The sequence below is a fragment of the Crotalus tigris genome, unplaced genomic scaffold (genome assembly GCF_016545835.1).
Source record: "Crotalus tigris isolate CLP2741 ecotype Arizona unplaced genomic scaffold, ASM1654583v1 scf7180000017726.370058, whole genome shotgun sequence".
NCBI classification, from domain to species: Eukaryota; Metazoa; Chordata; class Lepidosauria; order Squamata; family Viperidae; genus Crotalus; species Crotalus tigris.
The window spans coordinates 312,586-370,058 of NW_024096594.1; the positions used below are offsets into that span (position 1 = coordinate 312,586).

Consider the following 57,473-nt stretch of genomic DNA (forward strand, 5'->3'; position numbering starts at 1 on the left):
ACACACCAGGAAATTATAGCAGATCTCAAAACCACTCTGAATGCTAAGTCTAACTGTGTTGTGTGTCCCACAGAGTCTCAATAGGGAAGTTCTCAAACTCCAGGCAGAAATGTCTCTCTTCCTGGAACAGTATATATATTAAAGAAAAATCATAAAATACAAAACAAATCCAGTCATATACACTTATCTTTCTGCCTAGGACAATTTAAAAAAAAAATCTCATGAGGTGGCATCAATTTAAGAGCAGGCTGTGTCCATGAAGCATCAGCTTGAAAAATGGTGAATGCAGCTCTTTGAAAGATAGCTACCCTATCTACACATTACTTTGTCCCCACTCAAGCTAAGCAGTGTTCCCTTCTCATGACCTTTCCTGTTCCTGTTCTGTTGTTTTTAAAACTGCATTATGATTCTTCATTATGAAAGAAAAGAGCTTATCTGATTTTACACTTTCTGCTTCTCAATCAATCATGCAAAAACTTAGCTGAAGATGAAACTACATCCCCTTTGATATTTTTAATCTCTCTTTTTGATAGCAGTGTAATAGTTTAAAACGTGTTATGTCAGGGAAGTTATCAGAGATTCTGAGCAGAGCAGAAACTGCCGTGAAAACGCTAGGAAGGAGTACAGGATGCAACAACTATCTGTGCCAGACCAATTCTGTAAACTAGCCAGAATATTTGGACCTAAGGGGAAAATATTCCACTCACTGAAACAACAATATTCCCGAATAATTTGATATTAAATGCAAGTTTAACTCCCAAGTTCTTCCATCTTGTGATACTGGAATAGTGAAATAGTAAATTTGTCTCAGAATACATGGGTGAGTGGAAGGAAGGAATTGTATATTACATTGAGAACCTTTACACTATGATCCCCTGTTGTGGGAGAAAGCAATGTTGTCCCTGGATCATGATGGAATGCCTATTGTAAGGTAAGGAATGTATTAATAGTCAGAAAACAGATTTCTTCTCTAATCATTGCTTCTATCAATGCAGACCTGGATTATATTGGAAATTCCATTTGCTGTCATATTAAGGGCTGATTTCTTACAAAGACAAAGAGGTCATTTGACAGGACACTGTTTTCCTATAGGCAGACCATGTGCATCACCTTTACTTCACTTTTGTAGGTCAAAGTAAGGAAAGATAAAGTCAGATTTGAATTGAGTTGGTGACTTTGTGGATCCTTCCATATTGATCCTGGGCAGTCATACAGAAGTGGTTTGCTATTGTCCTCTTCAAAAGACGGGCTGTTATTGTTTTTAAGTGCACAGAGTGACCTACAACCTTGGTATCTCCTGCCAATATCTTGTTCCTGTTCTGCCAAAATCAGCCACATGCTACCACATAGCTGGGCAACATGCCATAAATATGCTGCAATCTGGTATGTGTGGAGAGAAGCTATATGTGAATGCAAGCACAGCTGACTTTCAAGTGAATACATGGAGATCAGAGAGAGAGAACGGGAGAAGCCAGACAATGCTTCCGATCACAGTTTCTTCCCAGTTTCAAATTCTCTATCCATCCACCTGAATGTCTGAACAAGATATCGTAACAAGTCAGTTTTCAATTCTTTGTCAAATGACATTATTAAGCAATCCTTTAGGGTTTCTGCAGGATTTCATTCTCCTTCTGATTCACTAATTTTATTTCTAGGGTTCCTGATGTAGGGTTTGGTTGAGCAAAGATGTGGAGTTGATGTGGAACTGTGCTGTCATCTCTCATTCAAAGGCCTTGCTACATGGTTCATAAAAACGTAAGTGCTTCCCAAGATAGAGAGTAGCATCAAGGTTGACATTATTTGTTCCAAAATATTTTGGATTCAGTGGCCTTTTCTACAAAACAGCAGCTTGCGAGAGATGTAAAAACTCTGCACATGAAGTGTCAAAGCACTCCCAAAGCCAACGATTCGGATCACGCGTTTGTAAAAGCTCTTTAATGTTAAAACCGTACTGCTTTAATATTAAAAGTCATCCTGTTGAGCTTTTCCTTTTTTTTAATTATTTTTGCAAACGTTTTGGATACTTTGATCCCTCTCTCAAATGCCTTCCTGCTTGGAGAAGCAGAGGCTTGACGTTGGTCAATGGTCCTGAAGAATAAAATTTGCAACATTTGAGACATGGGTGTAAACCAGTGGTTCTCAACCTTTTTAATGCCGCGACCCCCAACTGGTCATAAGTCGAGGACTACTCAACCGGTCGTAAGTCGAGGACTATTCAACTGGTGCAGCACCGTTTGCAGAATGGAACTTTTGGTGGGCTCAGCAGGGCACCACCAAAAGTCCCATCCCCAAAGGGATAAAAGGGAATAGTACAGCTAAGGAAAAGGGGAAAAAAATGGCGGGCTGCGTTGTTTGGCGACCCCTGTGAAATGGTCGTTCAACCCCAAATGGGGTCCCGACCCGCAGGTTGAGAACCACTGGTGTAAACGGTCCAAGCAGAATGTACAAGCCAACAATTAGAAGCCAGCGGCGGAACATGCAGAAAAAAACATGTCTCCTTTTTCCTGGATGATAAAGAATGGTAATCTTGCAGCTGATTCCAAGCTAAATTATGAGGCAGGTCATAGCGGGTAAAGAAATCAATAGGAAGAAGTGACAAAATAATTTAAGAACAAGAAAAATATGTTTTGTCCCTTAATGAAATACTGGCAGTTTAGAAGCATTCTTTCTCCACCCAGGAGTGTACATAGTTGTGCTGGTGTGTTAAATCTTTCCAGCATGTTTTCTGTGCAATAAGGCAAGCCTTTGCACATTTCTGGAATCTGCTTACTGGGATAATGACCAATAATATTTTTTAGCCTTACCTCATTGTTCTTCTATACAGGTGGTCCTCTACTTACGACCACGACCGAGCTCAAAATTTATGTTGCTAAATGAGACAGTTGTTAAGTGAATCACTGCAATTGTTAAGTTGTTAAATGAATCCGGCTTCCCCATTGACTTTGCTTGTCAGAAAGTCGCAAAAGGGGATCGCGTGACCCTGGGACACAGCAAGCGTCATAAATATGAGTCAGTTGCCGAGTGTCCAAATTTTGATCACGTGACCACGGGGATGCTGCAAGAGTCGTAAGTGTGAAAAGTGCTCATAAGTCACTTTTTTCAGTATTGTTATAACTTCGAATAATCACTAAATGAATTAATAATAATAATAATAAAGTTGGAAGGGACCTTGGAGGTCATCTAGTTCAACCCCCTGCTCAGGCAGGAAACCCTATACCATTTCAGACAAAATGGCTGTCCAGTCTCTTCTTAAAAACTTCCGGTATTGGAGCATTCACCGCTTCTAGAGGCAGGTTGTTCCATTGGTTAATTGTTCTAACTGTCAGGAAGTTTCTCCTTAGTTCTAGGTTGCTTCTATCCTTGATTAATTTCCATCTGTTGCTCCTTGTCCTGCCTTCAGGCACCTTGGAAAATAGCCTGACTCCCTCGTCTCTGGGGCAGCCCCTGAGATATTGGAACACTGCTATCATGTCCCCCCTCGTCCTTCTCTTCATTAAACTAGACATACCCAATTCCAGCAGCCTTTCCTTATATGCTTTGGCCTCCAGTCCCCCAATCATCTTTGTTGTAATGTTGACTGTTGTTAAGTCAACATTATCAAGTGCTTTCAATTTCCAAAAAAATGTACAAATAGAAACATCAAATTTAGGGTTTGCTAGGTAAACTCATTTGCAAACCCCTGCGCCAAACCCAAACCCCAAATTGACGAAATGTGACTGTTGTGCTATCACAACGGGCTATGCCTGAAGACCCGAATAAGACTGAGTGTGATCCCCAGAGTCTCACACAACATGCTAGTGATTTCATTACATACTGAACTTCAAAGTACCTCATCTTATTTAATCTAGGCCAGTGTGTGGCGCGATCCCAGCTGATTTTTCTCTAGGCTAGACAAACAAACAAATGTCCTTCCAGTTCTACTATTATTTGCTTCCTGGCAGCTATGTAGATGTGATTATTTTAAATCCACAGGGTTTCTTTCCACATGAAACCTCCCCCTGTCGCAAGGGGTGCATCCCATGAGATTGCATAAATAATTCACTCAGGCTTGCATACCTGTTGAGGCACTACTGTTAAACACATCCCTGATCTGTTGAAGCAATTCTCCCCAGTCTCATGTCCTCAACTATGATGAGACCACAATTCTCAGAATTCCAGGTGAGCAGGTGACCCCTAAACAATAGCAAGTAGTTAAAAGTTCTCTGGATCTCATTGCTGCCATCTAGTCATCTGGATTTCTCAGCCTAAGTTTGGTAGCCCTGAATAAACCAGATCCCTTCAACTTTTTCCAGAGATCTTGACAAGGCAAGGGTAAAATGTCAATAAGGTACAGTAGGTGTGACAACTCAACAGAAACTCTGCCTGTTTTTAATGTTCATTGCTGCATGTAAAAAGGAGGCAGGGCTTCGGTCATGCAGCTGGGCCCTCCATATTGACTTTTTTAAACCACCTCTACAGTGCCAGTATTTTCAGTTGTGTGTAGATTAAATATACCAAATCCAGACTTCAGTTCCGAGAATTCCTTTGGTCCTGCTGAGTCCCAACATATTTAGAGACTGTCAGATGGAGAATGGCTTCAGTGAAATGCATGTGAAAAATTAACAAAGCATCATTACAATTTTGCTGACTGCATTCACAAGAGGCAAAAGAACAAATCTGTACTTTCCAAACCAAAATTTCTAGAATATTTTGTTCAGGGAGCACATCTACTTCTTCCAAAATTGGTAGATCAAGATCTTGAAAAATACAGAAGACTGCAGGAGAGCTCGTAAAAGCAGCTAAACATCAAGAACATCTAGGTTGTTTAATGGGTTGCAAAATTCTGGAAGAACTCTTTTAAACTCTAACTATCCTTCTCCAAGGAGCAGATCCTGCTTTAAAATGAACAGAAGGACCAAAGCCCCAAAGGAAATAATATAGTTATTGTAAGATTCAACAGCTTCAAGAAATATATGATGACTAAAAACCCAGCCACAAAGAATAAAAAAAGAATTAAATATGCAGCTGAATTTTATAAGCAGACTAAAGCACCTTCAAATATTTCAGTGTGATTTGGTTGATTCTTTAGCTGAAAACCAGCTTCTGCAAGTGGCCGTGGGTGATTCTAAAATCAGAATCCTCCATTTATTTTTCCCTCTTAATTCCCCAGAAAACTCAACAAATGATGGAAAGGCTAAAATATTTGGACTTAAGAGACTTTGGGCTGCTATAGGGCTACAAAGTGGGTACCAGGCTGGCATGTCATAGATGGTCTCCAAGCCTTTCTTTTGCTCCGCATAACTTACAACCCATTCACTAAAGAAAGGAATATATTTTCCAAATGGACGGAAGATTGTCTGGTGTAATCAAATGTAATAGATTACAGCTCCCATCATCTTGAACCAAAGTGATGGGTTGATAGCACAACACATCTGGAGGACATCAGCTAAGGAAAGCTCTTCTGAAAGTTTCTAACTGTGAATGCTGGAAAAGATAAAACCATCCAAATGAGCCTTCACAGCGTGCACGAACATTTCACCCATATGTATTGGGCTAAGCATCCAGGGGACTGAATCTTCCTTTAGAATACAGCACCAAACTGGTTATATGAGCAAAGGGCACAAGGTGTGGCTCATAAAGATCATGGTACCTGTAAATCTCCACGCCCAAACATCTTCCAAGCAAGGATCCGTGGATTCATTTCCCATCAAGCACGCATAGTTCTCCCTCAGCGCATGTCACTCCTGAACTTGGATACATTCCTCTCCTGTCACATTCATTAAAAAAATAAATCCTATGGTTTCAATTTTTTTTTTTTTGTCCATGAAGCTGGAAGATGGGAAGTCATTTCTTTGTCGTTTAGCCCGAGCTCTTAAGGAAGTGGAGGTAGTTTGAGATCCAACAGGCTGTAGGCAAAAATGTTCCAGAAGATGGCAAAGAGAACAAACACCACATACATGGAAACGAAGATCCACCACACTGATTGATCTTGGAGTCTCTGCTCGTAATTCCTTAGAATAACCACACCAAGCGTGATTCCAACACCCACCCCACCTAGGTGGGCAACAAAACTGGGATGAGGACATGGAGGATAAGCAGATGGGTAGAATCTCAGCCATACAGCTCTTCCAAATTCAAAGCTCACTGAAAGAGAGATGAAGCAGTAAGTCACACGTGCCCACAATTCATCAGAAATTGCACTACATTGTCCATTCACTGTCCCATATAATTTCATGCTATTATGCTGTGATGCAGCATTTGTCCTTACCCTTTTTAGCAGCATTTTCAACGAACATAGCAGCTTATTTGGCAAGAATTTCTGGCCATGTAGAAAGACAGCTACTCTACCATTCTGGGTCCCTTTTAAGCCAGACTGTCCAGATTTCACGAACATGCAACATGCACCTTGTGTGCAGTTTTAAAATATATGTAGATTTAAAATGTACAGCAGGAAAAGAAATAAAAACCCAATGACTTGAAAAGAAGTCTGTGATAACTTTTATCTTTTTAAATAAAATATGCTTTTTGGAACAAGTCTTTTTCCCATTGCTAACAGGCAAAAAACGCCTTCTCTATGAACCTTCCTTTCCTTCCTCCATTTCTTTTTTTTAACCTCGAAAAAGTCAACAGCCCCTTTCTCTTTTTGCAACTGGCCCTATTATCATAATGGGATGGAAATTCGTATTAGGGTTCAGCTATAATCTCTGTTGCCAAAGATTAGTGGAACACAGGTGGTGATTCAGATTAAGCAGATAGATTGATTAGGAAAGACTGGGCAGCCTCTCCAGAACATTACAGAGGTTCTCTTCTTTTCCACTTGAGCCAACTACTGCTTAGACTACGGGTGTCAAACTCGCTGTGTCACGTGATGTGTTGCGACGTATCGCAACTTTTTTTTTTTTGCATTGCCAGAGCTGGGGTGGGGGTGGCCTCTGCATGATGCAACCGGCAGTTGGACACCCCTGGTTTTAGATCATCAGGAAAATGCAAGCAAGTCTTAAAGTGGGAAAAATCAAGGAACAGGACTGTACCCCTCATTTTGGCTTCAGGGAGCACAAAATATGATTGCACTTAACATGACCGGATGTATTATTATAAAATCACTAACAGGCACAGATAAAACCCTGCTGAAGATGTTACCTAGTTTGGTAACAAAATGTCTGGGAGCCAAGCTTGGAAGAGAAACATCTGCCTAAAGGGCACACATACGTCTGACTCAGAGCCTGCTGGAAGAACCAGGTCTTAAGTTCCTTCCTGAAGGCCAGCAAGGTCAGGGAAGAAGACCTCTGCTTTCTGAACCCTTCACAGATGGCCACCACTAGCTTAGCTAATCAGGAATTCCAACTTACTCTTAGATTTCCAAGAAGCCATCGTTCATTGATGGCAAACCTTTTAGAGACCGAGTGCCCAAACCACAACCCAAAACCCTCTTATTTATCACAAAGTGCCAGGGCCGCATCAGTATTGTGGTGCCCTCGGGGGGGCCATGGGGCGTGGCCCACTGGGTGGGCATGGCCCACTGGATGGGCATGGCTGCAGTTGTCATGGCAGACTGGGTGGGCGTGGCTGCGGTGGGCATGGCCACCTAGATGTTGATCATGGGGGGGATGCCTGTGGGGGCCGGGCAGGGTTGGGGGTGATCCAGGGGGTCTCTGGCAGGTGGGGCGGTGGGCAGGAGGCCCAGCATAGATGGCAGGAATGCACGCAATCCTAGCTGGGACTGGGGGGCCATGGCGCCAATGGAGATCTGGCTTTCCCTGCTCGGGGTGGCCTTTGGCTTGCTGGGTGTGGGCGTGCTCTACCACCTCTGCTAGCTGGCCGCTTCACCTCCTTTATGCTGGGTGGGGCTACTGCTCCAGGTGACAGTGGCAGCCTAATGGACCCGCGCAAGCTGCTGGCAGTAGCAGCGGCACACGTGCCCACAGAGAGGGCTCTGAGTGCTGCCTCTGGCACGCGTTCCATAGGTTCACCACCACTGCCATAGTTTATTCCAGTTTCTTTCTCTGTTTTTTCCCAAAGTGGCAAAAAAAAAAATTGCCCAATACACTAATCAAAGAAAGATAGATCTGCTCATTGTTCATTAGCACTATCCAAATTAATTGTTGTGCATTCCAGTTTGATCCCGTAAGTATGTGTGATTCACACATCCTCTTGCAGGTTTAGAAGGCGAAGTGAGCAGCTCTGTTATGGGATGTCCCAAGATTGGTTTTTCTAATTTGCCACTATTATCTTTGGGCTACTAATCTGAAAAATCAATGTTCAAGAATATCTTTAGACATAGCAGGTGCATTAAGGAGAGCCGCTTCATAAGGATACTTACTGCAGATCAAGGCAACGGCCATGCGCAGCAGCTTGAATTGACACTTCATTCCAGACCAGTTCTGAGAAAGAAATAAAAGAATCTTCAAGTGAGTTTTTCCATCTGCTGAGTATCTGGAGACAGCTCTGATTCTCTGGGGCTTAATCTGGGTCCCTTCTCCTTTGCTCACTCACTGCGGCTTTGGTAATGAGCCCCAGAGAAATACATTAAAAAAGACTTGCCTTCTGAAACCTGCCAATTCTTTCTTTCCTAAATCAGCCAGAGTATTGACCGGAAGAGGAGAGTGGTATTTAAAAATAATAATAATAACAAACAAACATCAAGATGTGAATTCTGGCTTTATATCCTTTCATTGCTCAAGACTGTCTGAGTACATCATTTTTTAAAAAGTTGCTCTCCATGCAGTGGAACCTTATGCTGTTTTCCTTAATGAGTTCTTACAGAACATGAACAGGTTTGGTAGGGAGGATTTCTGATAATTAACTGATCTATGCAATGATAAATTACAACGTAACCTCCAATATTTTACAGAATAAGAGAAGGGATCTTGGAGTCCTCTAGTCCAACCCCCTTGCTCAGGGGGAAACACTATACCCTTTCAGACCAACCTCTTCTTAAAAACCTCCAGTGTTGGAGCTTTCACCGCTTCTGGAAGCAGGTTGTTCCACTGGTTAATTGTTCTCACTGTCAGGAAGTTTCTCCTTAGTTCTAGGTTGCTTCTCTCCTTGATTAGTTTCCATCTGTTGCTTCTTGTCCTGCCTTCAGGTGCTTTGGAGAATAGCTTGACTCCCTCTTCTTTGTGGTGACCCCTGAGATAATGGAACACTGCTATCATATCCCCTCTCGTCCTTCTCTTCGTTAAACTAAACACATCTAATTCCTGCAACCATTCTTCGTATGTTTTAGCTTCCAGATCCTAATTAACTTTGTTGCTCTTTTCTACATTTGGGAATAAAGGTATTCTTGTGTGCAGCACCCTATTCTCATAGTGCAGGCACTGGCCTGTCTGCTCACCATTCATAGTTTTGACTATTCCTCTCCAGCTCCATTCGTTTATTTGGCTATACCTCATCTCTTGAATGGATTCAGAGAAGGCTTTTATTTTGCTGTTAATATATATATACTACATTACAGAACAGGGTTTTATAAAATACTACAACTCCATGAAAGTTTCCTACAAACTATCTTTACTAGGAGCAACTACAAGCACCCAAACTCCAGGGGGCTTTTGATGTTGCCACATTATTATTTTTTTTTATTAAGCAAGAAGGTACATAACTACGTTTCCAGGGAAAAGAGAAAAGGTTGAAAATAATCTGATACAATGAAGAAACCGTAAAGAAATCTAAATCAGTCTGTGAAATGGTATATATACATTGCATTAAAATGGCCTGAACGTTTCTACAGTATATGTGCCTGTAAATCCCTATGGAATGAGAAGAAAAGTGCAGATTTTGGAAACTGGAGGAAGAAGGTAGTTCAAAGTCAATCCTTGGCAACCTTAGCACATCATGTCAGCGTCTACGTCTTCAGCTATCAAAGAAGATGGTGAAGTGATTTAAAGGACTAGGAAAGTTGGAGTTGCTACTGACTGGGAAATGAAGTTTGCCCATATAGTGATTACAGCCCTGCTCTCTCCTAAACATTGGACAGGCTGGCCAGGGAGGATAGGAGTTATTGCTCAATAAATGTTGGCTTCTCAGGCCAGAACACCCTGCTCCTCATATCTCTTTTAAAAGAATCCTCTAGGTCAACTGCATCATATATCAGACAACAAGAGAGATATCATCCTACTTTTCAGATCTTATCCAATCAACACCAACGCTCAAGAGGCTATTTGGAGCGCTGCCATTACATTGGTTAAAAGAGGAGATTCGTTCTTCCCAAGCTTTTCCAAATTCTGAAATGTAGTCAGCAAAACAGCACTGCTGTGAAGGATATTTTTAAAATTCTGTGATCATTCTAAGAAATTTGTGGGCTTGGGGAGCAATAGCAGTAGCATTTAGACCTATGTACTGTCCCACTGCATGTTACAGCACTCTCTGGGTGGTTTACAATGAGGTATTATTTGCATATGGCCCCCAATAATCTGGGTCCTCATTATTTTTATAATACCTCAGATAGGTGGAAGGCTGAGTCAACCTTGAGCCCCATCAGAATCGAACTCTAGGCTGTGGGCAGAGTTTGACTGCAATATTGCAGTTTAACCACTGCACCAGCAGGATTCCTGATGAAGTTAAAGTCACGTATGCAGATATTGAAAAGTGTTACATGTAGTGTTCTTGCCACAAGCAGTCTCGTTTGAAACAAAATAAGGAACTTGCAGCACTGTTTCTCAACCTTGGGAAGCTTCAAATCCCTGAATTCCTCAGCCAGGTTGGGGGATTAGAACTCGGGTTTGCTTACTCAACCATTAGACCATGGGTAGACAACCTTGGCTCTTTTATGACTCGTGGACTCCAACTCCCAGAATTCCTGAGCCAGCATGGCTCAGCTTGGAAACCTCTCCCTTTCCCCTCAGCATGGCTGGCTCAGGAATTCTGGGAGTTGAAGTCCACGAGTCATAAAAGAGCCAAGGTTGCCTGCCCCTGCACTAGACCAAACCAGCTCTCAAATAGGGACTAACATTCCTTTTTACAGATATTACACAGTCTACAATATTTAGAGGCCAAATACAGTTCTAATTGGGAGCAGGAGGAGAAAATGTAAACATAAAAGTAATTTGGAATAGATCTAAATAGGTAGTGAATGGAACCTTGTTCATTATATCTTAGGGCTGGGTCATAGCATAGCTCTTTGATCCAACAGAACGAGATCACACGGACAACAATACAGAGCTAAACAACAATGGATAAGGCTGGTGGAATATATATTTGTCTAGTTTGGATAGCGGTAGCATTCTTTTTTTTTTTTTTTTATTGAAAGTTTTATAAATTTTACAAAAAGACAAAAACAATACAAAACAAAAGACAACATATACAAAAAAGAAACTAAACATTACATATATATATAAAAAAAACCCCCCATCCCCCACCCCTCATTCTTATTAACATTTCGATTGGTTGAAGTTTTCCCGTGGCCCTTTGAACTTTAAATAACACATTACACATAGTGTTTGATTCTCTATTCAGTTTATCTTGTGTGCGCTTTCTGAACGGCAGCAGCATGTGATTCCAGTTTGGGTGATATAAGGGCAGAAGGGTATATGTGTTGTTGCACATACTTGTTTGCCCATCAGCAAGTTCAGTGCTGGTTACACACAGGCTTGACTGATGGTCCCATGAGGATCCTGGACTAGCCTGAAAGTAGACTCTCTACTGCAGGGGTCTTGAAACTTGGCCCTTTTATGACTTGTGGACTTCAACTCCCAGAATTCCTCAGCCAGCACGGCTGAGGAGTTGAAGTCCACAAGTCATAAAAGGGCCAAGTTTCAAGACCCCTGCTTTACTGATACAATGATTGACAGCTGAAGGGACCTACATCTGGCTTGGCTGCAAGGTATGTAGTTAAAATGATTGTGAAGCAAACAGTGGTCTTTTTTTGGGGGGGGGGTTACCTATCTTTCCTCTTGCCTCAGTATCCTTTTCTGGCTCCCAAAGCTCAGGACATTTAAGAGAAACGATAGCATAGTGGCTTTGCGATTCCCACTCCACAGACCAAATAAAAGGATGAAATTAATAATAATCCCCTTTCTCCTTGGCAAGGGAGGAGCCACTTGCAAAGGGCAACTCAATTTGGTTTCTAAACATTTTTTCCCTTCCCTTTACATGGAGTGAGGACATTTTTGTTCCCGCAAGAGGAGTGGCAAGGCACTGTCTTTTAAAGTGCCTCTGGCTGTTTGGAAGAGAAAACAGTGGCATTAAGAGCACAGTGTTGAATGCTCCAACACCAGAAGTTTTTAAGAAGAGACTGGACAACCGTTTGTCTGAACAGGGTACAGGGTTTCCTGCCTGAGCAGAGGGTTAGACTAGAAGACCTCCAAGGTCCCTTCCAATTTTGTCATTCTGTTATTCCGTGATGCGTAAATTGCTCCACACTACACTGATGAGAATAATAATGATATTTCTCATTCCCCCAATCTCTCTCCACTTTCAAAGTTAACGAGGATTGTAGCGAACCACAGCAGTGACCTTTTGAGCAGCAGCAAGCTGAGATTAGGACTGCAAGATCATTGCCGCTCTTATTTTAGGAAATTATAAATCCTATACTGTGCGCAGATTATTTGAGAGTTAAGACATTTCTCCTTTCATTAACATGCAGCACAAAGAAACACTTCAAGAATACCTGATATATTGAGAAGGTAAATTCTGAAGAAAAAAATAATTAACGATTGAACAAAAGCACAAATTTATTATTTTTTTATATAAATGCCCAAACTCAAAAGGAATTTTAAATTTTCTGCCCCAAATTATCAAAATCTGCATTTCCTTGATTTGGCTCGGTTTCAATCTTTTTCTTTTTTTAACATCCAGCAGTATCTGTGAGATGACAGGTGGAGATGTACACAACCACTTGCATGTTGGCACAAGTTGTTTTGACAAAAATGATGGATTCTGCAGAGACCTCTGTTGACATCTAGGCCAAAGCATCTGTCATACAGTAAATGCCTGTTTCCCCTCTAATAGTCGAAATTCTCATGTTTTCTAAACATATTATCCTGGTGATTATTTCTTTTCTTTTTACTTTTTTGGACAGCCATGAATTAGGCCCTTTTTAGATGGGGAATTTGGAAGTAAATGAGTTAATCACTGCAATAAGTGGCTTTGATAAAGTGTCTACATTTGTTCTAAACCAACTGAGGCTCAGATCAACCAAGCGAACACTCTTCTACACTACCAATGAACAATACAACCCTGTGTACATCCATTTAGAAGTAAGCCTTATTAGGTTCAATTGAGTAAGCTCTAAAGAATTGCAAGCTTTGAAAGCCTGTCTATATTTGTCTCACTATCTCGTAATGTATAGAGATGGCTCTACAAGAAACATCAGCAGGCCAATAAACTTGTTTGACTTAAACTAACTGACTGAGATTGTTCATTGTCTAAGCCATAATTTGATGAACGCGCCGCTATTTGTTAAATTCCCTGGACTCATCCAAAACTATAAACCATGGCTTAGAAACTGGAGTTATTGCATTCATAGAACAAACTAACCAAACCTATCCAAACAAACTACATTATGATTTAGCACACCATGTGGACTTAATCAACATACTGTATGAACTCAACCATTATGGCTTGTAACTATGGTTTGTGACTAAGCATTGAATGAACCCAATAATGTGTAACCCAAACAACTGTAGCTTATACTACTATATGATCTTAGCCATATTAAAATGTTGAAGGTACATCTAGAGAAATCATCATGATACAAGTTAGTAACCTTAATACATTCGAAGATTATGAGCTTAGACTTGAAACAGCCATTTTTTGTTAATTAAAAGCAATATTTTTACTTGTTTGGCTTTGATTATTTATTAAACAATGCCAAGGTAGCCTGATCCAAAGACAAGTCTATGGCTTGCCAATCATGCCAATGGATCTGGAGAGGTTACCAGTTTTTTTTAAAGCTACATGGAAGTATCTAAATACATAGGTAGGTATCAAATATGAAAACTGCCATAACAAGTGTGATTATTAGACTCACAGTCCTGACAGCGAGAATAGAACAGAACAATAACGTGAAACCATAAAAATAACGTGACAGCCTAATCCTCCAGTCAAGAGTATTGCTTCGCTTATTCAATCTAGCTTTTAGAAAACTGCCAGCCTGGCTTCAGGGATGAGGCTATTTCCCTGACTTATAGGATATGCCTCTACTTCGTCCCAGTAGAAATCCAAGTGGGGTCTGTGCCATGCTGCATATGTAGGTCTAGTCCAGGGGTAGGCAACCTTGGCTCTTTTATGATTCGTGGACTTCAACTCCCAGAATTCCTGAGTCAGCCATGCTGAGGGGAAAGGGAGAGGTTTCCAAGCTGAGCCATGCTGGCTGAGGAATTCTGGGAGTTGAAGTCCACGAGTCATAAAAGAGCCAAGGTTGCCTACTCCTGGTCTAGTCATATCCACATAATGTCCATGAGATCTATGGACATCATGTGGATATGAAAACCTAGTTGTACTTATCTGTGTGGAAAATGAAGTCCCGCAGGGCAAAGAATCCACTGTCATGCCAGGCTAGCTGAGGAAAAAGAGACAACTGTTTAGTGAGATGGACAGGACACTGAGAATCCCTATCAGACTAAGTTTCTGGTTGGTGAGAAGGAATTCTTATAAAATGACTTTGTTCCAGTAACTTGACTTCCTTCCAAACAATGGATGTCAAAGGCTACAGGTTTCACACACCTTGAGGCTATCTTTAGAACAGCATGGGGATAAGGGGAAAATATTACTTTAATATCTGTACAACTAACAATGTTGTTTTAGAAATATGTTGGGAGCCAGATGAATCAATGTTTGGGGGATAAGGGGGGAAAGGGCTGGGGTTGATTGCACTGTCATTAGATATTACTGGGGACATAGCCTAAGTGGGTCTTAGAGCTCAGATCTCTCCCACTGAGATGAGGAGCACAAACCACAACCGGTTTACTGCAGTTACAAAGAAGTTTAAATCCTCATAAGAGGCCAAAGAGATCCTCTTCCAGGCAAAGTGAAATAAACTGATAATTTTAATTTCCTCTCTTTCACACGGCTATCATTAAAAAAAAAAAAAGCCTGACAGCCGCACGTAAATGCAGGTTTAAGAATAAAGGCTGTGATTATCTTCAGCACTCTGCTTCTATAGGCACACAGTGAAAAATTACTTGGAAGTAAGAGATGGGACCAGGTATTTGCCTGTCTGCAAATCCTTCTCCCTCTGCTTGAGATCAAAGCAAAAGACTGGGGAAAAGCTTTTGCAACCTCAAAACCACACATACACCAGAACAAATGATAACACTCTAGTTTGGAGAGTATATGATAGAAGGTATACGGCAGAGGTGTCAAACTCAGTTTCATTGAGGGCCGCATCAGCATTGCGGTTGCCCTTGGGGGGGGCAGGGGGGGCAGCCTACTGGGTGGGCATGGATGGAGTAGGTGTGGCCTATTGGGTGGGCATGGCCAGCTCTACATCATTCACGTCAAGGGTGCCTGTGGGGGGCCTGGGCAGGAGTGGGACAGATCTGAGGGTCTTTGGCAGAAGGGGGTGGGACCAGGGCAAGTGCCAAGGCATGGTCCATTTCTTCATTCCTCACAAAGGGTGACACCTCCCCAGCATGCACCCAGGGGGCGGGGCCGACACAGCAGGGGCTGGTTCCTCACTGTTTCTAGGCGGCCTTGTGGAGCTAAGACTGAATGTGTTTCAGAATAGATGGCTACCACAAAATTGTACATTGGCTCCCGGCTGGCCTGGGCCAAGGCAGCGGGGGCCGTTCCCTCACTGTTTCCAGGATGGCTTCGCAGGCCACATGACACCACTTCGCAGGCCACATCCAGCCCCCGGGCCTTGTGTTTGACATGTCTGGTATACAGCATACATTCATATGGATTACACGGCATTTGCAGCTGCCTTGTTATTATCCAAGAGCAAACGCATGTATAACTTTATTGAAATCCTTATACATTTCTTAACATTTAAATATGTATGCATACCTTTGTTAAAAATCTATAAAAGAGAGGAATGATGGATATATTTAGCTGCTCATTAAACACACTAGCATCTGTCCATTATTATCATCCTTTGGGAAAACAGAGAATAAAACAAACAAATAGAAATATTTTTTTTATTAAGGAGCTAATTTTTTATTAGTGGCTCTCTGCAGATTTACCAATCTATTTCTATAAAAAGCAAGCACGTGAACTATAAAAAAATGGTTAAGGGATTTGGAATACAATACAACATTTAAACTAGACTAGAATTTGTGACTGTAGACTGGCTTGAGAGCTGAGTTGGTACCACAAAAGCTGTCTGCAACAAAATTATATTAAAAGTTTTTGGCTTCGCTTCAGATTTGGCCTCTGCTACAGCCAATTGGTTTTGATTCAAACCCTCCTAAATGTGATGGAACCGATTCATTTTCAGCAGATTTTTTAAAATCAATATACTGTAATTCCAATTCACAGTGGGGAATTTAATTGTGATTCCTCCTGTTAAGGAATTACCTGTTAAAGTAAGTTTGGGTTTCTGGAACACCTGTTCAGTTGATCATTCAAAAAATGGTAAATGGGATTTGGGACTGTGCAGTAGAGGATTGTGCTGGTTCAGTTCCTTTCTCCATGGCCAGGTCCATTTGGTGTTGTTAGGGGGTGAGAGGTCCTGTCCATGGCTGTTCCTTTGTGGGATACTGCAGTGCTTAGTACTTTCTCCATTCTTTTTAATATCTACTGTATAAAAAACGGCTGGGTGACTGACACCACAGGATGAGATATCATCAATATGCTGACGACAGCTTTACATCTCCATCCCTGGTGATCCAAGTGATGTTGTGGCTGCCATTTTACAGTGCCTGGGGGCTGGATGGGGAACAACAGGCTGAACCCTGGTAAGACTAAGTCGCTGTGGCTACATGGAGCCTCGGGATCAGGAGGCTTATCATCTTTAGTTCTGGATGGGATGGCACTCTCTCATATAGACCTGGTGAACAACTCTGGGGTTCTCCTAGACTTGCAACTCCTACTCAAAGAGCAGGTGGCCGGTGTGGCTAGGACAGACTTTACACAATTTCATGTTATGTGCCAACTGCATCATTTTCTGGATCCTGAGGCTCCTGGACTCAGTCAGTCATCTCTTGTTTGGATTATTACAATACGCTTCACAGGGGACTACCTTTGAATAGTATTCGGAAGCTACAATTGTCCAAAATGCGGCAGTGCAGAAAGTTTAAGAAGCCCCTAAGTTGGCACATGTAACGCCACACTGTTATGTAAGCTGCCCTGGTTGCCAATCTGCTTCTGGGTCCAGTTCAGGGTGTTGCTTATTACGTTTAAAGCCCTCTATGGCATAGGTCCCCAATCGTTTGGGCACCAGGGACCGGTTTTGTGGAGAGAGGTTTTTCCGCGGACCGGAGGGGGCGTGGTTTCATGTACTGCCTGTATCCCGTGGATGGGGCTTTGCTTGTTTGTGCAGACCCATTTCTGACATGCTGTGGTCCGGTGCCAGTCCACAGACCAGCGGTTGGGGATCCCTGCTCTATGGCATAGATCCAGGATATCGGAGGGTCTGTCTTCTCCTGATCCTATTGTCCTGCCCCACTCATGCTGATAGAAGAGGCCTCCTGCAAATCCCATCAGCTAAGGAATTTTAGCTGGTGGGGTCTAAGAGAAGAGATTGTTTTTTTGCCTCGGTCCCCATCCTTTGGAACATCTTGCCACTGGAAGTGAGATCTGCCCCATCTCTTCTGACTTTCAGGAAAAGCCTTAAAACCTGCCTAGGCTAGATGGCACGGGGCTCTGAAGGAGAAATTCCAGACTTGGTGTAATAACAATGAAGGCATCACCCCTGCTCCACTCCAAGGCTGGGTTTTTATTAGATCGCTTTTAATCTTCTGTAATTTTAATCTGTTCTTAATATTTATAATTGTTTTCATATCAATATGTTTTATTACACTGTAAACTGCCCGGAATTGCCTTGAACTGCAAGATGGATGGCATCTTAGAAAGAATCTTATACAGGTAGTCTTCAACTTACAACCACAATTTAGCCCAAAATTTCTGTGAAACCTTTGTTAAGTGAATTTTGCCCCATTTGACGACCTTTCTTGTCACAGTTGTTAAGTGAATCACTGAAGTTGTTAAGTTAGTAAGTGAGTCTGGCTTCCCCACTGACTTGGGTTGTCAGAAGTTCGCGCAGAAGCTGATCACATGACCCCAAGACACTGCGACCGTCATATATGTGAGTCTGTTGCCAAGTGTCTGAATTTTGATCCTCTGACCACGGGAATGCCGCAATAGTCATTAATGTGAAAAACGGTCATAAGGCACTTTTTTCAGTGCCGTTGTAACTTCAAACGGTCGCTAAATGAATGCTGTAAATCAAGGACTACCTGTAATAAGAACCTATGTTTTACCACATTATGACAAATTGCGAACATTTTGACCAATGTCTACGTATCGTAAAATAAAATAATCATAACAATAACACGCATGGGATCCAGAGTTCAGCAGCATCAGCAAGCAGGTCCCTTCTCTGCTTGGTGCTTATGATGCCATAAACAAAACCCAGGAGCTGCACCTTTAATATGTGTAACGATGCTAAGAAAAAGACTCAGGCATGTCTTGAGCAGAGGTTTTGAAGCTGCATGACACAGCTTCACACAGCTTCTCCAACTCTGAGTTTATTCTTTTTTATATACTTTTTACATACATAGGCTTTACCATTAACTGCTGACATTTTACATTTAGAAGTTTAACCTTTAGTTGTTGACATAAAGTAATTGAAAAATTCCTTCATATAAGCAATTATTTTCTAGTAACACATTACCTGTTGAGAGCAGGTAAAACAAATATAGGTAAATTAGGAAAGGAGAAAGAACTGATAAAGACAAGAAGAGATAAAGACAGGAAGAGATAAGGGGGAACTTATTATTTAGGTAGGTAAGATATTAAGTCAAAAAGGGGGTGATCTTTTGGCTGCTTCCTTGGGACAAAGGGTATCAAAAGGTTATGAGTTTTGTGGGGGGCAATGCACGGCAGTTTGCTGCACGTGCAAATTCCTCCACAAATATGCAAACAGGTTTTGAGCTGGCATCATGCATAATATTGTACGGAATGGAGAAAACTACAGGTCGCCCTCAACTTACTGTACAACAGTTCACTTAGTGATCATTTGAAGTTATAGCAGCACTAAAAAAGTGTCTTATGACTGTTTTTTCACACTTACAACAACACTAAAAAAATGACTTATGTGCTGTGATTCCTCGCCAGCCAGTGGACCCGGTAGCTGAATCTGAGGAATCAGAGGAGGAGGAGGAGGGGCCTGGAGTGACATCAGAGTCAGAGGAAGGCTCTGAGGAGCTCCAAGACTTACAGTCTGATGAGGAGCCTGGCCCCTCTACTCACGCTCAGGCTGAGCCACAACTGTGTTGCGAATCTGAGTTGGACACGGATGAATCACAGCTGGGAGATATCCCAGATGCATGTAAAAAAGAGAGTCGGACAGAGGAATGCAATGGGGCGGCTCCAAAGGCAAAGGAGAAGGCATTAGGAAGCCACGCCTTGACTGCATAATAAAAGGGAAGGTGTGGGAGGTGCTGGTTGCCAAAGGCAACCGTTCGTGTTGAGGATCAAGTTTCTGTGAACTGTGTTTGTTTGCCTTGAACATTGACTCAAGTCTGTGAATAATAAAAGAGGATTGGTTTTTTCCTGCAGTTCCAGCCTGCCTGTTGGAAGAGGAGTTTCTTCTTGTGAGCTTAACAAAGACTCATGTAGGCTGGGACAGAACATTATGATAGTTTTTCACACTTACGACCATTGCAGCATCCCCGTGGTCATGTGATCAAAATTCAGATGCTTGACAACTGACTCGTATTTACGACAGTTGCAGCGTCCAGGGTCACGTGATCCCCTTTTGCAACCTTCTGACAAGCCAAGTCAATGGGGGGGGGAAGCCAGATTCACTTAACAACTGTGTCACTCACTTAACAACCGCAGTCATTCATTTAGCAACTGTGGCAAGGAAGGTTGTGTAATGGGGCAAAATTCACTTCACAAATGTCTCGCTTAACAACAGAAATTTTGGGCTCAATTGCGGCTGTAAGTCGAGGACTACCCTATACTGTCAGCAACTGTGGTTACTGATGCAGTACGGTTGTTCCCTGGAAATTAATCTGACAATTCACAAAGGCAACCAGAGAGGTACAAACAGGCCTTCAAACTAATATTTCAATACGGGAACTAAACCATTTGTAAGCATTTCTGAGTTGTATATAATTGCCCTTTGTCTATTATGATCTATGACCCTCACTCGGCCTTGTGCCTTTTTATGGCAGGCAGAAATCCGGGAGATGCAGTGCAAACATTTTAGATAAACACTAGTAAAGATGCTACAAATCAATCCAGTTTTGGGGATAAAGGTCATATTTAGAAGCTTTCTTTGGTTCATTTCTCCACAGAGATAGTAATGCGCTTGGAAAGCGGCGGAAGCTACTGCTAAATCCTGCATTTTTAGTTGGTTTGTTTGTCTGCTATTTCCCACAGGGTGAACTGCTTTATTTTTCTTCTCACTTTCATTTGTTTCCAGGAATATTTCATTCTAGAGGTATAGACGTTTTTATTATTTGCAGTTATCCAAGGAGTTCCAAAAAGATTTGATGGACTGAGCCTCTCAGGAGGAAAAGCAAAGCAAAATGTAACAAATACTGTTATGAATGTGCTTACAGTGCCAAGTGCATCTTTTTTTTATCATCCAAGAATCTCCCTCACTGACATTAAGCTAGAATTATTTATATTTTTAATTGGCAGAGCTGGATACAATGACAATGTTGTTTGCAATGAAATACAACATACAAAGCACATTTATTGGTGCCTGGAAATCTAATAGTAGTCTTCCTTTGGCTGTATTGTACCATAGGCTAGCCCAGGGGTAGGCAACCTTGGCTCTTTTAAGACACATGGACTTCAACTCCCAGAATTCCTTAGCCAGCCATGGCCCTGGCCCTCTCCGAAGGTTTTAAACACAAAAAACCATAATTCATAGCTTTTCACCTGTACCAATAGACCCAAATTGGTTGACTTCTCTTGGTTCACTGTGAACGGGCTGTATGTTGTGCATCTGAAAGTCTTATACATAAAAACAATATTCAATACCCAGTTCCTTCTTTTGCAGAGAGGAAATGGTTTCCATCTGTCCCTTGCTCTGGCAACGGTCAGAGTTGTTACTGTCTTATTTTTTTATTGACTGTATGAGAACTAACGCCCCCCCCCCATGCTCATAAAACACATAAAATCAGATGTGCTTGTTATTTTAAATGAAAATATGTGAGATACTTGTTTACTTGCTGATAACCAACATAAGCCTAAAAAAAAAAAAAACCCAATAATCACAACAAGCAAATGTTGCTGTTATTTGTTCAGGCTGGACTGAAAACAACAGTTCAGCTGTCACATAAATGAATCCATACACAATAAACAGCACATTCGGGTCTCAAAGGCAATCTGTGTTCTACTTAATCCAGGGCTTACCATCACTATATTGGCCAAATGAGCAGAAATAAGAGCATACACCCCTCCAGATGAACCCACAACCGGTGCAGTCATATCAGCGATGGACACTGCCAAGGAACCTTGGAGAAATACAAAAAAAAAAAAAAAAAAAGTAAGTACAAATGACTGCCCAATAAAACACTTCCTACCTTTTTCTGTGAATACAGGTAGTTTTCAACTTACGGTCACAATTGAGTCAAATTGAACAAAATTTCTGTTGCTAAGCGAGACAAGTTAGTTAAGTTAGTTTTGCTCCATTTTACGATCTTACTTGCCACAGCTGTTAAGTGAATCACTATAGTTAATTAGTAACCTGGTTGTTAAGTGAATCTGGCTTCCCCATTGATTTGGCTTGTCAGAAGGTAGCAAAAGGGGATCAAATGACCCCAGGACACTGCAGCTGTCCTAAATATGAGACAGTTGCCAAGCGTTTGAATTTTGAAAATGTGACCATGGGGATGCTGCAGTGGTCGTAAGTGTGAAAAAGTATTGTAAGTTATTTTTTTAGTGTTGTTGTAACTTTGAACAGTCATTAAATGAACTGTTGTAAGTTGAGGATTATCTGTACTTTGTAGAAAAAGGCATTTAAGGATTCCGAGAGTCCAACCCCCAATCATTATGGACATTTCACAGTGAAACAGAAACAGCTTGCAATTATCTTCTACCAAGATTTTTTTTTTTCAATAACCCAAATCAGGTCAAAAACCTTAGGACTTCTTCTTGGTCTTATATCCCAAGGATCCCCAAACCCCAGTCCATGGACCAGTACTGGGCCACGGCATGCCAGAAATCGGTCCGCGCAAACAAGCATAGCAACACCCGCAGGATGCAGACAGTACACGAAACCACGGAAACCTCTCTCCCCAGAACGGATCCCTGTTATATCCGATGAGATCCAATCCTCTTTTAACTTTTTTGAGATCAGCCAAGATTGGGTAACTACTGCCATCTGCTGTGACAAAAGGGCTAATATCATTTTACTGTCCGATAAGTTGTCTGTTATTCAGTTTTTTACAGAGAAAGATAATCAACGTGTCCTCAGTAAGTAGGGAGGATCATACATATTTTTCACCGTGGAAGCAACAATTGTTTTAGTGATCGCTTTTGAAAAAGATTAGGTCAGCTTCCTTTTCAGCTAGCAGAATTCATTATAGGATTTTGTGGGATATGTCCTAGGCGTCTGTAAAATGTACTTTTTAAAGTAAAACATTAAAAATTCATAAAGCATTTAATGGGTCCAAAATTAGGGTGTTTCAGTCTTACATCCTGAGGGGAGTTGTTGTTGAGTTTAAATGAAAGTCTGCTTGCCAGATGTATTAAATATAATTACAGATTCTTTCATAGTGCTTCAAGAATTTAGGTTACCATCCTGTTTTGGAAGAGTGCATTCCACTAGAAGCAAAGGCATTTTCTTTTCCCAATAGGCCTTTGACTTGGCCATGGCTTAACTCTTATTCCTTGATTGCCTTTCTGGTCTCTACAGTACAGGTGGTCCTCGCCTTATGACCACAATGGAGCCCAACATTTCTGTTGCTAAGTGAGACGGTTAGGTGAATTTTGCCCCATTTTATGAATTTATTGCCATAGTTATGAAGTGAATCACTGCAGTTGTTAAATTAGTAACACGGTTGTTAAGTGAAGCTGGCTTTCCCATTGACTTTGCTGGTCAGAAGGTCGCTAAAGATGGTCACATGACCCCGGGAAGCTGTAACCGTCATAAATATGAGTCAGTTACCCAAGCGTCTGAATTTTGAACATGTGACCATGGTGATGCTGCAGAGGTCCTAAGCGTGAAAAACGGTCATAAGTCACTTTTTTCAGCTCCGTTTTTTCGGTCACTAAATGAACTGTTGTAAGTTGAGGACTACCTGTATTGTTGCTTTGAGCCTGACCTTGTACAATTGCTTTGAATATCGTTTCCTTTTTTATGGTTTCTATATCTTGTAAACCACTTGCATCGGCTCCTTTTGCAAAAGAGAGGAATGGTGTCAAGCAGCTGAAATAAAACCTTTGAGTTCACATGTTCACCGCTGGACGATTCTTCAAACCTGATGAATCAAAACGATGCCCTACTTGGTCCAATATATTCTCTCTCCCAGCAGCTGTTCAGAGGCCCCAGTAAGAGGCCACAAACAGGTCATGAGTTGGTGCTTGGCCCTCACCAGTCATAAACATTTCACAGCTAAACTTAAAATATTTCAGGAGAATGAGGGTCACAGTGGGATGGGCGATAACGCAAGCTAGGTGGAGCTGTGATAACACATAATATCATGGAAGCTAAATTGGAAGGGGGCAAGTTCTAGGTTCTGTTCTTTTCTTAAATGTTCATTAGTGTATTGATGTGTCTTGCCTCAGACTGGTGGGAAACTGCACCATTGATTTTTACTAACTATGATAAGAGACGACTCTATTAGGCACACAGCAGTAATTTGGGACCTGCATACAGCACATCCCTTTTGCAACATTCTAGACAGGAATCAAGCTATTGGGGTTTATAAAACATAATTGGCTTAGCATTCTGGGTGCATCCGGCTATTGTAGCCTATTCAATAAAGCAGCATTAAAACAAATTATGAGCTAATGTGACTGTTGGTGTGTTTACTATATTTTTTTTTAACTTGCTTGCACAAAAGACATTTCAATCATGTGTAGTATTGTGTGGGAAACGAGTGGTGCCCAGCTCAGAAGCCAAAGAAAACGCCACGATAATAAACCGTGAGACTCCAGTTCTCTTTTTCTGCTTGGTTGTTTTGATTAAGTGAATAAAAATTTCCAGGTTGTAACCAGCCAACAGTTTATGGGCAACCAACTGGTAAATTACACTGCAAAAATCACTTCAGGGGAGAATTATTGCTCGCTGAAGTTAATTGCAACAAGACTGTCTTTGCTGTAGTTATTGCCAGGATAGCCATGTGCTTGTTAACAGCTTTAGAAATCAAATGAAAAGTACACTGATCGTGATGTAACGTGCGGTAACAGGGCCCCTTGATGGAACATGGTTTACAGAGCTGTCTGTCTAATAAATGTTTGGAAATAAAATAATGGAGAGATGATGTACAAAGCTAAAGCTGGCATAACAACAAATTCATACCCAGAAAAAAAAAAGCTTCATGCAAGATAAAGATAAAGGATAGTGGAAGGTACAGGAAAATTTATTTCTTCTGACTCTCCACTTCCATCCTATGTTTCTGGTCCAAAGAACACTCTCTGGAGACAATAGCACAGGTAGTCCTCAACTTATGACCATAATTGAGCCCAAAATTTCTGTTGCTAAGTGAAACATTTGTTAAGTGAGTTTTGCCCCATTTTATGACTTTTCTTGCCCTAGTTGTTAAGTATATCACTGTTAAGCTAGTAACTCAGTTCTTAAGTGAATGTGGTTTCCCCATTGACTTTGCTTGTGAGAAGGTCACATGACCCTGGGCCACTGCAACCGTCATAATCATGAGTCAGTTGCCAGGCATCTGAATTTTTATCACGTGATCACGAGGATGCTGCAATGGCTGTAAGTGTGAAAAACGGTCGTAAGTCACTTTTTTCCAATGCCATTGTAACCTTGATGGTCACTAAATGAACTGTTGTAAGTTGAGGACTACCTGTAATGGCTCCATTATAATTAAGCTGGATATTGCTTAGCTAAAGAGAATTGGCCTCTAGATAACTTTTTTAAAATCACACGGGAGTTAAAACCAGCTCTTCAAATTATAGTCAAAAACCTACTGGAAATCAATGTAACTGTTTCCAGGCTGGTGCTGTCACCAACCCACCACAGGAGTTCTGCTGCCTTTTCTGTCAATTGCAACGTCTGAGTATCCTTCAAAGGCAGCTCAGTGTAAAGTTCCTGCAAGTAATCAGGGTTAGTAGTAGTGGCCTGAGTCACCACTGCCAGGGCTTCCTGTGCTAAGTAGGGCCACAGATGATGTCTCGAGTGAACCTGGTAAACGCCCTCCAGCCATGACTTTTACCTGTGAACCCAGCAGGAGCCAGAGGTCCAGGAAGCTCCCTTCTCCGTAGACTTGAGCTGGGCACCCAGCTGACAATTTCCACATCTCTCCCCAGCCTATTGCTCCAGCAACTTTACAATCACGAATCACCCAACGGTTGCTAGAATTGGGTATGTCTAGTTTAACGAAGAGAAGGACGAGGGGGGACATGATAGCAGTATTCCAATATCTCAGGGGCTGCCATAAAGAAGAAGGAATCAAGCTATTTTCCAAAGTGCCTGAAGGCAGGACAAGAAGCAACGGGTGGAAACTAACCAAGGAGAGAAGCAACCTAGAACTAAGGAGAAACTTCCTGACAGTTAGAACAATTAACCAGTGGAACAACCTGTCTCCAGAAGCGGTGAATGCGCCAACACTGGAAGTTTTTAAGAAGAGACTGGACAGCCACTTGTCCGAAATGGTGTAGGGTTTCCTGCCTGAGCAGGGGGTTGGACTAGATGACCTCCAAGGTCCCTTCCAACTTTACTACTATTATTATTATCAGCTGCTGGCTCCCATCATGTCAGTGGCCTTTCTTAGCTACCCAATCCTCTTCTCCGCCATCCTTCTCCAGCACTGCCCATCCTTCCTACCTTCTTAGGATCAGCCATCCAAATGGAGTCACTGCTCGTAGCACCCATTCAGGCTGATCAATCCCTCACCCAATCTTCCACAAGCTCTGTGACCCTCCTCTCACCTCCATGATTTCCCTAAATTGACTCGGTTCCACACAGACAGCTAAAACTACCCGACCAGGGCCATTGGCTGTCCTAGCAAGGCACCATGTTACTTCAAAAACGTTTGTATCTCCCACAAAGGCTTCTCTTCTGCCTAAAAAAAAAATCTTTTGGCTTCTTTGCCAGTTTCCCCTTCTAGACTCCAGCCGCTTTTCAAGCAGGTTAACTCAGATGTGAAAGGCTGACTGACCTGTTTGTTTGTTTGTTTGTTTCCTTATTCTCAGCCATCTTACACAATTAAAACAAAAACAAAACAAAAAACCAGCCACAGAACTGAAATAACATACCGTCCAAATCTCGAATGTGAAATTAAACTAGGAGAGAATAATAAAAACAACAGCAAAGAGCAGGGGTTGTTACTGACAGACTCTTAGGAAATAATAGTAATAATAATAATAATAACAACAACAATAACAAAAATAACAATAACATTATTATTATTATTATTATTATTAATGTTGTATCTAATAATTTATTAAATGTATATGCTGCCTGACTCCCAGTGACGCTGGGCAGTATACAAAAAGTTAAAAACATTTAAAACAAGAAAACAATACAAAACAAAAAAAAATGCAAAAATGGCAGACACAACAGACCCAAATGGGAACAAAGAAGAGGTACTAAAGGGGGCTTCAATCCTGCTTGCTGAAGGCCCTTTAAAACACCAGAAAGTGTGGGGGGGGGGGAAGTGACTTCCTGAAAGCCAGCAGGGAGGGGATTTATTTATTTGCATCCCCCTGCCATTATTATTTTTATAAATAAGGTGGAGAACATACATAATGCTCCTTGCTCTTCCTCTTTTTCCCACAACAAAACCCTGTGAGGTGGTTTGAGCTGAGAATGAATGAGAGATTCCAGAGTTATCGGCAAGTTGCCCTTTTGTTCTACCTCAGTGGTTCTCAACCTTTTTAATGCCGTGACCCCCAACCGGTCGTAAGTCGAGGACTACTCAACTGGTCGTAAGTTGAGGACTACTCAACTGGTGCAGCACCGTTTGCAGAATGGGACTTTTGGTGGGTTCAGCAGGGCAGAGACAGCCTGGACAATTCCTACTGGCTTTTGAAAGCCAATAGAATTAGACTCTATTCAAGAGAGTCTATTCTATTGGCTTTCAAAAGCCAATAGAATAAAAGGGAATAGCACAGCTAAGGAAAAGGGGAAAAAAATGGCGGACTGCGTTGTTTGGCGACCCCTGTGAAATGGTCGTTTGACCCCAAATGGGGTCCCGACCCACAGGTTGAGAACCACTGTTCTACCTGAAAAGCTAACCACCACCCCCCCAGGTAGTCCTCAGTTACAAAGGATCCAAAACAAATGTACTTATGGTCAGGATTAGAAGTTCCAAAGGTTGCTCCCCCTACCTCTCCCCCCACCCCCCCATGACCACATTTTGGGTACCCAGCAACCGGTCCGCATTTATGGCTGTTTGCAGCATCCGATGCTCATTGGATTGATGATGTCTTGCCTGAAGCCAGCATTTGCTTCTGGTTTCCAGCAAAAAATGTCCCATGGTGAGAAATGGGTTCACTAAACCACACAAAAAAAGGATGTAAAACTGGGAGGGGTTACATGATGAACTGCTTAACGACTGCCACGGTAACTGTGGGCTCGATTATGGCCGTAAGTCAAGGCCTACCCCTCCTGAAGTGAGTGTTGTGTTGGCAGCCCTAGCAGTGCAAGGTAAAGAACAAGAGATTCTTCTGCAGGAGGTGGACAATTCTATCAGCCTCTCAGAGAAACAACAGAGCCATAATACCATGTTTGGAACATAACAAAAAGCTTGGAGAAAGACAAGGGAGCACAGGTCGTCCTCGACTTACAACCGTTCATTGAGTGACTATTCAAAGTTACGACGGCACTAAAAAAAAGCGACTTAGGACCGTTTTTCACACTTACGACCATTTCAGCATGCCCGTGGTCAGATGATCAAAATTTGGACTCTTGGCAACTGGCTTGTATTTATGACAGTTGTGGCGTCCCTGGGGGTCATGTGACCACCTGTCACGACCTTCTGACAAGCAAAGGAAACGGGGAAGCCAAATTCACTTATCAACCGTGTTACTAGCTTAACAACTGCAGCGATTCACTTAACCACTGTGGCAAGGAAGGTCGTAAAACGGGGCAAAACTCACTTAACAAATGCCTCGCTCGGCAGCGGAAACGTTGGGTCCCGTTGTGCTTTACTTGAACTTCTGCTGAAAAGCTGTGATAAATTTGCTTTCCTAGACCTCCTATGCATAATTCCCCAATCATGGATGCCTTTGGCAATGAACCCTAAGCGAGGTAAGGAACATCTATCTAGCTGGGGTGAGGTTTTCTTTCAGGGACACCTCACAAATCCCACTGGGCTGGATGAGAGTCTGGAGCGATCTGGGCAACCGTAGGTCTGTCTGGGAAAGGAACCTTGAAAAGCATACCTGTGTGGCAGACTTCCCCCTGGGCTTCAGCAGGCCACCCAGAAGGCCCCACCAATTAGATATTTCCTGTGTCTGATTTAAAGAATAGTGAAAAGCACTTTTCTGGTCAAGTAACATTAAGACTGGAAAGGACATTCTGGTTCTAGCAGGTAAGCTCCTAGAAGAAGACTATAGGGGTCGAAACACTATAGTCCAGACATGTCAAACACAAGGCCCGGGGGCCAGATGTGGCCCGCAAAGTGGTTTCATGTGGCCCGCGAAGCCATCCTGGAAACAGAGAGGGAACGGCCCCCGCTGCCTTGGCCCTGGTCCAGGCCGGCTGGGAGCCAATGTACAATTTTGTGGTGGCCATCTATGCTGAAATGTATTCAGTCTTGGCTCCACAAGACCATCTGGTAACAGCGAGGAACCAGCCCCTGCCACGTCGGCCCCACCCCCTGGGCGCATGCTGAGGAGGTGTCACTCTTTATGAGGAATGAAGAAATGCACCATTGCCTGGAAGTGGCCAGCAAATGGCCCTCGCCTACTTCACATATCCAGTTTGATGGGTTCTGCCCTGGTCCCACCCCCTTCTGCCAGAGACCCTCAGATCTGTCCCACTCCTGCCCAGGCCCCCACAGGCATCCTTGATGCGAATGATGTAGAGCTGGCCACGCCCACCCAGTAGGCCACACCCACTCCATCCACGCCCACCCAGTAGGCCGCATCCACCTGGCCCCCCGTGGGCAACCGCAATGCTGATGCGGCCCTCAGTGAAATTGAGTTTGACACCCCTGCTATAATCCAAGCCAGTGTTGGGATTCAAATATGTGAACATCCTTTTCTCTGTGTGGATGCCGCTTCTGGAAGTCCATTCTGGGGCTGGGCAACAAAAAATTAGCTACCGGTTCCGCCAAAGTGGTGCGAACCGGCTGAATCCCACCACTGCTCCAAGCACAGCTTTCGTAGAGCCAGGAGGAAAAGACTGGATAATTTCTAGACCTGGTGAATGAATGAAATATTGTTTTTTAAATTACATAAGGACAATCTCACGAGGGCAAACGTTTGAGAATTCCAGAAATATAGCCTTGCTTGAGAGATGCTGGTGTTGACTAGGAGGGAGGACAAATGCCTTTCCGAAAGATATGTTGACAAACGATGGGCAGCTTTTAAACTTTCTTGCGGGCTCCAGAGTAAGGGTGGCGATATTGGTTAGCACTTACCTGCTACCACTCCAGCAAAATAGACAAATCCGATCCTGGTCGCACCATGAACCATTTCAAGGGGAACTCCAACGAGAAGCTGAAGGACAACATTGAGTCCAAGGTGTTCTATCCTGAGGAAACAGCACTGTTTGTTTTTATTAACTTTAGATTATTATTATTATTATTACTACTACTACTACTACTATTACTATTATTATTATTCCCAGAGTGATATTTTGTAAAAACATTATGAAAGCCTGTGTATAACCCTCTTGATAAAATGTTATTTAGTTTAAAAGACAATTTAAACGCAGTAGACCGCCTAAGAGTCTTCCAAAGAGCATTCAAACAGCCATGCTCCTTCATTTAAAAATAATGTAATAATTATGGTTCAAGAATTCTGTCTTTGAACACCACTGATTAGGACTAAACGTTTAACCGCCAAACTCGATTAACCATAATTATTATATGCTAATCACAATTAATTAGCTAATTAATCAGTCAGGCATAGTAATCAGGACCACGGACTGGTACAAATCTGAACTGGAATGAAGTGGATCATTTCTGGCAATGCAAGGTATGACTCCCATCTATCTCACAGAAGGCAGAAATCTTTTACACCAAAGATGTGAAAATAACAAACAGGCAAACAAATGAATGAAAAGGACCCGGCCTGTAGTGCTCCAGTGGGTATCTCCAATGGCATTGACACTATTTCTGTATGGACAATCCTGTTTGAGAAGGTTGGGCAGTTTAAGAAGGTTTAATGCCTTCAGCTGGGAAAGAAATCCTTTGGGAAGCACTGGACATTTTTCAAAGATGAAATGGGAAGCATTTTGCCTCTTAATTCCTTTCCTGAAAAACTGGCAAAACGTTTTGAACCCAGCCACTCCAGGGGAAATTTAGAAGCTGAAAATCGGAGACTGTGGAGCACCATATAGTGATTGTCAGATGTTCATTCCTGTTCTAAAGAAGGATGCAGAAAAAAGCAATACATCTCTGGACTGAAAAACAAAAATTAAAAGTCATGGCTATAAATATGACTAAAAAAAGAGAGCAATAAAGTTACAAAAGCATTCAGAAAAGATCTTGTTTCTGTACTGAGGTGGATTGAATGCTAAAATCACTCAATCATCATGTATCATTTTTTCATTAAAAAAAATGATCTCCCTGTGTGAAAAGTCAGATATATTAACTACGGTTCTAAAAGTTGTATACAAAAAAAAGTAGTTACATTTTAAATAAAGCTCACATTGGAGACTGTATTTTAAAACTCTGTATCGGAAAAATGTATTTGTCAAAGAAGGATTTGCTTTTGTTTTTTTGAGCATCTTGAACAATCAATGTCAACACTTAAAGTCACTCTGTTAAGAGATTTTGCACATGCACAGCTGTAATTTTTTTTTTTCTAAACTCCAGAAGTAAAAACCCCACAAGATTTGAACACTGCGTAGTGTATAATGTGGTCAGTAAAATGCACAGGATTTTAAGCAACTAGTGCAAAATGAAACAGCTACTTCATTATTTAACAAGAACATTAAAATAAGAGATGGATACTGCAAAAAGATTTAATTCTTTTCATCCAGACTTTATCCCTCTCCCCCCCCTGTTGGATGCATCAACCATTCTGCTCGAATAACACAAATAAAGGCGATAAATGAACTAATTAAAAAATTGCCAATCTCCTGAGCCAGATGGTATGTATCCAAGAATACCGAACAGTTCAGTTGTTCAAGATTTACCATTTGATGTTAGGCCCAGATTTTCTTGTAGAGTGGGTTTTTGTTTTGTTTTGTTTTTTTAAAATCCTGCTGATTATCATAATTGTTAAAGTTGAAGCAGGGTGGATTGCAAACTCTCTGTATGTGCATCCTTATACAATAATCGCCAATCATAACATTTAACCAAACTATGTTGTTTAGAGTGAAAATGAGGGCAAAAGTTTGAAACAAGATTTTAAAAATCTACCTTTTCCTTACACTGAATCACAGCTCAATGCAGGCTAATAACAAGAAACGTCACGGGAAGCTTTGTGGTTTTATCGTAACAATGAATTTAACTGTCTTTTAAATAATGTCTCTTGAGGTGCCATGATTTATTTCTGCTGATGTTTCTGCAGGCCCGCTGTTTGGCTGGTCCTTTAAAAATGAGGCTTCCATTCAGCTAAATTGCTCCTGCATCAGCCAAGCACATCAGAGTCCCATAGTCAATCAGGGCCCATAAAACGTAATTAGCTTTCACATGCTCTGAATGTGTCATTCTTTGGATGACAATATAATTGATTTATCCAGGCTTCACCTTCTCTGGGACCGAGCAAGCAGGGCCCTTGAATCAATGCAACTCATTAGTTATGGCAGGAATAAAAATGGGTGGGGCCTCGCAGATCATTAACAGACACTCCACCTTAAAGTGGAAAGCTAAAATTTACAACTGTGGGGTCTTAGAAAGCTTTTCCCCATCAGGACTGGAACATGAGCAGCACATACATTTGGGAATACTCTGAGTAAGCACAATCAGTCCCCCCCCCCAATGACTCCCTTCTCCCAGGGTACCTTCTAGCTGACGTGCTTCCCCCCCAAAAAAGCATAATAAATTAAGAGATCCGCATTAACATTTTAAAGTCACAGCAGGAAGTAGGGCAATAATAGATTTCACCACCTTTGTATCAGTTTGCCCTTTAGCGGAAGGGGGGAACAGAATAAGGGCCTCACCATTAAAAAGCACAAACACCATATGACTTTCTTTGAGATTTATTTTGTTCTCCAGCAGGAGAAATAATCTAATGCAGGCAACTTGGCTGGAAGTGATTGCTGAGCATTTTAAATATTACAGAGTTTTCTTTAAAACAACTATCCCTAACACCCATTGCTTCTCAAGTGGAGAATGTGTGTGTGTGGTTGGGAAGCTTGCACTTCCAAACGGTTTAGAATCTGCCACAAAAATGTAATCATCCAATGCCAGTTAAGTCTCTAATATGTACAGACGGCAGACTTTGGATACTTGATCTTCCTAGAGATTTCCCTGGAAATCAGCCAAGGGTGTGGGAAAAAAAAAACCTCAGGATAATTAAAAGATTCAGCACATTTTTCAAGCCACACAGCAGCCTAGTGGCAACAAGATAATTGTCAAGGCAAAGGGTTAGCTTTTGGGGACTAAGAAAAATGTTCTGCAATATGACTAAAGTGCTTTGAAATCTTTCAAAGTTGCAGGGCAGCTGGCCGTATTTAAAGTAAGTCAATGCCTTTCATTCAAAGAAATCCCAGAGAATGTAGAGTGCCTGATTTTCTTCAGATACTCTGTGTTGAGGTTAAGTTCCTGTAGTGCCCAGCTAGAAATTGGAGGGCAGGAGGCTCAGAAAAAAATGATAGGGTAAAGCAAGTGCATGAAAACTTTTAGTGTGTGTAGTTTACAACTTACAAAAGTTCATTTAATGACTGAAGTTACAACAGCACTGAAAAAAGGGACTTATGATCATTTTTCAAACTAACAACCATTGTAGCATCTCTATGATCGTGTGATCAAAATTCAGACACTTGGCAACTATAATAATAATAATAAAGTTGGAAGGGACCTTGGAGGTCATCTAGTCCAACCTCCTGCTCAGGCAGCAAACCCTATACCATTTCGGACAAATGGCTGTCCAGTCTCTTCTTAAAAACTTCCAGTGTTGGAGCATTCAATGCTTCTGGAGGCAGGTTGTTCCACTGGTTAATTGTTCTAACTGTCAGGAAGTTTCTCCTTAGTTCTAGGTTGCTTCTCTCCTTGCTTAGTTTCCACTTGTTGCTTCTTGTCCTGCCTTCTTTGTGGCAGCCCTTGAGATATTGGAACACTACTATCATGTCCCCCCCTCGTCCTTCTCTTCATTAAACTAGACATACCCAATTCCAGCAACCATTCCTTATATGCTTTAGCCTCCAGGCCCCTAATCATCTTTGTTGCTCTTCTCTGTACTCTTTCTAGAGTCTCAACATCTTTTTTACATCGTGGTGACCAAAACTGGATGCAGTATTCCAAGTGTGGCCTTACCACGGCATTGTAAAGTGGTATTAATACTTCACGTGATCTAGTTCATATTTATGACGATTGCAGTGTCCTGGAGTCATATGATCCCCTTTTGCAACCTTCTGACAAACAAAGTCAATAGGGAAGACAGGTCCACTTAACAGGTCTGTGACTAACTCAACAACTGCAGTGATTCACTTAACAACTCTGGCAAGTAAGATCATAAAATGGGGCAAAATTCACTTAACAAGCGTCTCACTTAGCAACAGAAATTTTGGGTTTGATTGCCACAAGTCGAGGACTACTCTGTAATTTTTCCTATTGCCATCAGAAGGAGGACTGGCAAATACCATCTCAGGTTAAACGACAACAAAAAAAACTCTCATTAGAAAGCGTGTACAAGTTAAATGTTTTCTGCAAATCCGACAGGACAGGTTATTTATTGGCAGAAGGACCAAAATGTTCCGGTTAGATTTGGTGGTCCCAGTTAGAGAAGCTCCCTACTTGATTCTGAAGTGGCTATCAAGTAAAACCTGCCAGTATTTTCAGGGTTGCATTATAGTCGGGGATCTTAGGTTATTGGAAGAGCTGACACGGTGTTAATGTTTTGTTTTCTTGCCAGACATAACTCAGTGAATCCATGAGCTGCTCCCTAGGAATCCCCATTGATGATGCTCCAACATTGGAAGTTTTTAAGAAGAGACTGGACAGCTATTTGTCTGAAATGGTATAAGGTTACCTGCCTGAGCAGGGGGTTGGACTAGATGACTCCAAGGTCCCTTCCAAGTTTTTTTATTACTATTATTATTATGGATCATCGCACAGTCAGCTAGATGTTCAGACTGGATTTGGCATTTTGTCCACCTATCGAGTCCTTACCCAGGATCTGGGATAGGCAGATGTGGATGTTTGATGGTATTACAGATATCGTCGCAGGATGGAAGCAGTTCCTAGTAAGGCCGCCTTTTGCAATTGACTAATAGCGAATTTGTCAATGCCAATGGTGTTCAAGTGGTGCTCTATTATTATTATTATTATTATTATTATTATTGATCATCGCACAGTCAGCCAGATGTTCAGACTGGATTTGGCATTTTGTCTACCTATCGAGTCCTTACCCAGGACCTGGGATAGGCAGATGTGGATGTTTGACGGTATTACAGATATCATTGCAGGATGGAAGCAGTTCCTAGTAAGGCTTCCTTTTGCCATTGACTAATAGCGAATTTGTTTATTATTATTATTATTATTATTATTATTATTATTATTATTATTATTATTATGGATCATCGCACAGTCAGCCAGATGTTCAGACTGGATTTGGCATTTTGTCTACCTATCGAGTCCTTACCCAGGACCTGGGATAGGCAGATGTGGATGTTTGATGGTATTACAGGTATCGTCACAGGATGGAAGCAGTTCCTAGTAAGGCTGCCTTTTGCAATTGACTAATAGCAAATTTGTCAATGCCAATGGTGTTCAAGTGGTGCTCCAGTTGTTTTGGGATTGCACCCAAGGAGCCTATTACTATTGGTACTACCCTTGCTTGCTTTTGCCACAGTCTTTCTATTTCTATTTGTAGCTCTTTGTATTTTGTTATCTTCTCCAGTTCTTTCTCGTCTATTCTGCTGTCTCCAGGCACTGCCACGTCCACTATCCAGACTTTTTTGTCTTTCTTATCGACAATTGTTAAGTCTGGGGTGTTATGTTGCAGGTGCTTGTCTGTTTGAATTCTGAAGTCCCAGAGCAGTTTAATTTTATCATTTTCTATGACTTTCTCTATTTTATGATCCCACCAGTTTTTGCTTACAGGCAAATGATATTTTTTGCAGATCTTCCAATGCACCATTGTTGCTACTTTGTCATGCCGCTGCTTGTAGTCACTCTATGCAATCTTCTTGCAACAGCTTACCAGGTGGTCCACTGTTTCTTCAGCTTCTTTACATAGACGGCACTTGCTGTCTGTTGCTGTCTTCTCAATTTTGACTTTATATACATTTGTCCTTAAGGCTTGGTCTTGTGCAGCCAGAATTAGTCCCTCGGTCTCTTTCTTCAATTTTCCTGCTCTTAGCCATTGCCAGGTCTTGTTATTATCTGCTTTCCCAGCTATTTTTTTAATGTATTGGCCATGTAGTGCTTTGTCTTCTCATGCCTCTATTCTGTTCTTTATTTGGTCTTTCTTGTAGACCAGTTTGGTCTCTCCAGTAGTCAGTAAGCCTTCCTGATATACTATTATTACTATTACTATTATTATTATTATTTTGAAATGGGAGAGAGACAGCTAAGCACTGTCCCCTAAAGCCGCACTTTCCAAACGTGGGTAAATTATCCAAAACTGAGTACTGTAGAAGTAGCTTTTCTTAGGACAATGAAATGCAAATACATTACCCGAACATAAACAAAGATATTTAAATCGACTTAGAGTTCTTTATCTACATTGGGTAAAAAGGACTTTCTGATTAGTCATTTTGGATAACGAAGAACAAGGTTTGGGAAGTGCAGCCTTAGGAGATGGAAGCAAACTGCAGGCAGTTTTTGACTCACAACCACAATTGAGCTCAAAATTTCTGTTGCTGAGTGAGACAGTTGTTAAGTGAGTTTTGCCCCATTTTATGACCTTTCTTACCACAGTTGTTAAGTGAATCACCACAGTTAAGTTAGTAACATGGTTGTTAAGAGAATCTGGCTTCCCCATTGACTTTGCTTGTCACAAAAGGGGATCACGTGACCCCAGGACACGGAAACCGTCCTAAATACAAACAAGTTGCCAAGTGTCTGAATTTTGATTATATGACTATGGAGATGCTGCAACGGTTGTATGAAAAATGATCATGACTCCCTTTTTTCAGTGCTGTTGTAATGTCAAACGGTCAATAAATGAGTTGTGAGTTGAGAACTATCTATACCTAGAAGAAGACACTCCAGGATCAAATTGAAAAAGGCAACAGCAAATTACATTTGTATTATTGCCTAGAAAATTGTATGGACATGATTCTAACAATTTTGATGAACGTGAGTGATAGATGATGAGATCCACCAGCTGAGAAGCCTTCCACAAGTAGATCTGGAGGCGACAGTATAACTTTATTCAGAAACGGACCCCATTAAAAAAAACTGAGCCAGACAGACAATACACCATTGTGAAACAGGGAAGCACCAAACACAGATGAAATGCCCACTGAACCACAGAGAAGAGGTGTTTAAAGGACTAATAGCTTTGTTTACACAAATATGGAACAGATGGTGGTGAAAAAGTTTGGTACAGACAACAACACCAAAGAAGAGAGATGCAAGAAAATGTAGAAATTATCAAGCCATTCCACTAATTTCTCCGGAAAGCTAATTTGTTCTTAAGATCTTACCAAGAAATATAGAGTTGTACACAAAGAGGGGGGAAAAGCCCCATGCTTTTCAGAAAAGGCAGTGGGATGCAACTCAAATAGATGATGTCAGATGAGGAACAGAAAGAGCAAAGAAATACAGGTAACCCCTGACTCATTTTATGACCTTTTTTGTCACACGTGTCAAGTGAATTACTGCAGATGTTAAGTTAAATAACCCAGTTGTTAAATGAATCTGGCTTCCGCACTGACTTTGCTTGTCAGAAGGTTCTAAAAGGTGATCACATGATCCTGGGACACGGCAACCGTCAGTTGCCAAGCGTCCAAATGCTGCAATGGTCATAAGTGTGAAAAACGATCATAACTCACTTTTTTTCAGTTGTATCTTTGAATAGTCACTAAACAAATGGTTGTAAGTGAAGGACTACCAGTACATTGAACTACAACTAGCCAATTGCTTTTTATCCTACCATGTTAGAGGAACCCAGCCTATCTGGTTCAGTTATATGAAAATCCAGAAATTTGTGTGGAATAAACCCAGATTTTGCAATCATAGGAATTATGACAGAAAATTAAAATGGCAGGTAGCTGCCCAGTTGGAAAACTAATTTTAAAGATGCGGGGAACATTGGGCTATGCCAGTGATAGCGAACCTTTTAGAGACCGAGTGCCCAAACTGCAACCCAAAACCCACTTATGTATCATTAGGTGCCAGGCAGGTGTGGCCCATTGGGTGGGTGTGGCCAATTGTGTGGGCATGGCCCATTGGGTGGGCGTGGCTGCAGTGGTAACGTCAGATTGGGTGGGACTAAAAAGTTCAATCAATCAATTCCAACTTTGCGAGATCTTTTTTTCCCCGCAAGAAGTTGAAATTGATTGATTAATTGAACCCTTTTTTTTGTACCTGGCAGAAGAGTCCTAAAGCGAAAAGGTTTTATAAAACCCAGCTGAAGGCCTAGCACTGGGGTGACAGTGCATGTGCCCACAGAGAGGGCTCTGCATGCCACCTGTGGCACGCGTGCCATAGGTTCGCCACCACGGGGCTATGCCATGATACTGGACCCCGAGGGCTGACCATGAATGCCATCTGCAAGGTCTCCCTTGCCCTCTTCCCTTAATACCGTGTAACAACGGAGTCATCAACATTTCCGCAGCACTCACCCTGCATGCATGAAGATGTAGGTGAGGTACCTCCAGGCTTGGGCACGGAGTTGAGGATGATATAATAATGAATTCTTCAGATAGAAGGGATGGGTGACTTGCAGCACAAACCTATCCAGGACCACTCCATTGTAAAGGAAGAAGGCAACCTAGGAGAGCAGGGAAAGCCCACAATTAACCAAATTCCATTTGCATATCTGGGGGAAAAAATAGACCTTTTACTTGGAGGGAAGAAAGGTGCTTCAGAGTGTGAGGGGGTGCTCACACGACACCTTTGGACAAGTCCTTAAAGAGCTGCACTTTTCCCCGAAATGGTGTGACTACATTGTGATCACTGTGACATTGTGGAATTGTGGAGTTGCACTGTCATCCTGGGAAAAGGCACATGTAATTTAAGGAGTTGCAGATTGTCTCAGAAATATTCTGAGGTATCTTTGCACTCTTGAATCCAAAGGCCTGAACAGCACTAAGAAAAAAAAAATCGGTTTTAGGAAATATAAACACCTCAGTTCAATAAAAGTACATCTAACTAGAGGTTGGTTTGGACTTTCCTGGTTACTTATTTGCTTTAAATGTGGAGGAGGTATTAGATTTCTAATATTACCTAATCCCTCCTCTTCAGGCCAACCTATCTGTCAACTCCTCCTCAAGAACCACATATTTAAGTTTTGTATGCACAAGCTCGATCAAAATACCTGAATAATGAATACACGAATAGCACCATGTTAAATACCGCACTCATAATGAAACATTTTGATTTACCTTGTTGTTGAATATGAAATAGCAACCACTGGGAACTTCCAGAAACTACAATATGTGACTTCCATAAGCCTTGATTATATTGCTATGGCTGCTTCTCACATCAGGCTAAGCCAAAGCCAAGTAGATTACATAATAGTTTAGGACAATATATGAATCCAGGCAATGTAAAAGGAGGATTAAACGGGCATACATAAATCCCTGCAGTGGCACAATACGTAATTGGCCAGAATTTCTCTTCTCTGAAGTAACCCCCCACACAAATACAATCTGTCTGGATTTAAGCTCTTCTTGTACTGTTGCCAAACGCAAGAAAGGCCAGCAGATCCAAAGAAAGCCATGAAACATATTTTCTTCAGCTAAATCCATTCCAGGAGGATTCAATGACATTTCATTTCCACTGGATCAACACATATTTTCTATGTTATCTGGCCGTGAAACAAAACATATTGTCAACTAAATCAGTGTGTGATGCAACTGTAAAAACTACACAAGTATATATGCATAGACAGGTAGTCCCCTATTTATGACCACAATTGAGCCCAGAATTTATATTGCTAAGTGAGAAATTTGTTAAGTGACTTTTGCCCCATTTTGCGACCTTTCTGGCTACAATTATTAAATGAATCACTGCAGTTGTTAAAGTAGTAACATAGCTCTTAAGTGAACCTGCCTTCCCCATTGACTTTGCTTGTCAGAAGGTCCCAATAGGGGATCACATGACCCCATGAGACACTGCGGCCATCATAAATATGAACCAGTTGCCAGGCATCCAAATGTAAATCACATGACCGTGGGGATGCTGCAACGGTCATAAGTGTGGAAAAAATAGTCATAAGTCACTTTTTTCGGTGCTATTATAACTTTGAACAGCCACTAAATGAACTGTTGTAAGCCGAGGACTACCTGTATGTTAAACTGACCCATTGCACAAACACATGAAAGACTCAAAGGTCTGCTATACCAACCTCCTACGAGCATAGCGCTAGAACATCTGCCCCCTCGCCCCCTTTTAAAATGTATGGTCATCCTTTCTACTGCAATCCCATTTGTTTAATTGCTCAATGTGAAGTAATTAGAACCATTGAGAAATGCCTGAAGATATATTTCAGCATTATGCTGAACTTTAAATAAAGCTTTATTTGAGACAGCAAAGGACCGAACAAGAAATTAAAAGGCCAAAGGTTTACTCCTGCTCTACGTAATTTCCATTTCCCTAGAATAGACCACATCTTGAACTTGACATCCATTCAGTCATTGAATTGATTCTCCAAAATGACATGGTCCTTCAGAGGCAGTAATTTATCCAACAGCAGGTGAATCCTACTGTCCAGGTTTCCCAATTTAAAACTTCTTGGACTGGATGTCCTTGATATAAATATCATATAGTCATGTAGAAGTCTACTGCCATTCTGGGATTACTACCATAGAAGAACAGAGAGGTAGAACTGCCTATCCCTCAAAATCTGCTAACATGACTTCTCCCACTGTCAGGTAAACAGCATGGTAGAAATTTCTTTTTTAAAAAAACAAAAAACCTTGAAGAACATCCTAACCCCAAATGAACAGTTGCAGAACAGAAGATCTCAGCACCACCTGAAATTTGATCTGCCAGGTAGCATTAGAGATACCTTAATACTGAGCCCTACATTTTCATTGGTGTTTGTTTCCATCCTACCTCATATTAACATCGTAGTTAAATCTCAGTTACTTAAGTTTACTCTGAATTGAAGACAACCTCCCAAAGAGAGTAGACAGGGAAACACACACACACACACACACCCCAAATCCTATGCAATTCCTAACTCCCCCTCTTCTCAAACTAAGATTTATGCTATCTTCTCAACCAATGGTTCTCAACCTGTGGTCTGCAGACTCCTGGGGGGCCACAATGTCTCAAAGGCAAAGCAAAAACTTGAAGAAGTGTTATGATTTAAATAATAATAATAATAATAATAATGAGGAGGAGGAGAAGAAGAAGAAGAAGAAGAAGAAGAAGAAGAAGAAGAAGAAGAAGAAGAAGAAGAAGAAGAAGAAGAAGAAGAAGAAGAAGAAGAAGAAGAAGAAGAAGAAGAAGAGGTAGTAGTAGTAGTAGTTGGAAGGGATCTTGGAGGTCATCTAGTCCAACCCCCTGCTCAGGCAGGAAACCCTATACCATTTCAGACAAATGGCTGTCCAGTCTCTTCTTAAAATCTTCCAGTGTTGAAGCATTCACCGCTTCTGGAGGCAGGTTGTTCCACTGGTTAATTGTTCTAACTATCAGGAAGTTTCTCTTTAGTTCTAGGTTGCTTCTCTCCTTGATTAGTTTCCACCTGTTGCTCCTTATCCTGCCTTCAGGCACCTTGGAAAATAGCTTGACTCCCTCTTCTTTGTGTCAGCCCCTGAGATATTGGAACACTGCTATCATGTCCCCCTTCGTCCTTCTCTTCGTTAAACTAGACATACCCAATTCCAGCAACCGTTCCTTATATGTTTTAGCCTCCAGTCCCTTAATCATCTTTGTTGCTCTTCTCTGTACTCTTTCTAGAGTCTCTTGAGTTAAATCTTGGGGGTCCATGGCCAGGGTCTGTGGCCATATAAGGTATTTAAAGGAGGTCTGTGATAAAGAAAAGATTGAGAACCACTGTTCTAAACCAACCTGGGGGAATTCCTCCCTCTGTAACATGCATATGATGTACTCATGCATACGTGAACCACACACATACATATCTCTTTCTGAAGCAATACCAAAAAAAGCAAGGCCAAAGCAGGACAAAATTAACATTAAAATAATCACCACTGATCTCCTGTAAATTAGCTATCTTATTTATATCACTAATTAATTGTAATCCTATGTACCATCTGTTCTTTCTCACACATGCAAACTGCTTTCACAAGAGAAACACAAGCATGCACACAGACGTGCCCTTCCCCTCCCTTCCCTGCTTTCAGCAGAAAGAGCAGAGGAAGAAGTGGAGGAAGAGGAAAGAAGATGGATGCAGGGCAAGACGAGAAGACAAGGCAAAGGGGAGAACAAAGCTGCTTGGAGAAGAGGCAAGGATAACTAGGAGAGGACAGCAAAAAGAGAAAACCTCCTTTATGCAGTATGAAAACAGTTAAATTCTGCCAGCCAGCACCCCTCCCTCAAGCAACAGCTGGTTTTCAAAGGCATCAACACTGTAGGGCAGAGGTCTCCGACCTTCGCTCCATGGCCCGGAGCTGGGCTGCAGCCTCTTGGGAACCGGACTGTGCAAAAAGTGGGCGAGTGCACAAGTGCATGAAGCTGCATTTGGATAGGTGTCGTGCATGCATGCATGCAAAACCATCCCCTCTCCCACCCCACCGCTGCCACCACCTCCAGTCCTCAGAGCCAGGAAGGTTGGTGACCGCTGCTGTAGGAGATGACCAGGAGATGAACCTGAGGGTGGGTTCAAGCAGATCATCAGTTTGGAATCGCTGTGCTCCCGCAAGAGACCTAAGTCCAGCCCTCCATGCATGCTGTTGACTTTTAACTAACGCCGATTTGCCTGGATCATTAGTAGATCAGATTCTTTTGTATGGGTAACATGTAATGAACTCAACTCAACAAGTGCTTTGAACTCAACTCCTGTTCCTGGTTGCTTGATTTGACAAACACAGTCCAACAGCAGTGCCTATGGCCGTTTGTCCTTCACTGTTCCAGCAGCATTTTCTATTCTTCTTGGTGAGTGTCAGCCAACTCCCCCAGTTCCCAAGTTGCGGGGGAAACCTTTGGGGGAACGCTTCCTTTCACAAACATGGTAGTTATCAAAACTGAAGGTGTGCTAGACATGTTGATGCCAGACACACAATGGCACTAACTCACATTTTCTCTAATGCCTACTTCTTTCCAGGTGAATATTGGCTGCTTCAAAACTGGCACAATCTCAATGGGCTTCCTTGAAGAGGTAATTCTACAAAAGTGGTTCTGCCAGGCAAGAGACATTCCGTATGGGTGCTGTTCTTAGGTAAAAGTGGGGAATTTGCAGCTGCTGTATATAAATCCCATTATCTTCAACTATCGGCCAGGACAACTGGCCACTACTTACAGAAGTTGGAGTCTGACAAGTTTTAGAAAGCCACAGGTTCCCAATACCTTCATTAAAACTTTCTAAGGAATGAAAACAATAAATAAACTACTTGGGAAAACGCTGTTGCCACAGCAAATACCGAAGAATCCATTTAAAATGTTATCTGCTTCCAGTCCGTACCGGTAACTGATTGTCTTTCCAAACCATATTTCAGAGAAAATTTTAGACTATTTCTTTATCTGTGCTAATATTAGGGTTTAAATTATGTATGCAAATATTGGGATCTGAATCAGGGGTGTCCAAGCTTGGCAACTTTAAGACCTTTGGACTTCAACTCCCAGAATTCCCCAGCCAGACATGGGAGTTGAAGTCCACAAGTCTTAAAGTTGCCAAGCTTGGACAACCCTGGTCTAAATTATATTGGGATTAGCTGACACCAAACTTGCAAGCTGAACCATTTTCAGGCCAAGGAGAATACAATAGAGTACTAGGCAAACCCCACCCACATCATTCCATGCCTGAAGATACTTGCCTCTACAATTGTGATGGCAATCATGAACCAAGGTGGAGGACAGCAGGTGTAGCTGTCATAGTACCATTTCCGGTCTATCTCGCGGGGTAACGTCTCATACGCCACGTGCCGAATCAACCGCTGAGAAAGGCTGAGTCCCGTCTCCTCCAGGAGGGCCTTGCTGCATAGCCTCCTGTTCCCTTGCAAAATGGCTTGGCGGAAGCTGTTGGATCTCTTGTTACTCATCTGAAGATACAGTTAAGAAGAAGGAAAGAAAAAAATAAAATAAAATGCTCTAATCAAACTATAAGCTGCTCAGGCTGAGAGGGTTCAGATTTCTTATCAGGGATAAGTTCAATGCTTGGCCATAATGCAGACGCTTACAAGATACAAACAGTACGAATTCCGAAGAAATTAACTTCCTACTTAATCTCTGGCCTAGCCTTTTGTTTTAAACTACTATACAGGTAATCCTCGACTTACGGCCATAATTGAGCCCAACATTTCCGTGGCTAAGCAAGACAGTTGTAAAATGAATTTTGCCCCATTTTACAGCCTTTCTTGCCACAGTTGTTAAGTGAGTCACTGCAGCTGTTAAGTTAGTAAAATGGCTGTTAAGAGAATCTGGCTTCCCCATTGACTTTGCTTGTCAGAAGGTCGCAAAAGGGAATCCCAGATGATTCCAGGACATTGCAACTGTCATAAATAAATAGGCAGGTAGGCAGGTAGTAGCTAGATAGGTAGAAAGAGAAGAAAAAATAGTGACCGGATAAGATCAAACAGATCACTGAGCTATGGATGATCACTTCAGACAAATGTGATGGCCAGAAGTGAACCCAATTTGATGGTACTTAATTAACTGAGATCCCAGGAGTGATCTATTTCTGCCTAATAGAGTACAAGTATATAAGATGTTCCAAATGCACACATATGCCTTCACACAGAATAAGCGCACTCTTGTGCAATTGCCAAAACCTTTTCTGAGAGTCTTTTATTCCTATGGACCACAGCTCTGTTAACATCTGCTTGCAGAAAGCTGCCAAGACTTAATTCAGCACACAAGAGAAAGTACAGTACCACAGCATTAGCATTCAGGTTTGGTGGTGTTGCTACTGGTGTTTGATCATTTTCTTTTTGGCTCATCTGTACAAGATTTCAAAGGCCAGACCTCCTTCTTTCATACATACAATGTGCATGGGTAATTGCTTCAAGCTGAGCCAAACTGCTTCAAAACAAACTAATCACCCTGCTATAAGCTTCGTTTTGAATGAGGGGAGCTGAGGTGCAAGTGGCCTTGACAATAAATGTTATTTATCATTTGTTATGTACAACCATTTTTAAGCTGCCTTTAATTTCTTCAGGGAGAATGGGAGCCTACAAGAATGCGATGCAAATCATCCCAGAGTAATGAGAAAAAAACAACACAAAACAAGAAAAGTGCATGTTAAGAAAATAACAAGACAAGCAGCAAATATACAGCACAGGTTAAACCAACCCAATTAAAATGCTAGAAAAATAAGACACTGAAAACCTCTGTAACACTGCCAGGACCATGTCTGTTTCCTTGACTTTTCAGTCATAATTCATCATCAACCACCTGTCTGCTGGTGACAGCTGCCTGCTTGTGTCAATTCAATAATTATATATTCTATTTGTCAAAATATTATCTTCCTGCCCAGAAGCACTGTAACTTCTGATTGTTAGATACTGCATTATTAGATTCAGCTAATCCCTAAATTATTTTCATAATAGTGACAACCTCTCAAGGAAGAAAAAAAAAAGTGGGGGGGACTGTTAAGATATTTAAATTTAGTAGCTGGATCTGTGGGGTTGTACAATGAGCCAGAACATACAGTTGTAGTTGATTGGTTGGAGAGTGCTGGCTCTTGTGTGAGGCAACCTACTTTGTGATTGGTTGCTGTGGGTGTGGAGGGGGAGTTTTCCCCCCCACCACCACCTTTTTCTTCTGTGTGCTCTGTGATTCATCTCATGATGCTCCTGTTTACCTCCTGTTTATTTGCTGTAAATGGAGATGTGAAATATATTTATTTATATAAAACTACAAGCTCGTGTCAGTATCTCTGGCTTCATTTGTACATCTGCTGTGCAATTTCCCTGACAAAAACCAAGAAAGCCCAGTTGCCTTTTGAAAAGCACCTTTGAAAGAACCATGACCTGGATGACTGAGAATCTCCATGGACATCCTCTCAAAGAGTTCATGAAAATAATTAGTGCCCTGGCCCAGCACCCCCTTATTTCAAAACTGCTTGAGCAGAAAACACTCCCAAGATTGAATCACTTGGTTTGACACTCTGATTATGGCTCCACATATAGTTGGGTGGCTTCTACAAAACCAGCATATTCATCTCATTACATAAGATTCCCTTTTCTCAAACATAAACATTATTTTCCCTAGGTCAGTGGTGGTGACCCTATGGCATGGGTGCCAGAGGTGGCACTCAGAGCCCTCTCTGTGGGCACGCACGCTGTTGCCCCAGCCCCGCCTCCCCCCATGGCCCCTTCCTCACCAGCAGCCCCCTGGAGGAGAGTCACCCCTGGGCAACAGAGACGACTCCGCCCTCGCACCCCATAGCGTGCAGATGATGCTGCGGGGTGTGGGCAGAGGGCATGGCTGCCATGGTGCTGCAGGGCTGTCTGGCTATCTGCTGCAGCAGGCCATGGAGGCAGTGGGTGGCCCTGCAAGTGGGTGGGACACAGGGTGGGTGGGGGAGGAGCAGGCAGGGCGGGAGGCGGAACTGAGGCAGGGTGGTGGTTTTTGGGCACCCGATCTCTAAAAGGTTCGCCATCACTGCCCTAGGTCATGCTATAGTACTGAAATCTCATATCTATATTATTAGAATTTTATTTTAGTCCCCCGAATTAGTAATTCACTCCAAATCCTGATACGTCTTCTGAACTTGCCTTAATTTTTCTGAAAGAAATTGTTATTTTTCAGTCTTTTGATTGTGACCTTTTGGGGGGTATCTCATTTTTCTTAAGTACCCATGATTTAAACATGTGTATCAAATATGATGTGCATGCAAATAATCAAATAAATATATAGTGTAATACAAGCCCACTCCTGTTGCAAAATACTTGTTTAATATTTATATTGTGAGACCACCTATAACCCATCAGAAAACTGAGATGTGAGAAGGCTGACAAAACCAATAATTTTATGGTGGGATGGGAAATAACCTAAGTTTATAAATCAAAATCAGTTCTAAACACTACGCTGCTCCCCACTGCTCAGTCATCTACGAGCAAAATACAAGTAGTCCTCAACTTACAACAATTCATTTAATGACCATTTGAAGTTATAGCAGTACTGAAAAAAGTGCCTTTTGAGTATTTTTCACACTTACAACCGTTGCAGCATCCCTATGGTCATGTGATCAAAACTCAGATGCTTGGTAACTGAGTCATATTTATGGCATTGTAGTGTCCTGGGGTTATCACCTTTTGTGACCTTCTGACAAGCAGTCAATGGGGAAGCCAGATTCACTTAACAACTATGTTGCTAACTTAAGAACTACAGTAATTCACTTAACAGCCATGGCAAGAAAAGTAGTAAAATGGATCAAAACTCACTTAAATGTTTCCCTTAGCGACATAAATTTTAGGCTCAATTATGGTCATAAGTGGAGGACTACCTGTAATAAGCTATTTTGTTTAAATATGTGGATGTCATAGAAACCAGTAAAAATGTAAAAACAAGTCATACTTGCTGAGTGGAGCAAACAGCATTTAAAACCTTCATTTTCAACCTATCTTCATTTTTTATTCATTTATTACAGGCTATATACTGGTTACTTTTATCCTGTCTGGGTGCTTACAGTACTGAGAACCATTTAATCCGGACATATAAAAGCACTAAATAGTATCATGTGATAAAAGAAAAAAAGACTGGGAAACCAACTGACATTTCTCTAGATAATTATTCTTGTAATTGCCTACTTCAAAAACAAACAACTCATGTTACAGCAAGAAAAGAACGGGAAACAATACTTTCTGTGCTTTAATAGAACACTTAACCTTCCCATATGAAATCCTAAAACTTCAAAAGTTCTGTTTAAAAGTTCTTGTAATGAGATTCTCCAAGGTCATTATGAGTTAGGTGGCTTATAAATATGATTTATAAAAAAAACACACTCTTCTCCATCAGCACTAGACATAAATGTATCAGTAGGGGCAGTTTCAAATATTTTACATTTCTTAAGGGCTCTTCAACAGAATACAGCTACAATGCTATTACTCAAGGCAGAAGTGGACATAAATGTATGCAAGCTGAAATAATTCCTCACCACTTTTCAGGTCCCTATTCTGAATTGAAGTAGAGATTTTGAGAGAAAAGCAGAGAGAACACTTCCTTTGATGCCGGTCCAGTTACTAGCAGTAGAAGATTCTCAGCATCATGCTGTGGGATCCCAGATTCTACTGCTAGTAACTGGCACTAAAGGAAGTGTTCTCCTCTATGCTTTTCTCTCAAAATCCCTACTTTAATGCAGAATAGGGACCTGAAATGTGGTGAGGGATTAATTTAGCTTGCATACATTTAGGTCTGCTTCTACCCTGGATAACAGCGTTTTAGTGCTATTCTGTTGAAGAGCCCTTAGAAATCTAAAATATTTGAATCTTCCCTGACTGATATATTTGTGTCCAGTGCTAATGGAGAAGAGTGTTTTTTTATAAATCATATTTATAAGCCACCTAACTTATAATGACCATAGAGCAGAGGTGTCAAACTCAATTTCACTGAGGGCCGCATCAGCATTGCAGCTGCCCTGGGGGGGGCAGGTGGGTGTGGCCAGAGTAGATGCAGCCTACTGGGTGGGGGTGGATGGAGTGGGCGTGGCCTACTGGGTGGGCGTGGCCAGTTCTACATCATTCATGTCAAGGGTGCCTATGGGGGCTTGGGCAGGAGTGGGACAGATCTGAGAGTCTCTGGCAGAAGGAGGTGGGACTGGGGCAAGTGCAAAGGCACCGGGGCAAGTGCCAAGATGGCCACCACAAAATTGTACATTGGCTCCCGGCTGGCCTGGGCCACGACCAAGGTAGCGGGGGCCGTTCCCTCACTGTTTCCAGGATGGCTTCGCGGGCCACATAAAACCACTTCGCGGGCCGCATCCAGCCCCCGGGCCTTCTGTTTGACATGTCTGCCATAGAGAGTCAATCCTAACCAAACCCTAAACCTAACTGTAACCCTAATCATATCCTTTTTGGGGCCTCTGGGAAAGACATAGTCTATATAATTCCTCTCTTTTTCTCCAAAGTTATGAGTAAATTTAGATCTTGCCATCATTTTACAATATTATCTAGCACCTCAGCAGGTGTGAGACAAGAGACCGATGAGTAATTGAAATGAGTAATCTTTCAGCCATCGCTTTCCAAACTACACATATTTTTATTGATTTATGCAAGCTCTTTTATGATGACTGACTATAAACATAATAAAGGAAATATGAATTAACTGTGTGGTTTGGCTTACTCAGCACTTGGACTTGCAAGATTCTGTAAAGACAAAGGGAAAAAACTGGAAAGTTTCAGTCAGAATCCATTTCTGAGATTAAGGATTAAGGATGTCTATTTATATTACTGTCTGGCTTATTGTTCAATGTACATTTTATTTTCATAACAATACAGGCGGTCCTCCTGACCACAAACGAGCCCAAAATTTCTGCTGCTAAGTGAGACATTTGTTAAATGAGTTTTGCCCCATTTTACAACCATTCTTATCACAGTTGTTAAGTGAATCGATGCAGTTCTTAAATTAGTAACATGGTTGTTAAGTGAAACTGGCTTCCCCATTGGTTCTGCTTGTCAGAAAGTCGCAAAAGGTGATCACGTGACCTCGGAACACTGCAACTGTCATAAATATGAGTCAGTTGCCAAGCATCTGAGTTTTGATCACACAACTACAGGGATGCTGCATCGGTCATAAGTGTAAAAAATGGTCATAAGTCATTTTCTTCAGTGCCATTGTGACTTCGAATGGTCCCTAAACGAACTGTTGTAAGTCAAGGACTATCTGTACTGCTACTGAAATTGTGTTTTGTTAATTGTTATGTGTTTAAATAAACTGTGTTTTCTTCTGCTGGCATGGAACTTCATTTATGGGAATTTCTGTGATTTCCAATATCTTCCACTGGCAACTACCCCCTCTGCAAAGCTTCCACTGACACTAATGAGAACTTTTTCTGTCCAAAGGAAAATCGGAGAAAGTTGCCTTCCTCTATTTATTCCATTAAGAGATTCCAGCTCTAATTTCTAACCCGTTCTTTGAATGGAAAGAAATTCATGAGCCAAATTGTAATGCATCATTCAAATTAAATACATGCATTATATACACAGATGTCCTTCTCAACAAAAAAACCTATTTTATATTGGCCTAAAGATACCATCAAACATTTTTTTTTTAAAAAAAAAAACAATCCTGTGTGATTATGCATTTGTTTTTCATGTGTAGCTTGTTCGGATTACAGATCTGATTGATCTGTAAGCAGGAACATTTGCTTTTTTCCCTTACTTAGAAAACATTTTTTATATTTTCCTAATATTATTAATTTTTAGGCCATTGGAACATTTAGAAACTGACATATTGAGGAAGGGTGAACAACTTATATTAGAGAATCAGCGGACAGACTATTCCCCCTCCCCATTTTTATATTGTAAATAATTGTGTGTGTGTGTGTGTGTGTATATATATACACATACTCATACCAGAAACAATCATGGTTATAAATGGAACAGATATGACACATTCTAGTGAAGATTTTAGTAATGCAAATCACATACTGAATTAACAGAAACAATGGGACCAAACAGACATGCTTCATAAAAGTGAGTACAACGTGCAATCTGGGCATATTATACTCAACAGCTTCTAAAGCAGATATGTCCAGTATGTCCTATTGTATGTGGCCCTGGAAGCTAGTAATGCATCTCCACAAGTTCGCAAACTTCAAACACTATTATGTGATTTATATAAACTATTATATTTATATGAGTTTATATTTATATAAACTAAATATTATATATTTTAAATGAGACCCAAGATAATTCCTCTTCACTCAAGGCAGCCTAGGCAAGCCAAAAGGTTGGATACCCATTGTTATGTCCCGAGCCTTGCAAACGGCTCGGGCGTTTGCAGGCAGTCCCGGGCAGGTGCAAAGCTGCCCGGGACCAGACAGGCTGTCGCCAGCGCCGTGCGCATGCGCGGGTGCTGGCGCGGGAAAAGTAACCCATTTACCCGGGAGTTGCCTATATAATAGGCTGCGAGGCGTTTGGGCGAGGCTGAAGCCATCTTCCTGTAAGCTGAACGCTGAATAAAAGAAACTGAGAACTCCAGCTGCTTCTCGTGTCTGTTTTCCCGCCACGGACTCAACACTGGCGACGAGGATCGGATGCCTTGCACTACCTGGAAAGGAAGAAGTGTAAGCTTACCCAAGGAGTCCTGAGCGGCGGAAGAGGAACGGCGTCGACTCGGCAGCTGCCCGCCATTCCGGTGCGCATTCGGTGGTAGGCTGGCTGATAGACCCGTCTCCTGAAGATCCGAAGATGGCGAAAATCGGAAGGCTTTCAGAATTCGACGTCTCAAATCCCGAGCGGTGGGAGTCCTACGTATCCAGAATGGAGAACTACTTCAAGGCAAACCAAGTGAGGGAAGATAGCTTGAAGGCGGCCACCCTGCTTTGCGTTTGTGGCCAAGACGCCTTCGAAATCGCAAAAACCTTGCAGCACCTGTCCCAGTAGAGTCTGTAAGCTACGCAGACCTGAAGAAGCTGCTGAAGGAGCACTTCAACCCCAGGGTGTCCGTTATCTCATGGCGCCACACCTTCGAACAAAGAGATCAACGGTCCGGTGAGTCAGCCAAGGAATACATCGCCGCGGTACGGAAGGCCGCCAAGCCCTGCGAGTTCAGTACGTCGAGGAAACGACTGAGTGACACCCGATTCCGTGTGCGGGTTAAGGCAGTCGCGAGCTAGCAACAGAGACTTTTTTCGCAAAGGAGAATATCCTTCCACGACGCCATTAATGGAAGTCCTCCGCAGAAGAAGCAGCAGGCCGGCGCTCAAAAACACGGCCGATCAGGAAACAGTGCAGAGGGCGTCTTGCACCAGAGACGTCGACGTAACTCCGAGGAGGATCCAGGACGAGGAAGTCGCGTCTACACCCACGCGAATCGAATAGAAACCGAGGGGAAGCTCTTCGCTCCCTCTAGTTCATCGATTTGGAGGTCGCCACAGGGAACTGACTGCAAGTTCCGCTCCCGCTACCTCCTTCCGGGCATGCTGTAACAATGTCACATTGCAGCCTGTGTGCCTGGCCCGACGGAAGGCACACGCCAAGAAGAACGCCTGAAGGGTACCAGATTCCCCATCCAGAATAGGGTAGGTTTTTGCGCTTCGCGAAGAAGCATCTGTAGAACAGGCACACACAAGCCCATTAAGAAAAAGCTGTCACTCAACGTGAAGCTACAAGGGGTTCCATTATCTATGGAACTAGACACAGGGTCTGCCCTGTCCATCATTTCCTTGCATACATTTAGGAAGATTTGTTCCAGAAGTGGGTCTAAGGCCAAGTTAAGGCCTTCTGATATTGTATTAACAGATTTTCAGAACTCAAGAGTGTGTGTTAAGGGGGAGGCCACCCTTAACGTGCAATACAAGAGTTTTGAAGGTCCACTAGACTTATTAGTAGTAGGGGGTGAACGAACGAGTCTCATAGGACTCGATTGGTTTGATGCCCTGGGGATACACGTCACAGGACTCAATAGCTTACAAACACTCGACCTACAGGAAGTCTGCACAGAATTTGCAGATGTTTTCAGCCCCCAGCTGGGCACATTCAAAGGACTACCTGTGTCCTTAAAGCTAGACCCCACTGTCACTCCCATGAGGATTAAAGCAAGAAGGGTCCCTTTTGCTTTAAAAAGTAAGATTGACACTGAACTGACAACCTATCCACAACAGTGTAATCCTGAACCTGGTTGAGTTCCACCCATTGGAACCCCCAATTGTCACGCCTCTAAGCAAATGGGACATTCGCATTTGTCTGATACAAATGCACACTCAATAGGATGCAGCAATCATCCTATCCTTGTTCCTGTGGTCAGTCACATCCTGGCCTCTCTCAAGGGGGGGCGTGTTTTTGCAAAGCTTGACCTAGCTCAAGCATATCCACAGCTGCCTGTTGATGATGATGCTGCCAGAGCTCAGACCATTGTGACCCACAGGGGAGCCTTTAAAGTAAAAAGGCTACAGTTTGGAGTAAATGTCGCTCCTGGGATTTTCCAAAGCGTAATGGAAAACACACTACGAGGTATACCAGGGGTCTGCCCGTACTTTGACGATGTCTTGATTGCAGGAGACTCCACACACATTCTAGCTGAAAGACTTAGGGCTGTCCTGTTAAGATTCGGAAATCAGGCCTCAGCTCAGAAAAGACAATGCCATATTGGGGTGCCTTTAGCTGGATTGCTGGGATCAAAATTGATGCTGCTGGGATTCATCCTGCTGAATCCAAACTAACTGCTATTTTAGATGCACCCAGGCCAAAGTCTAAGGCCGAACTTCAGGCCTTTCTATGCCTCCTGAATTTCTACAATTCTTTTCTTCCACATAAAGCTAGTGTAGCTGAGCCTCTTCACAGGCTACTAGACAAACAGGCTGTGTGGCTGTGGTCACCAGCGCATGAGGCTTGCTTTAAAGAAGTCAAGGCCTTGCTCACTTCTAACAGTGTTCTTGCACATTTCAACGAGTCTCTCCCTGTGTGCATCGCTTGTGATGCGTCCCCTACGGCGTTTGAGCTGTCCTGGTCACCTCAGGTTCTGAGGGAATGATCAGGTTCCTATTGCATACTACTCCGAACACTGTCCTTCTGGCCGAGCGCAACTACGCTCGATAGATATGGATGATCTGGCTGTTGTTCTGGAATTAAAAATTCCCGTGTTCTATATGGCAGGCATTTCACGGTCTTCACTTCCATAATCCTCTGCGGGACCTGTTACCACCGTAAGCAGGACTCCCCACATCATTTCCCCTAAATGCTTAGGTGTCCTATTTTCTTGTCTGCATATGATTTTTCATTCTCCACAAGCTGGAAAGAAATGGGCCCATGCTGATAGGCCTCAGTAGTATTGCCTCTGCCAGTAGTAGAAGCTGACCCCGCGCCAGCTGTCCACATTCTATCAATCCAAGCCTTGCCCGAGCTCCCTCTTCGTGCCAGGGATGTTACCGCTGAAACAGGTACAGATCACACACTTTCACGTGTCCGCTCCTGGGTCCTGTCCGGGTGGCCTGAACACTGCCCTAGTCCTGAGTTTCAGAGTTTCTGGTCCAAAAGGAACGAACTGTCCCTTTCTCAGGGTTGTCTGCTTTGGGGAAACAGAGTTGTCATTCCCACCTCAATGAGGACTAGGGTCTTAGAATCCCTCCCCGAGGGTCCTCCTGGCATTGTTCGTATGAAGGCTCTTGCACGAAGCCACTTGTGGTGGCCTGGTTTAGATAAAGGTATTGAGGCTACGGTACACGCATGCCACCTGTGCCAACGATCTCGCCCAGAGATGCCCCCAGCTCCTGTGCATAGATGGGAGGAAACACAGTCCCCATGGTCTAGGGTGCACATTGACTACGCTGGGCCCTGTCAGGGCCAGTTCTTCTTGGTCCTTGTTGACAGCCATTCAAAATGGCTTGAGGTTGTGCCTGTCTCATCCACCACCACTGCAAAGACTATTCAGGTACTGAGGGGGATTTTGCTGCACACGGGCTGCCAGATGTCATCGTGTCCGACAACGGCCCTCAATTCACCTCCTCCGAATTCCAAGCTTTCTTACAGGCAAACCTGAGTCGTCATGCCACGTCTGCGCCTTTTCACCCGTCCACCAACGGTCTGGCGGAACGCATGGTGCGCATCGCAAAGGACGCCTTGAAGAGACTCACCTACGGGGACTGGCATCACAGGTTGGCTGACTTTCTCCTTTCTTATCGCACCACACCGTCCACTTCTACAGGGCGAAGTCCAGCTGAACTTCGTTGGGGGCGCCAACTTACGAATTAAGCTTGACGGGTTGCTCCGGACAGACTGCCCTTCATCTACCTCACATCCTAGGCCCTATACAACTACTTTCTGGGTGCCCCGGTTTGGGCTCGTCAATTACGGGCCTGGTCATACAGGGTCCCGCTTCTGTGTTCCAGGATCACAGGTCCTCTCTCCTACGAGGTTGCCCTGGACAACGTCGTGTCCTACGCGGACACATCGACCAACTTCGCTCTAGCGAGACTTTTCTGCTGAGACTCCTGGGTCTTTTCCAGGGGGGGAGGGTACCCTTTGGAGCAAAGTGAAGGGCACGAGCTGCTGCCCATCTTCCCTGAGGGAGCCCAAACGCGGGCCGTCCCAAGATTCCGATTTGCTCCGAAAAGAAAGTCATGGAGCTTACCCACACAACAGGCACTCACGCCTACTCCAGCCAGGGAGTCACCCCGGTGGCATACTCACTTTCCACACACATCACACAGCACTCCAGCAACGGAGGATACCCGGGGGCATCCCAACAAATCATTCCCCGCAAGAGAGCTGGCACACAATTCCCAAGGTTGGCCTGACCTTACCCCAAATCCTACAGGGGCTCAAACATACACAGAGTTAGTCGAGGAACCAAGTCCCGACTACAACAACCCTAGCACAAATCAGGGACCACCTGAGTTTTGGGAAAGTCATACCCCACACGAGCCCGAACACAGAATGGGGTTCAGGGAATGGACAGCCTCCTGACAGGTCTTGGACTGACCTAGGAGGTTCTACAGAGACGCCCAGCAGCTGCTATCACTTCAAGGGGCCTGAGGGTCTACAGCTAGGTAGGTCAACCAGGTCACAAAGTAACAGAAGCCCTGGCCTGACGAGCCCGGTGGGCAAGCAAGCAGGCCAGGCATCGGGGCACAGTCCTTGGAAGACACCAGGGCACAATAGAGAGAACAGGCTCACCCCTCCCTCCAGTCAGGGGACTTATGCCAGTAACCCACAGCTAAGAAGGTCACAGAGAGCAAAGAAATCTCCTAAGTACCTAGAAGACTACATAACATTGCTGGCAAGGCAAAGGCCAGTAAACAGTGGGAGCACTGGGGAGCAAAATGTCATATAACATAAATGTTGTATGTTGGTAGTAGTTTTAGCCCGGGGGAAAGGGGTGTTATGTCCCGAGCCTTTGCAAACGGCTCGGGCGTTTGCAGGCAGTCCCAGGCAGGTGCAAAGCTGCCCGGGACCAGACAGGCTGTCGCCAGCGCCGTGCGCATGCGCGGGTGCTGGCGCGGGAAAAGTAACCCATTTACCCGGGAGTTGCCTATATAAGAGGCTGCGAGGCGTTTTGGCGAGGCTGAAGCCATCTTCCTGTAAGCTGAACGCTGAATAAAAGAAACTGAGAACTCCAGCTGCTTCTCGTGTCTGTTTTCCCGCCAAGGACGCAACAGTCACCTTATTGTCAATTTATACCAAGAGTATCCAACTCTGGCAACTGTAAAGATTTGTGAACTTCAAATCTCAGAATTCCCCATCATGGTTGGCTGGAAAATTCTGGGAGTTGAAGTCCACAGGTTGTCAGAATCCAATTATATTTCATCTCTAGTTATCAACTATAGAAAACCCCATTTCTGCCTTCTATGGATTCTGTCATACGGTGAAGGGAAGGGGGTGAACAAAGGGGCTTTATGGCCCTCACTTCCTTTGGTACACTTCAAAGGAACTGGATGTGGATATCGCCAAAAGGACTAACCATAAGAATGGGGCTATTACCTTCATGTAGTTCTCTCTGAAGTCTTCATCCAGTCGGCAGTAAGGAAAAGGAGGTGGGAGTGTAATGCCTGAGGAGGGGGTGATTGGGTGGGGCTACTGGGGAACCCCTTAAAACCTTGAATGGGAGAGCTTGGACCCCAAGTCCTGTCTAGAACGCCTGCAACCATTTTCTCTTAATAAAGGATGCCTGTTGGAAGAATTATTCCAAGAGTTCTGTCTTCTTAAGATGCAAAGTGGGGTGGGTCCTTACACAGGTCTTAAAAGTTACCAAGATTGGACACCCGTTTTATTCCAAAGCCATTAGAATGCAACAGTCCCCTGAGTTATTTTTCAAACACCAGGTTGTATTAAATCTTCTCTCCCCAGAGATTTGGAAAAAAAAATATCTCCTGTTATTATGTTGCATGGATTCAACATGGACAGCTAAATAAGTGACTTTTAAAAGTAAACAGATTAAAAATGAATGCAATTTAAAGGAAAATTAGATGGCTCCAAAGAGGGAGAAACTTGCTCAGTTTTACAGGAATTAGGCAGGGTTTTTAGATCTATAGCCCTTTTAAGATGTTTTGTTTGCAGAAAATGGTATACAGTTCTGAAATGGAACTTCTGAACTACATGTCTTTTTAAAAAAAAAATCTCTCTGTGTTGGTTGAAATATTAATGGGACAGAACAGCCACCACGGTGGGAAAACCTGCAACAAAATTTAGACACGTCTTGAGTAAGTTTGAAAGGGAAGTGATTTAGGGGAGAAAAATACATTCCTTTCCAAAATGCACTGATTGTCAGAAATCAACGCAGGGAAACATAAGAGATTAATTCACAGAGGTTCTTTCTATTAAAACAGCATTATTTTAAGGCGATGACAGAAATCAGGCACAGAATTACTGACTGAGCAGCTATATACTCTTCACTTTAATCCTCATTTTGACTTTATTCTTGATTTTGACTACAGCAGGTCATTATGTTTATGCAATGCTTGTGTTGTGATTCACTTTGTTTGTTGTTGGCAATGTACTCAATATTGCAAATGAAAAGGACTTGGATGCTGCAACTTGTATCCCATAGAATTTTTTAAAAAAATCTGTAGAGAAA

The 57,473-nt window shown here is 42.5% G+C and overlaps 1 protein-coding gene across 1 annotated transcript; it reads right to left on the bottom strand.

The window, feature by feature from the left end:
* Nucleotides 1-3,482: 3,482 nt before the first annotated feature.
* Nucleotides 3,483-43,967, bottom strand: LOC120306227 (rhomboid-related protein 3). The gene is made up of 6 exons (XM_039339036.1): nt 43,616-43,967; nt 38,297-38,445; nt 29,811-29,923; nt 21,451-21,551; nt 8,300-8,360; nt 3,483-6,123 (listed from the first exon to the last, which is right to left on the bottom strand). Exons 1-6 carry the CDS (start codon nt 43,838-43,840, stop codon nt 5,852-5,854), a joined length of 921 nt encoding a protein of 306 aa, XP_039194970.1. The 5' UTR covers nt 43,841-43,967; the 3' UTR covers nt 3,483-5,851.
* Between the last annotated feature and the right edge of the window lie 13,506 nt (nt 43,968-57,473).

Coding starts and splice junctions, on each gene's coding strand:
- LOC120306227 (XM_039339036.1), bottom strand. CDS start 43,840: ATGAGTAACAAGAGATCCAACAGCTTCCGCCAAGCCATTTTGCAAGGG. Junction 38,446..43,615: donor TTGCCATCACAATTGTAGAG/GCAAGTATCTTC, acceptor CTGCTCTCCTAG/GTTGCCTTCTTCCTTTACAA. Junction 29,924..38,296: donor TACATCTTCATGCATGCAGG/GTGAGTGCTGCG, acceptor CTGTTTCCTCAG/GATAGAACACCTTGGACTCA.